We start from the raw sequence: 70,801 nt of genomic DNA, 5'->3' as shown, positions 1-70,801 counted from the left end.
ATCGAAACAAACACGTTTTACTCCCGAAAAGCTGCAGAAGAAGAAGAAGAAGAAGAAGAAGACATTTGAAGAAGCCGCTCTCACCTCTGCAGCAGCTGCTCCTCTAGTCCATCGATGGACCTCTGACTGATCAGGAGGTCTTGATGATGAAGATGATGAAACACTTCGATCCTCAGTTCTTCAGCGCGAGACTCACAACTTCAACAAACTGCTGCTGAGAGAAAAGAAACACGAGGAGTTCCGCCTATGGTGCGTTCACGGACCCGATAAAAGCTCCGAATTCAGAGAGAGAGAGGAAGGAAAAAAATAATCTGTATATTTTTATTGTGGAGCAGAAATAATGTGTTAAATTAATAGAATCTATAACTATCTGATAATAAATACAAACAATGTTTTCTGATTCCAGCTTCTCAGATGTTTCTTTTATTTGTCATAAAGAATAAAAGAAGCAACGAGTTGATCAATGTGACATTTTAAAGACAAAATGATTAATCAATAAAATAATCTGAACATAAGGAATATAATAATTATTAGTTGCAGCTTTATTTGATCTCCTTTACTGACCTTTTTAATTTAATTCTTCCTTTTATTTAAACTGATACACGTTTCTCTAAAGCAGGATATTATGTTAATGAGCACATTATAATAATTAGGATTCTTCTCATTAACTGTCAGTTAAAACAATAAGTATTGATCCCAAAATAAGGGCGGAGAGGTGGAATCATATTATTATATCGTATTCTATAGTGTAACGTGTTGTATCATATCTCATCCTATAGTTTATAATGTATCGTAATATCGTATTGTGTATCATAAAGTGTCGTATGGTGTCTCATGTATCGTAACGTATTGTGTTGTATTATGTACCGTGTATCGGGTCGTATTGTTACTTTGTATCGTATCTAATAACACATCGTGTCGTATAGTTTATCATCTCGTCTCCATGGATGAAGTACTACACAACTAATACACCCAGTAGTACACAAAGTATCTCAAATTGTCTCCACATTGATGAGCTACAACATTAAAATATTATTACATGTATTCATTAGTGATAAATAGTAGAATATTCTATAATAATAAAACGCTGTGAAAACGGGTATAATGAGTAGTTTTACTTTTGATACTTTGAGTAAATTTAGCTGATAATACTTCTGTACTTCTACTTAGGTAATATTTTTTAATTGAGGACTTTTACTTTGAATGTTTTTTAAACCGTGATATTTCTACTTTTACTTCAGTAAAGGATCAGAATACTTCTGTGTACAAACAGTAACGGACCAACACAACCAACGGGTTTCTACTTCTTTACTTTCTATTTTCATATATTTCTTCATTTCACATTTAAAACACCAACTAGACTAAACAAGGTTATGCAACAATAACATAGAAGATAATAAAGTATGCAAATGAGGAATGTTATGTTCTCATACACATCTATCTATCTATCTATCTATCTATCTATCTATCTATATATATATATATATATATATATATATATATATATATATATTTATATCATTCTAGAAAACATTTTACTGTGAAAATTGTCACATAATTCTTTCCAAATTAATGTTAGACAAATAAAAACGTATATAAACAAAAAACAAATCATTATACAAACTTATTTTAAAATGATGAGAGACCTCATACTTTATCACATAAATTAATTACAGAAATAAAGTTGTGCATATATATAAAAACACATTAGTCATGATAAGTTTCAGACTCAGGTCGTCTCTCCTGAATCTCCCATTATCTTTCTTCGATTGTCTATTTTCCGACAGCACTGGAAGGCAGCATACGTGCGTCGCAGCGGTGTGATGGCGCCACCCTGCGGCCAGAGAGAAGAAGTGCAGGTAAAGCTTCAGTTAAGATTCCCTTCAGATGTTTCAGTGAGCGAACATCCTCACAGCTGATCTGAGATCAGAGCTGAGAGTCTGAAGCTGAAGTGATGACGTGATAAACAAAATAAAAACTTTTAAATGACTATAATTAAACAGTGTAAGAGTCTATAAATGGCAGATTTCAGACTCCAAATACTCAAACCTACAAACACAAACTAATGTATGAAGTGACGGTTAACATTTGTTGTTGGAAAGTCAAAAGACTACAAAGGGACACAAAATGACCACAAAGAGAGTCAAAACAAACAGACAGAAGCTCACACCTCAAAGGGACACATAATGACAACAAAGGGACAGAAAACAAGCACAAAGGGACACAAAATGATCGCAAAGGGACAGAAAACAAGCACAAAGGGACACACAACGACCACAAAAGGACACATAACGAGCACAAAGGGACACAAAATGACTACAAAGGGACACAAAATGATCGCAAAGGGACACAAAATGATCGCAAAGGGACACAAAATGATCGCAAAGGGACACATAACAAGCACAAAGGGACACAAAATGACCACAAAGGGACACAAAATGATCGCAAAGGGACACACAACGAGCACAAAGGGACACACAACGAGCACAAAGGGACACAAAATGAGCTCAAAGAAAACATTTTGTCCACTTATTCTCATTCAAAAGTTTCCACTGATTTCACAAAATGTCGCGCTGTTCCTTTAAGAACTTCAAGTTTCTGTCAACAGATCTGTCAATCAATCTGATAATGGGCGGGTCTTCATGTTGACATGCTGATCTCTAATTGGTTCTTTAAATTACAGTAGAAACATGAAACACAAGAATTCTTTTTTAGAGTTTCTCAACTCTGGACTGAACAAACAGAAAAGCCCAGTGTTACTTCCACACACACAAAACACACACAGACACACACTATCACACACACACTCACACACTCACACACTCACAGTCAACTTCCTCAAACTTGCTCCACCACTTCCTCTCTCTCTCCTCTCAGACTTCCTCCTCTTCATTAGCTCCGCCCGCCCGCCTCGCACTGAGATAGAGATCCGCTGTCCCTCTTGCACACACACACACACAAACACACACACACACACACACACACAGACACACACACGCTCACATACAAACAAACACACTGACACACACACACACACACACACACACACAAACACACACACCCTAACGCGGAGCGGGACGGAGCGGAGCTGTGAACCCGGAGAGGAGGACTGATGACCGGTGAGTCTTTTTCATCCGCCCGGTGCTCCGGGATCTACCGACACCGATCAGCTGGGAGTGTGTGTGTGTGTGTGTGTGTGTGTGTCTGTGTGTGTTTCCTCTCTCTGTCCAAACTTCTAGCACGTTATTGATCTCGGCTTTAATTCCCGTAAGCAGATCGATTCCCCAGCGGATCAATAACCTTGTTTGTTTGTTTGATTGTTTGTTGAAGCTGCTGCAGGAAACTAGAGATGAAGTGCGACCACTCCCAGTGTGTGTGTGTGTGTGTGTGTGTGTGTGTGTGTGTGTCACTTCTTCTTTGCACTTTAACATAAATTGAATGTAAAGTATTTCTAACTAATATAACATCACAGAAATACTGTGGAATGTATTAGAAGAGAGTAGTGGACGAAGTCAATAGTATCTGTAATACAACATGAACATTATGAGCATATATATGTACGTATATGTATATATATATATATATATAAATATATAAAACAATACTGTATAGTACTCTAAGAATATCATAGGAGTACTAACATATGAGCTTTTCACTCCAGTTGTATCATAATATAAATATATAAATACTACAGTGGAGAGTATGAGGATAAATATTATCTATAGTCATACCAGAGGAAGTACTAACCTACTAACCTATACTCATAACTATGGAAGTATTATAGTAACATTATGAGCAATGTGTGTGAGTAAATATGAGAATATCACAGAAACAGAAAGTAAGACTGAAGATAGTAATATTATAGTGATTATGTCAAATGAATATTAGAATATCACAGAAATACAGTTTAATAGAAGAGAGAAGAGGATATAAAGTGAAATAGTTTCAACAGTAATACTACATAGATACATCTGAATAACTACCACAATACTGTAGTATTACTACAAGAATATCATAGGATTACTAAACGATACATGAACCTTTAACTCCAGGTATTTCACAGGGAAAATGTTTAATGTCTAAATAACTACAACACAATACGATTACTAAGAATACAACAGGAATACTCACTTATATACACTAGTAATTATGAATCATAAAATATCACAGGCCAAATAAATATTAGAATATCAATAGAATTTAATTAAAGAGAGTTGAAGGCATAACGTGGAAAATATCTGTATTATTAAAGGTACTACATCTGATTATATAACAATACTGTAGTATTACTATACATACTCAGTACTATATAAATATATGAATATCATATAATGTGTTTATTATAGACAAGAAGTTGAGATAATATCTAAAATAGGAATATTATTGGCATCTAAATAACTAAAAAATAACAGTATTTCTTTAACGTATAGAAATACTTTAACAATATTATAGGAAATACTACAGAAATATAACAGCGGACAGTATTTGTATGAAGTGAAATAGTATCTATAGTAGTACTATAATACTATTGTAGCCACAGCATTTAAGTAAATGCAACAATACTGTAGTATTACTGCAAGAATATCATAGTAATACTAACTTCACTCTAGGAATACTACAGCAAACTTACAGGCAAGATGTGTGTACTGGTACTGTCATACCTGCAGTATTTTTGTAAATCGGCAAAGACGGATACAAAATCAATAAAACGATAAAATGAAATAAAATAAATAATTTATTACTAATATTGTATTAATTAATAAGAAGAAACTTTGAAATAAATCCCTAAATGTCATTAAAAAAATCTTTCATTTCTAAATCCTCGTAAAGTCTGAGAAACTACAATAATAATAATAATAAAGAAATATTATAGGAATATATAAATACTATGATAGTACTACAGGTATACTGTATTAAAGGAAAGTATTGAACCTTTCAAATATTTCTCCAGTAAAAATGTTTTTTACTTTTTAGATTCCAGTCTTATTTGCATCAGCTGCCTGATAATGAAACAACAGTAAGGTCCATTTAGTAGCTGCTCTGGAGCTTTCAGTCACGTCACATGATCTTCATGTGCGTTTGCTGCTTCAGTTGTGACTGAAAACGCACATTTTAAGGATTTTCGTTTACATTTTGGCTTAAAAATTGAGATTTAAAATTCATCACTGACGTTGAAAACAGAAGTTGAGAAAATGATCTCAACACGAGGTCCATTTAGTAGCTGTTCTGGAGCTTTCGGTCACGTCACATGATCTCTTGAAGCTCACGAATGCCTTTGTGTTTTTGGACGTTTAGGAGTTTGAATAAATTCAGTGATTCATTTAAAAATGAATGAAATAAAAATGAATAATGAACATTTTGGTGTAACAGATGTGATAATAATCATGAAGCAACAGAGGGTCAAACAATACGTTTGGGATTAAAACTATAATATAATGAGCGCTGAAAGGATCAGAGAGACAAACCAATGAATAACAATCACGGGAATATTATAGGAAAGAACAAAAAATAACCAAGATGGTCTAATCGGCATGACATCACAGCAGTCGCACGCGCTCAGATATGAAACAGGAAGTCAGAGAGTGGGATATGTCAGAGATCAAGTTAGTGCTGATGTGGTGAATCATTCAGCTTTAAATATAAAAGTATGACTCATTATATATCAAGTGTTTTAGTTTTAGTCCTGGTTTGGTCCCATATTCTGGTTTTCTATTCCTATATTACTACACGTGGTGTTTCAGTCCTAGTGGGTCTGATATTGTCTTGTGCTTTAGTCCTGGTTGGGTCCAGTAGTCTTTGGTATGTTAGCCCTAACTTGTCCCAATATTCTGTGGCCTTGTAGACCTGGTTTGGTTTGGTATTCTTTGGTTTGGTGGTTGTTGTCCAGTATTATCTGCTGTTTTCTTCCTGATTTGGTCCACTGTTGTCTGGTACGTTAGTCCAGGCCCAATATTCTGTCGTGTTTAAACCCTGGTTTGGTTTGATATTCCCAGATATTTTAGTCCAGGTTTGGTCCAATATTCTTTGGCGTTTTTGTCTTAGTTTGTTCTGATATTCTCTGGTGATTAAGTCCTAGTTTGGTCCATTATTGGTTGGTGTTTTAGTCCTAGACCTGGTCTAACATTCTTGGTTGTTTTGGCCCTGATTTGATCCAGTTTAAGACCAGAACTATGTTTTTGGTGTCCTCAGTGAATTACATACCAGGATCTCTGTGGCTCTGGTATTAACGTCTTGAGTGTTTCGGTATAAACTAAGCAGTCAGACTGTCTCAGTAAACACATTTCCTTCACACAGGCTTCTGCTGGATGAACACAGCGTCGGACGAACCCTTCCTGTTTCGGTTTCAACACAGACCAGTTCCTCTTTGGCCTGTTAGGGGGGTTAGGAAACGCTGCATGCTTAAGGTAAATGTGGAGGACTTTAACTCTGTCAGACTCAGTCAGCTGACTTTGTAAGTAATAACAAATGTAAATGTAAATTTGGGAACATGGCTCCTTTACTGAAAAGAAGAAACTCAAACAAACATGATCAGTAATATTATAACCGAACTGTCTGCAGACCCACTTCCTGCTTCAACATTGACCCTCTGCTCTTACTGTCATCGAGTAGTTAGTCTTCCTGTGACATGAGGGGGTAGTTGTTACTCTCAGTTTGACTTTCAATCAACGTGGTTTAGATAATCTCAATAAACTGTTGGGTTTGTTTCCAACCTTTGTGATCGTCTGATCAGCTTGTGTGTCTGACCTGTGACCCCTTACAACACTGTAATGTTTGGTATGTAACACTAGCCTTGCTAACATGCTAATGCGCTAACATGAACTGAAGAGTTGAACAACCGTGTGGTGTTAAAGCTCTGGTTTGGTCCAGTATTCTCTGTTGTATATTTCTGGTTGGGTCCAATGTTCTCCACTATTTTATGCCCGGTTTGGTCCAGTAGTCTCTGCCGTCTTTGTCCTGATTTCATCCAATATTCCTTGGTGTTTTAGCAAGTCTTTTTCCATTAATATCCACTGTACTAGCCCCAGATTGATCCAATATATTCCAGTGTGATTAGCCTGTTTGGTCCAATATTCTCTACCTTCTTACTCCTGGTTTGATCCAAAATTCCTCGTTGTTTTATCCTCGGTTTGGTCCAGTAGTCTCTGCTGCCCTAGTCCTGGTTTGACCCCGTATTCTCTGGTCTGTGTAGCACAATATTTCTTGGTGTTTTGGGTAGTTTGATCCAATAATCTCCAATGTTCAAGCCCTAGATGTGTCCAATATTATCCAGTGTATTAGTCCCAGTTTGATCCAGTAGTGTCCAGTGTATTAGTCCTGGTTTGATCCAGTAGTGTCCAGTGTATTAGTCCTGGTTTGATCCAGTAGTGTCCAGTGTATTAGTCCTGGTTTGATCTGATATTTTCTGGTATTTTTCTTGGTTTGGTCCAGTATTCTCTGGCTGTTTTGTCTCTGTTTGTTCCCATATTCTGGTTTTCTATTCCTGGTTTGGGACAATATTGTTTGGTGTATTAGTGCTGGTTTTGGTCCAATACATTTTAGTGTTTTATTCCTGGTCTGGTGCGATATTTTCTAGACATTTTCATTTTTGGTTTCGCCCTGGTTTGGTCTGAAATCCTCCCAGTTTGTACTTCTGTGTTCACATGAACATATGTGTTGTTTATTAAAACGAGGGGAAAGCCAGTAATAAATCCAGTTTATTTCTTCAGATTTCGTCCACCACCTGGTTGAAGTTGTGCAGATGTTGCAGATGTACATGACCTCTTTCTGTCCTTAAAAATACCACAAGCCACCGTCTGCGGTTAGTCATTTAGCAGAGCAGGTGTTTCTTCTCTCAGATGGAGTTTTTCAGATTATTGAAAGATAGAAAAAGTCCACACAGATGTGAAAATATTCTGTAAACCTCAAAACTCCAATTTTAGAGATTTACCCATCAGCACTTCAGCTGCGAGATGACTCGGTTCCTCTGTGGGTCAGGAGACTCTTCCTAAACCAGCATTATAAAATAAAAATACAGAAAAAGAACACAGCTGACCAGACGAAACCAAAGCTGTTGGTTAGTTCCTGAAACACTGAGACAACCGGCTTCAATGGCACTGATTACATTTCAGCCTATCTCCCTGAAGAAGACATCAAACTTAACGTTACTCACCAGAAATCCTCAAATCGTGGCCAAAGCTTTTATTTCCTTCATCTTTAGAGAGAAAATGTTACTTTTAGATGCCGACGTTTACGTTTAGTTTCCCTGTGTTATATGTTTATTTGTCGTCTCTATAAATAAGAACAGAGCCATGTCACACTCACCTCTTTCTCAACAACACAGCTCTTTTTTTTTTAGGTTAATCAACTTCCCAGTATGAACACTGAAATAGCCTTTAAATCATTAGGTCCTAAAAGTTGTAAAGTGCACTATTAGCTGAATACAGAGTTATTTTCTTTACTCCGTTCATGTGAACGAGAACGAGGCCGGACCCACAGTTAGTGTTTGTGGATTTAGCCGTCGCCATCTTGGTTTTTTTGCAACCAGTGAACAGGAAGTGACCATATCTGGACTGAGGAGGAGTGATGTAGAGGCGTATTACACGGACACACTGCACGGCGGCAGCGTCACAGGCATTCACAAGACAATCGTGAGGCAAACAGATGAAATACGGCTTGAACCATAGACTGTATGTAAGAAATGGACGTAGTCGTTGTGAGTTTGAGAACTGCGGTTTTAAAAGCCTAGAGTTCTGCATTTTGACTGTGGCCATCTTGGAATTTCAGCCAGTGAACGTAAGTGAATATATATGGACTGAGGAGGAGTGACGTAGAGACGCTGTATACGTCTCTGGTAGAGACCTGTCAATCACTGTGTAGCCCCGCCCTAAAGCATCCCCTGCTTTATGGTCTGTTTGACTCTAAATGGACCATAATGTACTAAATGAACATCATGCTGTATTGAAGAAGACTTGAAACTAGAGATTGAGACCATAAACTCATGTTTACAATGTTTACTGAGGTAATAAATCAAGAGAGAAGTAGAGTCATTTTCTCATAGACTTCTATACAACCAGAGGAGTCGCCCCCTGGTGGACACTAGAGAGGATGCAGCTTTAACACATGAAGCATTGACTTCACTTTACGTGACGTTAGTGCACGTGAGCACTCATACAGCGGTTTCAATGTCGAGCCCTCAGGTAGACACTGTTAGCTCTGTCAGCACTGTTGCCGTTGTTTGCGCTGTTAGCACCGTTAGCTGCTAGCCGCAGGCACAGCCTTCGCCATGTTGAGAGCCGTGTGGAGGCAATCGATATGTTCTGAACTGTATTGAGAACATTTAACTGTCATCTAACTCTATAAATCTGTCTGTGTGTCCTTCACGTATGTCTAGAAACGCTCATCTGATCTGCTTCACACTTGTTGGGTGTTTTGCTTTGAGTGTTCTCTCGAATTTGGTGCAATTTAGACTAAATATTAACTTTGGATGCTGGATATTCTAAAGTTACAATCAAACTCGGCCGTGAGCCGAACAATAGGGCCGCTATGAACGAGCTGCTAAAATAAAACACGTGTTAGCTTCAGATTCACACTGAAGTTTCTCTCTCTCACACACAGAGAAGGTTTCTTTTACACAATGAACGGTCGTCAGATTACAGGTTACTGATCTCGATCCTTCTTCCTCTTTTGTCTCAACGTGTTTTATTCTTTCTTCCTCTCACAGTTTGACTCTGTCAGCACACTGACCTCAGATCTGTTTTCAGACTGAAAATAACACTTTCAGATGCTGTTTGGTGCAGTTTCTACTTATCTTTTAATGTTAATGTGTTTGTTTGTTTGTAGTTATTGTACATATCTGACATTAAAAAGTAGAATAGAATTATAATTTTGACCACAAAGACACAGAAATGACTTGCTGGGAGCATGAAGTCCTTTATGAAAACGGTTCCGTCTTTGTCTTTGTGGAGAGGAATGGAGGGTTTTCCCATAGACTTCAATGCAGTCACAGTTTGATCACAGCAAACGTTAGAGGAACTGCAGCCAAACAGAGACGCAACTATTTAAAGTGACATCCAAGTTGTCTAGTAAGTTATTGAGTAACATTAAACGTCTTAAACTTTATAGCTTTTGAAGGAATCAGTGAATATAATTAATGAAACTCATCAAGTCTCTACGTTGATGCAGCTTCTTTACTGAAGTTGCTGCATTATTTCAACATGAAACCACAATGAGATTTTTCTACTGAAAGCTTCCCTTTTCCCCAAAACTACATGTGAGTTACAAAAGGACATCGTTACAACACTTGAAACGTTTCTTCCAGGTGAATATTATCTGTTAACAATGTTTTAGAGGCAGTTTCTTGATTTTTCTGTAATTATTTTAAGCCTCATACATCTCTTTCAGTCAGTTTATTCTGACCGTCCTACTCACTCGAGCACCAAATGTGGATTAATCCGCCGCTGAAAATAGTCCCGAACAAATTCACTCCTAAAAACTACAGTGAGCAGCTGTTTTAGGAGATTACTGAAGAAACTATATATTTGTGTTTTTAAAGATGAAAGGAACCAAAGGTGCTGGAGCTGAGAGCCAAAGACAGAGTTGTACTTTAAGTGAAGGATCTGAATATTTCCTCCGAGGTCACAGTCCTCCTCACGCCGTCACGTCTCAACGATATGAAGGAGAGCAGAGTCAGCGGGAGAAAGTGAGATCACAGGTTGAAGCTTCCAGCAGGAGTGAGATCAGCCGACCTCCGCCCAGAGAGAGAGAGGGGAGGGTGGGGTCGGCCTCCCCAGAGTCTGGGTTGAGCCACTTTCTCTATCCAGACATCTGGAGAGAGACGCGACAGAGTCACTATGTTACTGTTCACAACTCAGAGTTATGTTCATCGGATCACTTTCTCACCGTTCTTTGTCCTTTATTATACGTTCCCTCTGTAGCAGCACAAAGACACAGACAACTCAAACTAAGACTGTGAAACAGACTTTTACTGACACAGATCCAACACACTGGCATCAAAACGCTTTTTCTTCTTCTTCGCTGGTTTTCAAAGATGTTGCACTCAGACTGACAGGAACATAACTTCTGGGTCAACATTACTTTGGTTAATCAGATTTTTGAGGCTCAGACGTGACATAATCTGCGGGGCTTGGACATGACATCAGGGAGCAATTTGGGTAATTCGGACACAATCTTGGTGATTCTGGCACGATCTCAAGGACTCAAGCATGACTTGGTGACTCGAACATAGACCGGGTGTCTTGGTCTTGACCTGCATGACTTGGATATGATCTAGTGACTCGTCCGTGATCTTTTTGGCTCAGACAATCTGGAGGACTCAGAAATGACCTTTTCTGACTTGGACACAACTCTCGGTGACTAATTTTGGTGACTCGGACATGACTTGTGTGACTTATACAGGACTTGGACGACTTAGACATAAAATGGATGACTCAGAAATTATGTTGGGGACTTGGACATGGCCCTGGTGATTTGGACATAATCTTAGTGACTTGGACATGGCTCAGGTGACTCGGACAAGGCGTTAGTGACATGAACATGATCTGGATGACTCAGAGATGACCTTGTGTGACTCGGACTTGACCCAAGTGACTCCAGCTCAATGACTGGGACATCACCTCAGAGGTTCGAACATGAGTTGATACCCAGAACACGACCCTGGTTACTCGGACAGGATATGGACGACTTGGACATAATCTGGATGACTCAGAGAGGAACTTGTTAACTTGGACTTGACCCTGATGACTCTAGCTTAATGACTTGGTAACTGGAACATCATCAGAGAGTGGAGCATGAGTTGGTGCCCTGAACGTGACCTCGGTGTTGTGAAGTGGAGCTTCTACTGACGACCAAGACACGTCTGGGTTTGAACGGAACACGTTTACTGTCTGAAACTGCAGTATAACAACTGTTACAGTGAACAGAGCGCGATCTTGCACCCGACATGTAGGTTTTTTCTTATCATCATCATTGTTAGCATCAATAAGACACGTACCATGCTACTTCTCGCTCCTCAAAGTAAAAGCACTTCCTGTTTCATGCTCTTCACAATAAAAGTACACATGCAATCAAACAATTTACACTCGGTGACTTGGACTTGAACGTCCACGACTCTGGACTCGAGGTTCACTGACCCGACAGCTACACCACAAAAGACGTTTTGTCCTCCTGGAGGAGAAACAAATAATAGAAATCTAAACATTCGTCTTTCTGTCACGTCAATGTAAATACAGTTTTGACTGACTGACTGTGTGTGTGTGTGTGTGTGTGTGTGAGCAGATTAACATCTCTGTTTTGTTTGGAGACCGTTTCCTTCTGCAGCGATCATTTCCATAAACACAAATACTGACCTCCCCCCCCCCGCAGTCAGACGATGGGACGTCCCGTGTCTCTGAACAAACTGTGTTGACTGAAGGAAACTGAAGTGTCTCTGACAGCCGGAGCAACGAGTGAACCAATCAGAATCACTGAAGGTAAACTCAGACAGGTAACAATACACATGTACCTCTGAGATGTAGTACAGTATAAAGTACAATGTACCTCTGAGATGTAGTACAGTATAAAGTACAACATGTACCTCTGAGATGTAGTACAGTATAAAGTACATGTACCTCTGAGATGTAGTACAGTAAAAAATACAATATGTACCTCTGAGATGTAGTACAGTATAAAGTACTATATGTGAGATGTAGTACAGTAAAAAATACAATATGTACCTCTGAGATGTAGTACAGTAAAAATACAATATGTACCTCTGAGATGTAGTACTGTAAAAATACAATATGTACCTCTGAGATGTAGTACTGTAAAAATACAATATGTACCTCTGAGATGTAGTACAGTAAAAAATACAATATGTACCTCTGAAGTGTAGTACAGTAAAAATACAATATGTACCTCTGAGGTGTAGTACAGTAAAAATACAATATGTACCTCTGAGGTGTAGTACAGTAAAAATACAATATGTACCTCTGAGATGTAGTACTGTAAAAATACAATATGTACCTCTGAGATGTAGTACAGTAAAAAATACAATATGTACCTCTGAAGTGTAGTACAGTAAAAATACAATATGTACCTCTGAGGTGTAGTACAGTAAAAATACAATATGTACCTCTGAGATGTAGTACTGTAAAAATACAATATGTACCTCTGAGATGTAGTACAGTAAAAAATACAATATGTACCTCTGAGGTGTAGTACAGTAAAAATACAATATGTACCTCTGAGGTGTAGTACAGTAAAATACAATATGTACCTCTGAGATGTAGTACAGTAAAAATACAATATGTACCTCTGAGGTGTAGTACAGTAAAAATACAATATGTACCTCTGAGATGTAGTACTGTAAAAATACAATATGTACCTCTGAGATGTAGTACAGTAAAAAATACAATATGTACCTCTGAGATGTAGTACAGTAAAAATACAATATGTACCTCTGAGATGTAGTACTGTAAAAATACAATATGTACCTCTGAGATGTAGTACTGTAAAAATACAATATGTACCTCTGAGGTGTAGTACTGTAAAAATACTATATGTACCTCTGAGATGTAGTACAGTATAAAGTACTATATGTACCTCTGAGATGTAGTACTGTAAAAATACAATATGTACCTCTGAGATGTAGTACAGTATAAAGTACAACATGTACCTCTGAGATGTAGTACAGTATAAAGTACAACATGTACCTCTGAGATGTAGTACAATATATACTTTCAGTAAAGTAGAAGTATAAATTCACATAAAAACTAGAAGAATGCCAAATAATAAAATGTTGTCTTGTTGTGTTGCAGGTTGCTGAAGGGTCAGAGGTCAGAGGTCGTCATGCAGAGTATAAAGTGTGTGGTCGTGGGTGACGGTGCTGTGGGGAAGACCTGCCTCCTCATCTCATACACAACCGGAGCGTTTCCCAAAGAGTACATCCCCACTGTGTTCGACAACTACAGCAGCCAGGTGTGTGTGTGTGTGAGAGAGTGTGTGTCCGTCTTTAACTAACGATTATCTTCATTATCAAATAATCTAAACTTGATTTTCTTCATTAATCGTTTGGTCTAAAATACCAGAAAATAGGGAAAAATCTTCTAAATGATCCCATATTTTAAAGCCGAAGTTGACGTCTTCAAAAATCTTGTTTTGTCTGAAAAAAAAAAAAGATGTGTGTGTGTACCTGTGTGTATGTGCGGTGCGTTCAGGTGACGGTGGACAACAGGACCATCAGTCTGAACCTGTGGGACACGGCGGGTCAGGAGGAGTACGACCGGCTGAGGACGCTGTCGTACCCGCAGACCAACGTCTTCATCATCTGCTACTCCATCTCAAGCCCCGCCTCCTACGAGAACGTCAAACACAAGTGGCATCCTGAGGTCAGAGGTCACAAGTCTACCCGGCAACAGAGCAGAAATTTATTGGAGTTTTAATGTCTCTTTTACAGCTTGAGAGACATTTTTGTCTTATGTATGAATTGATAAAAACGAGAGCGCTGTAATTTCCTACTTTTAAGTTAATACATTTCAGGGTCTTGAAGGCATCACAAAATGTTATGAGAATTGTGTTCATCAGCACATTTTCTCCTTCATTAGTCTGTTCTTTATATTTATTCAAGTTATAAATGTTATCACATGACACAAGCAATGCAAATAGTTTTTGTATTGAAAAATATATGAAATCTTTAAAAAAAACGATGTAATGTAATTTACTTTGTGGTCTTATAACTATTTATGTCATGTGACGTCACAATGAGTCACCATAACTCTGTAAACATATTCAAAAACATCTACGAACACTGATTAATTAACACCTTGTTAAAAAACTAAATGTAAAAACAATAATTCTCTGCTGGGAGACAGGCTAGCTGTTTCCCCTCGTTTCCAGTCTTTAAGCTAAGCTAAGCTAAGCTAAGCTAACCAGCTGTTATTATAAAGTATCAAATCTAATGTCTTGTGTGTCTCAACAGGTCAGGATTTAGTTTCTTCATTGGCATCAAAAAATAAAACTTACTTCTGTTTTTCTGTGCGTAAGGTGCATAAGGCAGCATGCTGTTCTATTCTAAGTATTAGAGAGCAGCTCCAGTGTTTGTTAACGTCGTATTCGCACTAAACACTTTAGAGAAACTCTGTAGAAAATGAAAATAAAAATATGAGGGTTTTTAATTTAATGATGAAAAAATAAACCGGTTATTTTCCCTTTTTGACACCTGCAGAACCAAAATAAAAAAACTATTTCTGATACATTTTCTTTGTGTTTTCCAGACTGAATGAAATAATTGAACCAGCTCCCCCTTTAAGTTAAGGACGAAGTAGTTTCTAGTTTCCGTAATATTTACTGGACTCCGTTTCGTCTGCAGGTGTCTCACCACTGCCCCAGCGTCCCCATCCTCCTGGTCGGCACAAAGAGCGACCTCCGGAACGACGGCGAGACCCAGAGGAAGCTGAAGGAGCAGAACCAGATGCCCGTCAGCCACCAGCAGGGCGCCGCGCTCGCCCGCCAGATCCACGCCGTGCGCTACCTGGAGTGTTCGGCCCTGAACCAGGACGGCATCAAGGACGTGTTCGCCGAGGCCGTGAGGGCCTTCCTCAACCCGACGCCCGCCGTGCAGAAGAAGCACTGCGTGCTGCTGTAGGGCGGAGCCAACAAAACGACCACGCCCACAAAACGACGGGTTAACGTGGCAACGCCGCCTGAGAGACTGTTGGGATGAATCGATGCTAAAAATGTGTCTTTTTAATGTTTGGTTAGAATTTTATCTTTGGTTGTTTTGGGCTCAGTGTTCGAAGTACGGGGAAATGTACGGGTCTAAGTTTGAGGTTTTGTTTTGGGGGGAGGGGGAGCGGGGGGCATTAATTTAAAGCATTTCTGATGCTGTAATGAACTATAATAATTAAAATCTAAATGAAACTCCAATGTGTCGGTTTAAATGTTGATGACTTCTCATATTATTTGGTGTCTTGTGGTAAAGTTTAAGGTAAATTAAAGTTACTGTGAAGAACTTTAAACTGCTCCTGAACCAGCTCAGTGTAGTCCTGATCCTCTATATGAACCAGTCTCAGTGTAGTCCTGATCCTCTATCAGACCTCCATCAGTACAGAGACCATCAGAGAGAAGATGGTCTGTTTCTATAGAGTTATTCTTGATGCTAGTCATCGGAGCCACTGGGTCGGATTCTGGTGAAACCAGATGAACTCATGCAGGTTCACCAGAACCTCCTTCAGCTCAGCTCAGACTCCAGCAGAGACCGGTCCACCGTGGACAGACCCAGATCCTCCAGCAGAGACCGGCCCACCGTGGACAGACCCAGATCCTCCAGCAGAGACCGGCCCACCGTGGACAGACCCAGAATGACGGTTCATGGTGACATTAAACTTCCTGTTTGAATCCTACAAAGCGTTACAGGGAGCGTAGTTACAAAAATGAATCCCCCAAATATACATGAGAAATAGTCAGCGTGACAAAATAATATATATCATGAACTTTCTGTCTGATTTCTGGGGTGGTGTATTGATTTAACAGCTGAACTATCTGATGACTCGTCATCGCGGTGAGGAGGGCGGGTCAGACAGGAAGCAGCTCAGGTGGCGTCATGAACTGATGTAAATAGAAATGAGGAAGTTAAATAAACGGTTGTTCACTCTGAGACGCTACTGCAGTGTTTACATGCACATTAATGATTTTAATATAATCTTCTTTATTGAAACCTTTTCTGTCTCTTAGTGTGAAAGGTTTCATGTCTTCAGATTGAGAGATTCAAATCCTCATGAAACCTTTTTAAAATGCACCAAAAGTATCAAAATACACTAAAAGTACAAAAAGTACTCCTCATGCAGAAAGATATATTTCATATTATTGTATGATATTTATTGATGCATTAATGTGTTCATCCCTTTAACGGTGGAGCTCATTTTAATTACTTTATATACTGCTGGTTGGTTCAGTCTATAATATAATTCATAATATATATATTTTTGGACCATAGTTTCTAACTGATATTCAGAGTCATGGACAGATTTAAATAAATGTATTACTAGAAATATCTGCAGTAATTTGCTTATTTTCATAAAACAGACGTCTCTCTGTGTTGCTGTTCTGTGAAGAGTTCTGATGTTCAGGAAGAAGCAGTTTGAGGAAGTGAGTTTAATGACCTGCAGGAGAAGAACTTCCCCAAACCATGAAAGGACTCTTGTGGCGTCAGATCAAAGAATCAGACCACAAACACACCTGAGTTTAAATACGCAAAGCACCTCCAGCTCAGCTCAACCAGAACCAGGACTGAGAGGTCAGACTGTCAGACCAGCAGCAGCAGAACGAGAGGTTCTAAAGGGAGTCTGGTGCTCAGAGACACTACCACTGCAGTCCACAGGGGGCGCCAGAAACAACACTAAGGAAAGAACATTTAGCTGATTATATACTTTTACTTCAGTAAGGTTCAGAATGCAGTACTTTTACCTGTACCGGAGTATTTTACAGTGTGGTATTAGTACTTTCACTGGTAACAAAGTATATTTACAGTGTGGTAGTAGTACTTTTACTTGTAGTGGTATTAGTACTTTTACTTGTAGTGGTATTAGTACTTTTACTTTAGTATAAGATCTTCTTCCATCACGGCCTCTAACACACAGATACAAAAAAACTACGAGGCAGAAACAGGAATGTTAAACTTGTTTATTATTATCAAATAAACACGTCAACACTCAGGCAGACAGACAGGCAGACAGACAAACAGACAGCTGTCTTCAGCTCATTACAGCCTTTATATGATAGGATGATGAGATAGGCACAGAGTCTGAATGAGCTTGATTCTGCTGTAGTGAAAACCACATGACTGATGAGTCTGAAATGTCCCAAAAAGGCCACCGTACAAGACAAACTCTTTTGATTTTGGTAGCAAAGGGACATTTCTGTGTATCTGACAAAACTAACAGAAGACTCGTGTTTAGTTTCTACCGGTCTGATTTCTAATTTAACCTTAAAGTGACGAGTCAGCTGATTGTTAAATAACCTCAGTAGCATTTAAAAAATCATTTATTTTGGTTGTTTCACAATAAAAGACCTTCAAGTTCAAATGCACTTATTATGAAACACAAGCAGGAAGTGTTATGTTAGTTATTAACAGGAGCTTTAAAGACATCTTCACTTCAGAGTTCATTTTGGCACCAAATGTTGATTTAGTTTCAGTCCTTTGAGGAAAATGTAGATTCGTTTTAGTTGATTTTTGATATTTTTACGAAAGACTAGCAGTGCCAGGTAGAAGGACAAAAAAATAAAGATATTTTTTACATTTTGAGAATAAATCAAGCTAATGAAGTTAGCGCACATAAGTTGAAATTTCGTCTTTATTTTTGACAAACAAAACAAAAGAAATATCTTCCTCCTTTCGTATTTTTTCCTTGTCTCTGGCGCCGATACTCAAGCTTCTGTCGTCCTCTTTTAATTTTTGTGTTTGCTAACCGTTCTGCTCCTCCTCATTTAGTTTTCGTCGTGAAAAAATGTTGTCAACAGAGCGGAGCTGCTAATGACGCTAACCACGCTAGCGACTGTTAGTGTTGTGAAGCTGAAGGAGAAGCCCAAACAGAGCGGTGAGGAAACAGGCCGTCTCTTTGTTTCGTGTCAGGACGTCAACAGTGAACATGCGAGTCCAGTTTAGTGTTGGTGAGTAAACACGACAGCTGACGGAGTAAATAAACCTCCTGCGTTTATAACAGACAAGCCGTATTTACAGCTGTCAGATATAAAACACGTCCATAAACGTTGTTTAAATGGCAGCTGTGGTTCAGACTGAAGAGAAAAACACGAGGATGGAATGAGAGAGTTCTCTTCCTGGTTTTCATCTGAACACATCAGTTCGTTGACACCATCAAACTAAAATTTATTTAGTTTCTTCAGCATTTGATGAACTTTCCAAACAAACAGTTTTTAAAGGGAATAATATAAATAACGACTAGACCTTTGTTATATTTGTCGTTGAGTTGTGTACTTACATCATCTTAAATGTTTACGCCGAGTGAAGCCGATGCGTCATGTGTTAAAGCTGCATTCTCTCTAGTGTCCAGCAGGGGGCGACTCCTCTGGTTGTATAGAAGTCTATGAGAAAATGACTCTACTTCTCTCTTGATTTATTACCTCAGTAAACATTGTAAACATGAGTTTATGGTCTCAATCTCTAGTTTCAAGTCTTCTTCAATACAGCATGATGTTCATTTAGTACATTATGGTCCATTTAGAGTCAAACAGACCATAAAGCAGGGGATGCTTTAGGGCGGGGCTACACAGTGATTGACAGGTCTCTACCAGAGACATATACAGTGTCTCTACGTCACTCCTCCTCAGTCCAGATATGGTCACTTCCTGTTCACTGGGTGTGAAAACCCCAGTCCACAAACCAACGGGTGACGACTACGTCCACTCCTTCTATAAAGCCGACGTTTTAAACAGCAAGTAGAGGATGAAACATGTTGGTATCGCTGCTGAAGATTATAAAAAACACGACGTTGGTGTCTTTGGAATGATAAAAAAAGTTTAATCTCACCTGCAGCACTGACACAACATCAAAAATGTTCATGACGCTGCTTATGTTAAATAAAGTTTCTAGAGTTCCTGTCACCTGTCCACAGGTGAGGTCGCCGCTCAGTACCGCTTGTCCTCGGGGGGCGTAGCCACCATCACCTCTTTGCTCCCGAAGTCCCAGAAGGCCGTCATGTGGAACGCCATGTTGGAGAAGACCACCAGGTATTCACAGAGGGCGAACAGGGTGTAGACTGGAGAGCACAGAGTGCACCAGAGTCATCACCAGAGAGTCATCATCCCCCCCCCCCCACGTCAACAAACAGCTGATCCTGAACGCTCACCTCCGGTCTCACAGAACTTGTTGTGGCGTGTGAAGAAGTACGCGGCAGCCACACAGCAGCCGACGTTAAACAGGAAGAGACGCAGCTTCCAGCGGAACGACCTCACTTCCTGGAGAGAGAATTTAAAAACGTATTTATAGATTGAGTACAGACGTGTGATGAGAAACGGGTTTCTTGTGATCATTACATCTTTTCATTGTCAATTAATATCACAATTAAATGTCAAAAACAGTGACTACATTTACACGCTCAATCATAGTCCACCATTATTCTGAATAAGACAATATTCTGAATTTAATGTGCTTCATGTAAACATCATATTATGTTTGTATATTATGAATTATTGTGAATGGATGATGTTCATATTAAAACATGTGTGATGTGTTGATATTCTCCAGGTTCTACGATCACTCTCTGGACATGTACACAGCTCATTCACTATATATATATATATTCAGACCCCTTTAAATTTTTCACTCTTTGTTTCATTGCAGCCATTTGCTAAAATCAAAAGTATTCAGACCCTTTGCTCAGTATTGAGTAGAAGCACCCTTTTGAGCTAGTACAGCCATGAGTCTTCTTGGGAATGATGCAACAAGTTTTTCACACCTGGATTTGGGGATCCTCTGCCATTCTTCCTTGCAGATCCTCTCCAGTTCCGTCAGGTTGGATGGTGAACGTTGGTGGACAGTCATTTTCAGGTCTCTCCAGAGATGCTCAATTGGGTTTAGGTCAGGGCTCTGGCTGGGCCAGTCAAGAATGGTCACAGAGTTGTTCCGAAGCCACTCCTTTGTTATTTTAGCTGTGTGCTTAGGGTCATTGTCTTGTTGGAAGGTGAACCTTCGGCCCAGTCTGAGGTCCAGAGCACTCTGGAAGAGGTTTTCTTCCAGGATATCTCTGTACTTGGCCGCATTCATCTTTCCTTCAATTGCAACCAGTCGTCCTGTCCCTGCAGCTGAAACACACCCCCATAGCATGATGCTGCCACCACCATGTTTCACTGTTGGGATTGTATTGGGCAGGTGATGAGCAGTGCCTGGTTTTCCCCACACATACCGCTTAGAATTAACGCCATAAAGTTCAATCTTGGTCTCATCAGACCAGAGAATCTTATTTCTCATAGTCTGGGAGTCCTTCATGTGTTTTTTGGCAAACTCTATGCGGGCTTTCATATGTCTTGCACTGAGGAGAGGCTTCCGTCGGGCCACTCTGCCATAAAGCCCCGACTGGTGGAGGGCTGCAGTGATAGTTGACTTTGTGGAACTTTCTCCCATCTCCCTACTGCATTCTGGAGCTCAGCCACAGTGATCTTTGGGTTCTTCTTTACCTCTCTCACCAAGGCTCTTCTTCCACGATTGCTCAGTTTGGCTGGACGGCCAGGTCTAGGAAGAGTTCTGGTCGTCCCAAACTTCTTCCATTTAAGGATTATGGAGGCCACTGTGCTCTTAGGAACCTTGAGTGCTGCAGAAATTCTTTTGTAACCTTGGCCAGATCTGTGCCTTGCCACAATTCTGTCTCTGAGCTCCTTGGGCAGTTCCTTCGACCTCATGATTCTCATTTGCTCTGACATACACTGTGAGCTGTAAGGTCTTATATAGACAGGTGTGTGCCTTTCCTAATCAAGTCCAATCAGTTTAATTAAACACAGCTGGACTCCAATGAAGGAGTAGAACCATCTCAAGGAGGATCAGAAGAAATGGACAGCATGTGAGTTAAATATGAGTGTCACAGCAAAGGGTCTGAATACTTATGACCATGTGATATTTCAGTTTTTCTTTTTTAATAAATTTACAAAAATTTCTACATTTCTGTTTTTTTCTGTCAAGATGGGGTGCTGAGTGTACATTAATGAGAAATAAAATGAACTTTTTTGATTTTAGCAAATGGCTGCAATGAAACAAAGAGTGAAAAATTTAAAGGGGTCTGAATACTTTCCGTACCCACTGTGTGTGTGTGTGTGTGTGTGTCTATACATATACATACATACATATATATACAGGTGCTGGTCATATAATTAGAATATCATCAAAAAGTTGATTTATTTCACTAATTCCATTCAAAAAGTGAAACAGTCTGTGTGTAACTTTTCATTACACACAGACTGATATATTTCAAATGTTTATTTCTTTTAATTTTGATGATTATAACTGACAACTAATGAAAATCCCAAATTCAGTATCTCAGAAAATTACTTAAGACCAATACAAAGAAAGGATTTTTAGAAATCTTGGCTAACTGAAAAGTATGAGCATGTACAGCACTCAATACTTAGGTGGGGCTCCTTTTGCCTGAATTACTGCAGCAATGCGGCGTGGCATGGAGTCGATCAGTCTGTGGCACTGCTCAGGTGTTATGAGAGCCCAGGTTGCTCTGATAGTGGCCTTCAGCTCTTCTGCATTGTTGGGTCTGGCATTTCGCATCATCCTCTTCACAATACCCCATAGATTTTCTATGGGGTTAAGGTCAGGCGAGTTTGCTGGCCAATTAAGAACAGGGCTACCATGGTCCTTAAACCAGGTACTGGTTGCTTTGGCACTGTGTGCAGGTGCCAAGTCCTGTTGGAAAATGAAATCTGCATCTCCATAAAGTTGGTCAGCAGCAGGAAGCATGAAGTGCTCTAAAACTTCCTGGTATACGGCTGCGTTGACCTTGGACCTCAGAAAACACAGTGGACCAACACCAGCAGATGACATGGCACCCCAAACCATCACTGACTGTGGGAACTTTACACTGGACCTCAAGCAACGTGGATTGTGTGTCTCTCCTCTCTTCCTCCAGACTCTGGGACCCTGATTTCCAAAGGAAATGCAACATTTACTTTCATCAGAGAACATAACTTTGGACCACTCAGCAGCGGTCCAGTCCTTTTTGTCTTTAGCCCAGGCGAGACGCTTCTGACGCTGTCTGTTGTTCAAGAGTGGCTTGACACAAGGACTGCGACAGCTGAAACCCATGTCTTGCATACGTCTGTGCGTAGTGGTTCTTGAAGCACTGACTCCAGCTGCAGTCCACTCTTTCTGAATCTCCCCCACATTTTTGAATGGGTTTTGTTTCACAATCCTCTCCAGGGTGCGGTTATCCCTATTGCTTGTACACTTTTTTCTACCACATCTTTTCCTTCCCTTCGCCTCTCTATTAATGTGCTTGGACACAGAGCTCTGTGAACAGCCAGCCTCTTTTGCAATGACCTTTTGTGTCTTGCCCTCCTTGTGCAAGGTGTCAATGGTCGTCTTTTGGACAACTGTCAAGTCAGCAGTCTTCCCCATGATTGTGTAGCCTACAGAACTAGACTGAGAGACTATTTAAAGGCCTTTGCAGGTGTTTAGAGTTAATTAGCTGATTAGAGTGTGGCACCGGGTCTCTTCAATATTGAACATTTTCACAATATTCAAATTTTCTGAGATACTGAATTTGGGATTTTCCTTAGTTGTCAGTTATAATCATCAAAATTAAAAGAAATAAACATTTGAAATATATCAGTCTGTGTGTAATGAATGAATATAATAGACAAGTTTCACTTTTTGAATGGAATTAGTGAAATAAATCAACTTTTTGATGATATTCTAATTATATGACCAGCACCTGTGTGTATATATATATATATATATATATATATATATATATATATATATATATATATATATATATATATATATATATACATACATACATACATACATACATACATATATATATATACACATATATATGAGGATGCAGCATTTACATTAATCAGAGTATGAACGGCTGCATGTAAACAGGAATATTAGTGAATATTCATTTTCTTTATTCATGTAAACTGAATATTTGGTGCATTTTAACGTATTTAGTGATTTTCACAGAACCTAAATATCTTGTTTTGTCCAATAAACACTTGATTATACTCAACTAAAAATAATAAATATATATAATAAGATATATAAGTAAACAAAGCAGTAAATCATCACATAGAGCTGAAAGTGTTGAATATTTGTCTTTCTTTTCTTTAAAAAGGACAATTAATCGATTATCAGAATCGTTGGAAGGTATCTGACTAAATGTAAATAATGTAAATCTGTTATCTGGTGACGCTTTGGTTCTTTAATAACCAGAAATATCTGAGAGTCAAAACAAAACAATGTTGTCGCCATTTTATTCAATAACTGACTTCTTAAACTGCAGAAGTTTCCTTCAGTGATCCGCTGATCGTTGACTCGACATTTAAGGATAAACTGCAAACAGGAGCTTCTTATAGATGATTCTGCATACTTTTAATTCACTTAGTGGTAATTAGTAAGTCTCAGAATGTCTCATCATCCAATCAAAACATAGATATTTACTGTGATGAAAACCTGAGAACACACGAGCAACTAACTCAATTTAAAGACGCATAAAACATTTTTATCATAAAACAGTTATGACGCAGTGTTCAACGGGTTAAATAATCAAAGGTTCTCCAGGATGTGTGGGAACACTGACGGCATTAAATATTAATATTAATCAGCTGGTGGAGGATTCCTGGAAGCTCAGCGGTCACATGACGCGAGCAAACAGGAAGTACCGGAGCTTAAGTGAAACAGGGAAGCACCGAAATATCCTTGAGACAGAAGTTCCATCTGGAACCTCTTCATGGTTTCTAATGACTGTTGATGTAAAGACCTGATCGTCTTTATCTGAAGCTACAAGACGTCAGTTTGTGGGAAAGACACAAACATTGACCCCAAAACCTCCTGGAGGACCTCGCAGTCTGTGCAGCACTCTTCTTCAAGACCACAACGCCTCGTACAATATTCATTAAACATCCTCAAGAACCTCTTCAAGCACTCTTGAATCCTCTCCTCCTAAATCCTCTTCAAGGACCCCCGAAGCACCTTCTGTACTTCCTAGTATGTCCTCAAGCAATCCTTGAACCTCTTCAATGACCCCAGAAACAAGCTTTGCTCTACAAGCTCCTCAAAAAAACTTCCCAAAACCACCATGAGGAACTCTGCTCAAGGATCCCTAAAAACCTCCACGAGCACTCAAGGACCAACAGAACCTTCCCAACGTTTCCTGACTCATCCTTGATGACCACTACGGGCGATGTGAGGACACTTCAAGCACTCCTTGAACTATTTCAAGCACCACTAACCATGAACACTCTTCTGGGTCCACTAGAACCTTAAAGAGGGCATCAGAACCTACTCAGGAACCACATGGTCCTCCTCAAGAACCCGAGGAACCTCCTCAAGTACCATTGGACCTCTTCGAGGCCCTCTTAAATCCTCTCCTCAACTCCTAAATCCTCTTCAAGGACCACTGAAGCACCCCTGGTACCTCTTAGAATGTCCTCATTTAATCAAGTACCACAGAATCTTTTCAAGGATCCCTAAAAACTACCATGAACACTCTTCTGGGTCCACTAGATCCACCTCATGAACCACATGGTCCTCCTCATGAATCCGAAGAACCTCCTCAAGTACCACTGGGGCCTAAACAAGAACCGGTAGAACCCCTCAAGCACCTTTCAAGTTATTAGGGCGCGTCCTCAAGCACTCTTCACGGATCCCCAGAGTCTAGTAGGTCTGAATGAATGTGGATTCAAAGGACCTGCTCTGTGCTCAGGAGGAGGATCTTTAGCTCGGTGGCACCCTCTGCAGGTGAAGCTCAGCACTGCTGACGGTTTGTACAGAACCTGATCAAATACAAATATAATGTTGTATAAATATTGATATTAAGTGTTTTTAGCAGCTGTTGTTTGGGTTCAATGAATGTCAACACTAGAGATTACTATAACAAAGTATAAAGACATAGTTGATGATGATAAACATGTTAGTTTCTGATCTACAGGCCCGTTGGAGATATTCGGGTAAATAATGGTGAGAAAGGTAAAATAACGGTGACACGGAAGGTTGATGTCGTGCGGTGCGTTCGGCTCAGAGCAGCTTGGTTTCAGGTGGTGAACGTTTGTTTACCTCCGGGTTCACATAGTGTCTCCTGATCACCTGCCACAGTCGGCACGTAATGAGCATGTGCAGCAGCGAGCTCCCGATGAACACGACGAAACCGTTTTTATGAGCACCTGCAGCACACAAACAGGTTATTAGAACACTTTCATCTCTCTCACACACACACACACACACACACACACACACACACACACACACACACACACACACACACACACACACACACACACACACACACACACACACACACACTTATACATGATAATAAGCTATCTAAAGATTTTAGAATTAGTGTATTGTACTCACTGTAGGTTTCGGTGGACGACACGTACGTGAGCAGCAGCAGGCCGGTGTTCTCGGTGAGGCTGCAGAGGAGAGCCAGCCCGCTCAGCAGCAGCTCCGGCAGCCTCTTGGAGAAGCGGCCGCGGTAGAAGCTGAAATAGGCGACGGACACCAGGTAGCGCGGCGCCGAGTGAAGGCCGACGCAGCAACGCCAGATGTAGCGTTCGGGGACGCGGCTGATGGCGGCGCTGATGGACGGGAGGTAGTTTGACACCTGAGGGCCAAAAGGGAAAAACACACACGGACGATTATTTCAGCTTTGATCTGGTCATAATGTAATGGTTTGTATTCTCCCCATTTATATAAACTACGGTTTAAAAGTCAGTAATCTCCAGAGAGAAAGCTTGATTATATGATCTACAAGTCTTTTATTTTGTAGAAAGTTTCTTTATTAATAATAAGATGTTGTTTAGTTTAGTAGACGGAGAATAAAACTCTGTTCAAAGAGACAAAGATCCTCTGAGCAACAGATGAACAAGAAGAGACGAAATCAGCTGGGAGCTTAGATTTAAATAGGAACAGCTTCCTGTTTCAGTGTCAAGAGTTTCACAATAAAAGCATCCTAAAACAAGCTGGAATTAAAACAGTAGCAACAGAAGGTTAGTGTAGAGTCAGCTGAACCCATCAATCATTTAAACCTCTTCAATCAGAGAGACTAACTATATTTAGAGCTCCATTATGATTTCCACATCAGTATATTCTTTTCTTTTATGACACCAGGTGATCACTCACATGACAGTGTGTATACGTGGAGTCCTCAAAGTGGTACACGAGTGAGATGAAGAGGCAGGCGATGAGGCCGGTCAGAGGGAGCAGCACCGTCCCCACAATGAAGCTGGTGAAAGGGAGCCGGACGAGGGGCCGGTCCCGGTCCAGGCTGCCGTACGGCCCCTGGAGCATCCTGGGTAAACACAACACACACGAGTTAGTATTAAACACTAATACCAATAATAGCTGAGATCAGCTGATATCAGATAGTTCTACAGATGTGAATGTTGTTGTTGTTATTGTTGTTGTTGTCGACATACTGTATGAATAAAGTAGAGCTATGTCAGTGGTGGAGGAAGTAAAAGTACACACACCAAACTGTGAAAATACTAAAAAGTACTATATGTACCTCTGAGATGTAGTACAGTATAATGTACAATATAGTTGAGAAGTATTAAGTTGCACAACATGGAAATACTCAATTAATGTACAAGTAACTCATATTTTTACTCTAGTAAATGACGTCACGTACATTCCCCCACTGGTCTACGTCATCAGTTATGTTTACCTGTCCAGGTGATGCAGTGAAGTTAACGTGACGTTATCTTCCACAGGTTATTGTTAGCTAACAGTTAGCTTCAGGTTATCAACATAAAACACTCACCTTTACAGCAACACAGGCTCGTGCGACCACGTGCTCCGCCTCACGCGCATCTATCCACCTTTAGCTCGAGTTAAACCCAAGGAGCTAATAGCTCTGTTAGCTTAGCTTCGGGAGCTAATGGGCTAACATAGATTAGCTAACGTTAGCTACGAACTTCCGTCGGCTTTAAAGTTTCTAAGCCAAATATGTTAGTTCTCCAAAAAAGCTGTGTCCAGTTTAAAGTAGCTGACATACTTGTGTGTTTGGTGTTTGTTCCGTTATTTGTTTTAACGATTCTCTACCGGGACTTTGCTCCAAATCACCGGCATCAGACTAGCTACGATAAGGCGAACAACTACCGGTCACGACAACCTTCAGAATAAAAGTCTCTCTTACGTGTCTTCGGTTATTTGACCGTAGACATTGTTGGAGGAACAAGAACAGCGCATTGTGATTAATAAATAACAATAACACAGAGCATAACAGCAACGCTACAGTAACTATAAACAAAGTGCATAAATATATAAACGGGTGAAATTAAACTAAAGAAGTTTGCATTTTAGGGGTCAATAAATCAAGATTCCAAAAAAGAGAATTTAACTATTTTTCTGACATATATTATAATTTTAATATATATATATACATATGAATAATACATATATATAATAAACATATATATTATATATATACTTAATAATACATAATTCATACACACCTACCTAAATGAATCTACCTTTATGGTGGGTGTAGACACGTCCATCGTCTCCTGGATCACTGACTACCTCACGGGCAGACCACAGTTTGTCCGACTGGGCCGTGTGCTGTCTGATACGGTGGTCAGTGATACTGGAGCCCCACAGGGAATTGTTCTGTCTCCCTTCATGTTCACCTTGTACACCACTGACTTCCAGTACAACTCTGGGTCATGCCATCTGCAGAAGTTCTCTGATGACTCTGCAGTGGTCGGGTGTATAAGGGACGGACGGGAGGAGGAGTACAGGGCAGTAGTGGATGACTTTGTGGAGTGGGCCGGTAGAAATCACCTGAACGTGGCCAAGACCAGAGAGATGGTGGTCGACTTCAGGAGGAAGACGACGGCTCCACAACCGCTGAGAGTTCTGGGAGAGGATGTGGACATGGTGGAGGAGTACAAGTACCTGGGTGTCTCCATCGACAACAGACTGAACTGGCAGACCAACATCAACGCTGTGTACAAGAAGGGGATGAGTCGACTCTTTTTCTTGAGTAAACTTCGATCCTTCAACGTGTGCAGCAAGATGTTGGAGATGTTCTACCAGTCTGTTGTGGCCAGTGCACTGTACTTCTGTAGTCTGCTGGGGGAGCAGCATTGGAGCCGGAGACACCAACAGACTTAATAAACTGATTAAGAAGGCCGGCTCCATCATTGGCTGCAAACAAGACAATCTGGAAGAGGTGGTGGAGAGGAGGACACTGAAGAAACTGTTATCCATATTGGATAACCCGGACCACCCTCTCCACCACCTACTGCAGGGACAGACTGATCCAGCTCCGCTGTCACAAGGACAGATACAGGAGAACATTCCTTCCCCCTGCTATAACACTGTATAATATATCACTTCTGGCTAAATCAATCACAAGACTATAACACTGCTGCACTGTTGTTTGTTTGCTGCTGGCACTACTGTTTAGTTAGTTCATTTAATACCATACTATTTCATTGTATATATTGTGCATTTTTATACTTAATATTTATATATTTTACTCTGTTACTTTAATTGCTTAAGTATATTTTTTGCTGCTGTAAGGAACACATTTCCCCCTGCAGGATGAATAAAGTATATATCTATTTATCTATCTATACACATACGACCCTACTATTGTATCTCAAGCTTATGATTCCTATAAAAAGAACAGCGCTGACTGATTTGAATATATTTCTTTATTCTGTTGTATTTGACAGTTAGTTATTGTGGGTCTTCGTCTTTCTCCAGTGGTGATGGGCTGTCGGGCCACAATCTTTTAACAGCCTCTTCAGCTTCTGAGAAATCTTCAAATTCGACATCACGTATCAGTCCAACCTTTTCTGCTTCGCAGAACTTGAGGTTCTCTCTCAGTCGGCCGGCATCAAAGTTCAGCACCTAATGCAGAAAAAGAACAAAAGAAAATGACTGCAGGCTAATTTACTCATATTCAGTGGCGGCTGGTGGAACATGTTGTAGGTAGGGCCATCCAATCAATTTCAGCAAACATCCCAGTATGTTTTAATGCAAAAAATATTAAAGTATCAAACACGTATTACTACTTTGCAGTTAAATATTTAACCTTTATTCCAACATGAAAAAAGCAGTAAATAACACTTTGATAAACACGTCAGGACATCTTATTTTTGTCACCCTCACAGGCAATTCAGTATAATATAATAATATATATATCGTATAATATTATATATTCAGTATAATATAAAACACACAGAAATATACAGTATATATCTATATATATATAAATATAATAGAACATGTTTATTTATTGAGATGCCCCTATGGACCTTGTTATAGGAGGTAAAGATCAGGAGAAGTAAACATGAAGTGTAATTATGAATACTGATGTTAAATTAAGCTGTGATGAGTTTTCACTGTTAATTTACCATCTCTATTAAATGTTGATGCCTCCATGACCACGTTAAGCAGATGAGACTGAGGACAACTATGTAGAAGAAAAGATGTTCACTTTGCCTAATATGTAGCTTGACAGAGTTCTCCATGTGTGTCCTGGTGTTCTCATGTGTCCTTACCTCCTCATCCCTCACTCCCTAACTGTCCGTGTTGGATCTGTCCCCGTTGTTTTAAAAAGCTAAATAAATTATTAGCATGACGTCATCCAGCTAGCCAAACCTGTCTGGTGTTCAGCTAGTGGAGAAGCTTCATGTACTGCTTCCCTTTCCCGCTAGTCTGCTGTCTGATTGTGAGGTCAGGCTGATCTGGGATCAGCTTTTTGGCCTGAAGTTTCTCCTCAAAGTTCTCCTCTCAAACGAGACTTGGGGGAGAAGTGCTCGCGCTCGCCTGTAGAGACTTCTCCTGACGAGAACGCGCAGCTAGGGGCAATACAGATTTGGCCCCAAGCTGAATCTATTTGAGGACGCTGATTGGCTAAATTGTATGTCAAACATTTATATCTTTAATCAGCAATTGGCTAAACTGCTTCATAGACCCGCCTCCTGTGGGCCATTTCTTAGACATGCAGACAGGCGGAGAGGACATGCAGGGAGCATATAAAGCATATATTTTGCGCAGATATCATATTTTATTCTATACACATACATATACACATATTACTGGGTGCATTCCATATTTCAAAAACACAAATATTGACAATTTGTATAATCTTTTTTTTTTTTTTCGTGGCTCAAGGGGGGGGGGCGCCCTCTATGGGCCAGCCGTCACTGCTCATATTATATATTTACAGTGGAACTCAGAAACATTCAAAGGTCAGTATCTACTGCAGAGACATTAATTTCAGCTCCGATGAAGCTCTGATAACATGCATGCAGATCCACTTGGGACATCCCGACCTAAGTGGATCCGGACAGAAAAGAAGAAACAAAGACTAAAAAGAGGATGGGACTGTCTGTTAAGAGTAGGAAGAAGTGGTGAAAGTACCTGGTCGTCCACATGCAGAGCGACAGCGACATTATCCCACACATAATACTGATAGTTGTACACAGGCTCAGCTGCCATCTGCTTTTCATCACGTCTCAGGACGTAGCTGACAAAAACAAACGGAGACAAAAAACATTTGAACCCTTTTACTAATTGCATCTATAAGCTGAATATTACTGCAGCTCTGGAATCTATAGAGAGACAACTGGAAACCAGAACATCGTTCAGGTGTCAGTAATAACAGTAGGACAGTCTAGTGTCTGTGGTTAGTTCAGGTTCTGTAATAACAGTAGGACAGTCTAGAGTCTGTGGTTAGTTCAGGTGTCTGTAATAACAGTAGGACAGTCTAGTGTCTGTGGTTAGTTCAGGTTCTGTAATAACAGTAGGACAGTCTAGTGTCTGTGGTTAGTTCAGGTGTCTGTAATAACAGTAGGACAGTCTAGTGTCTGTGGTTAGTTCAGGTTCTGTAATAACAGTAGGACAGTTGAGTGTCTGTGGTTAGTTCAGGTGTCTGTAATAACAGTAGGACAGTCTAGAGTCTGTGGTTAGTTCAGGTGTCTGTAATAACAGTAGGACAGTCTAGTGTCTGTGGTTAGTTCAGGTTCTGTAATAACAGTAGGACAGTCTAGTGCCTGTGGTTAGTTCAGGTTCTGTAATAACAGTAGGACAGTCTAGTGTCTGTGGTTAGTTCAGGTTCTGTAATAACAGTAGGACAGTTGAGTGTCTGTGGTTAGTTCAGGTGTCTGTAATAACAGTAGGACAGTCTAGAGTCTGTGGTTAGTTCAGGTTCTGTAATAACAGTAGGACAGTCTAGTGTCTGTGGTTAGTTCAGGTTCTGTAATAACAGTAGGACAGTTGAGTGTCTGTGGTTAGTTCAGGTGTCTGTAATAACAGTAGGACAGTCTAGAGTCTGTGGTTAGTTCAGGTGTCAGTAATTACAGTAGGATAGTTCAGTGTCTGTGGTTAATACTCACGTATGTGTCTCACACATGGCCTCAGACCTCCAGATGAAACAGCCATCTTTAAAAGCACAGACAGCGTTTGGGTCGTCGGGCAGCAAAGGATATTCTGAGAACTCCTCCTGATTGGCCGGACTGTGGACCAGCACGGCGTACATCACTTCCTGTTTGTACAGGTGGGTCGCATACACCCGCATGATGGGCGGCTCGCCGGAGCAAATCTGTCGACAATGAAAAAGGTTTTGATGGACAACCCGTTAAAAAATTCACCCGTAATGAACTGCAGCCATGTCCACATTACTCCGTTTTTGTTTGGAAACACATGTTTTGCTGCGTTTACACTGAGCGGCCACACTACACCGGAGTTTTGGAGCATCCTAAACGAAGGAGTTTGAAAACACCCCCGAGGTTGGAGGAGTTTGAAAACTCCGGGGTTGCATTTGCGTGTGGACGGTCGGAAACGGATGTGTTTAGAAAAAATGACGCCCACACCCGTGTTCGCTACTGGATTGGTTCTTAGCAGCCATGACGTCTCCTTCCCTGATTCGTCACACTCACTATCACGTGACCCGTACCCGGAAGAAAACAAACTGGGCTACCAGTGATTAATTTCAACATGGATAACGAATTTCAAGCGTTGCTTGCTTTGTTGTCTGTACTAGCAGCTGTTGTGCAGTAAAAGTCTGCATTTCTGTGGAGGAAGCAGCTGTTATTGGAGCGATTAGCGAGCGGCGTGACCAGCGGCGTCATCAGCCCTATGGAGCAGCTCGTTGTTTTTAGATTCTAATGAGAAGACACGCTGCACTAACGTTTTACTTCTTCCGTTTGGTAGCCTTGAGAGACCTTAGTCTGTAAGTATGTATTTATGAAGCATGAAAAGATCTATGTATGTAAGAGAAGATATATTCTATTCGCTCTTTTAGTATAGCATTTGTGTTGTATTAAATACTAATCGCGGTTAGCATTTCTCTATTGGCGGTAATGTTAAAATGAGCTTAGAAGCTAGCTAGTCGGACATGATGTTCAGAGCTACGAGTGAGAACAGACATCAACAACACGGAGGAACCGAGTGAGAGACGTGTGTTGACCACATTGATGGACCCATAATCTAGTAAACGTTTACGTGTAAGTGTTGATTTTAAAGTAAAGTTGATGAGAGAGAGAGAGAGAGAGAGAGAGAGAGAGAGAGAGACCCGCAGCGCTGTAACTACGTCTGAAAAATAAAACTTCTAAAACTTTCCACGAACTGTCTGTTTGAGTTTATAGAGGAATATTTTAGAGGAAGATCTTAAATATCAAATACAACCTTTCATTATTAAAGAGTACTTTATTACTCTGTCGTATTTTTTTTAACTAAGCAACCAATCCACTTCCTGTTTACACCGTCACGCGCATGCCCAGTGTACGTTAATGGTCACGTGCTGTCCGCCTTCGAAGGCTGCCGTGTGGACGCAGATCAACTCGAAAATGATGCTGAAACTCCGTGTGGACGGAGATCGTTTCTATTTGAAAAATCTGCTTCCAAATAGAAACGGAGTAGTGTGGATGTAGCATGAGGAAAGAGCCGACGTTGACAGTGTGGTGGAAAAAAACGATTCAATAGTACCGAGTGAGTCCTATAATACTGAATACTGAAACATTGAGGAAAGAAGTTTGTCTTCAAAGCATTTATTCTCTGGCCAGAGAAGGCTTTCATGCAGGAGGAATCAGACAGACAGTGTCTCTCTTGCTTATAAGCATCTCAGCACACAGTGGGGGGGAACATCGGGTATTTACATTATAACAATTGATCAGTTTCAAGCTCCCCATTGACCCCTCCAGTCATCCTTCCTCTTCTGACCCTTCTCACACAAAGACATGTGTCTTTATTACCCTTGCTTACCCCTGGGAATCTTCACACCTCAACATTCTCTGGTTGAGCTGCACCCCCACTCTGTTACTCCCTATCATCAAAGCAAAGACAGAGATAACACATATGGTGCTGTTACCATTCAGCTAGTACACAATCATATGTCACACATATAGTTTTGTTAGTGAGTAAGGCGCATAAACTAAGTCACAGTAGAAATGTACAAGCACAGGGAAAACTCTCCATCACATCAGATAACTGTTCAAAGATAATAATAATGAATTCATATAGAATGTATTGATAGGATGTATTTAGAACTCTTCTGGTTAAGACCTTTTTGATCATGAGATGTTCGAGCAGATGTTTGAGACCCTCGGTACCTGCTCGCTGTAGGCCTTCAGCACCTCCTCCAGGGGAAAGGTGAAGCGGTACGAGCCCAGCCTGGAGGTCCTCTTGAAGGCCGGAGAGGTGGCGAACTTCCCCAGGAAGCTCTCCTGCCTCTGGGCCTTCTCCTCCTCCGTCCGGTCCGGGTAGGTGGTCTCCAGGAGCCTCTTCTCAGCTGAGGTGATCCCTTCGGGTCCCACGTCCAGACTCCACCACAGCAGAGAGTCTTGGTCCGGGTTCTTGAAGCCCTCGTCCCTCCTGATGCCATGTAATCCCTTTTTGTCCGTGTCGTGTTTCAGACAACACACATGGAACTCTGGATGAGGGTACGGCGGGATGTTTTTGAAGAGGTATTGGTTACTCACTTTTGTCTTTTTCAAATCCTCCTTCTTCAAGTGCTGTTTTTCAGCTTCATGGTAGTCGATTCCTCTCTTGTTTTTTTTGCGAATCATGATCAAGTCTTTACTACCGGCTCACTGGCTCTGACTGTTATCAACAACAGAACAGAGTCCAGCTGATAATAAACCACACCCATTTCCTCCTACCTAGAAGCACTCTGTGAGTAAACAAACTGTAATACTCAATACTATTATTTTCTTTCGATTTTCCTCCATAAAAAAAATAAACACAATCTTGTTAAACATTTCTCGATCACCAGGAGTCCCTGTGGCTCCGATGTTGTAAAGTTTTATTCCTCAAATTTACACATCTTATGGTTAAATTACTGTTTTTTCAAAATAAAAGCCTCAGGTTTGACAGTTTGGTGGAGAAACAGACGTTGGAGGGTAAAAAACTGAAATATTTGGTGTGAATAATGAGTCCTCTGTTTCTGCGACGTCTCTACACAATCAGCGTCAGTGTGTTTGTGTGTGTGTGTGTGTGTGTTACAGATACAAAGTCCTTTTGTAGTCCAGTATTTCCCTCCAACAGTCTGTTCATGCTCCTAAATGGTTTTATTTCTGTTTTTCTTTTCTTTCATCAGCAAAAAGACACATTTAATTTAAAACCTTAAAAGTCTAATGGATAAATATAAGGATAAGCTAAGTAGTCAAATGCAAACTAGGAAACATTTCTGTCCAAAAGCCTCTCAAAGTTACGGATGTAGTGCATGTTTTTATTTTCAGAGTAACCAAAACAAAATAGCATTCAAAATGCTTGATGGATTATTTACATTAGTACGTTTAGTTAGCTTACATTTGAAAACAAAACAACAACAGACAAGTTCTGGAAAAGTGTCGAGGCGATTGCGGCTGGACTCACATCCAACCAGCCTCTTAAAGTTATACATCTACTTCCTGTGTAGTTGCACCATGCTTTAATGCTACACTGGTTACAGAAAACGATCCAAACAAAGTTGTCATCTGGCGATAGCAGTGTGCTTTTCTACGCTGTGACAAGAGTGTGTGGAAGCATTAAGTTGTTAAATTGTACTCGTTTAGCAGCCGGCTAGTTAGCTAGCTCCCATGCTAATTCCTCCATGCTTTAATGCTACACTGGTTACAGAAAATCAGCCCAACAGTGGGTGTACGGTCCCTCTGCCTTACGCTAGGAGACCACCTCGCTAAAAAGAGAGCTCCGGAGACTAGCTAGCTAAGTAGCCAGCTCTGGAGATGGTCACGCTAGATGATGGATCTGGAGATGGTTAAGCTAACCAGCTTACTAGCCAGCTCTGGAAATGCTAACTAAGTGGCCAGCTCTGGAGATGGTCAAGCTAGCTAGCTAACTCGGCCCCTATTTGGCCCCTGAGGTTTCTTCAGTGACATTGCCATCCTGGAGAGTGAGTGACTGTAGATAACACGTCATTGTGTTTATGAACAGAAACAGAACTGGACAGATCAAATCTTTTCCAGGCTTCCCCCCCACAAAAAAAGACACATTGAAATGAAACATGAATGACTTATTGAATGAATCAATGAAGACTTCATCATCGAGACGTCACACAAACACACAGTGTGTCTCTGGCCCTTCCCTCAGCTCCGTCACAGAGACGCACTGTGTTGTGCTTTAACTGGACAATGAACACACACACACACACACTCACACACACACACACACACACACACACACACACACACACACACACACACACACACACACACACACACTCACAGGATGGCCGCCGTCTCGACTCGCCGCTGTCGAACGCCTCAGACCTTCATCATCTTCCTCTTCGTCCTGTCAGGTGAGACAAACTGCTGACATCACAACAGTGGTGGAGTGTAACTAAGTATATTTACTCTACTTAAGTACAAATTTGAGGTACTTGTACTTTGCTTGAGTCTTTTCTTTTCATGCTACATCTACTCCACTACATCTCAGAGGGAAATGTTGTACTTTTTACTGCACTGCATTTATCTTTATTATATCGTTGCACAGAAAACAGCTGAAACAATAGAAGTCACGAGAGAGAAACATTAATGTGAAACTGTTTTCATGGTTGAAGTCGTTTTTCCTGCAAAATCATTTAGTGTCACTTTGGGCTCTCTGTCATCATGACGCCATTCCTCAATGTTTACTGTAACGGTGTAACAGAGTATTTTTACTGTACGACATTAGTATTTACTGGAACAGAGTATTCGTAATGTTTAGTGTTAGTACTTTTACTGTAACAAAGTACTTTTACTCTGTGGTAATAGTACTTTTAGAAATGATGTCAGTACTTCTTCCACCACTGCTGTTATAACAAACAAATGGGACGTTTACTGCTTGTATATAAATATAAAGTGAATATAATTACTGCTTGTATATAAATATAAAGTGAATATATTTACTGCTTGTATATAAATATTAAGTGAATATATTTACTGCTTGTATATAAATATAAAGTGAATATATTTACTGCTTGTATTTGAATATATAGTGAATATATTTACTGCTTGTATATAAATATAAAGTGAATATATTTACTGCTTGTATATAAATATATAGTGAATATATTTACTGCTTGTATATAAATATAAAGTGAATATATTTACTGCTTGTATATAAATATATAGTGAATATATTTACTGCTTGTATATAAATATAAAGTGAATATATTTACTGCTTGTATATAAATATATAGTGAATATATTTACTGCTTGTATATAAATATATAGTGAATATATTTACTGCTTGTATATAAATATAAAGTGAATATATTTACTTCTTGTATATAAATATATAGTGAATATATTTACTGCTTGTATATAAATATAAAGTGAATATATTTACTGCTTGTATATAAATATATAGTGAATATATTTACTGCTTGTATATAAATATATAGTGAATATATTTACTGCTTGTATATAAATATAAAGTGAATATATTTACTGCTTGTATATAAATATATAGTGAATATATTTACTGCTTGTATATAAATATAAAGTGAATATATTTACTGCTTGTATATAAATATATAGTGAATATATTTACTGCTTGTATATGAATATATAGTGAATATATTTACTGCTTGTATATAAATATAAAGTGAATATATTTACTGCTTGTATATAAATATAAAGTGAATATATTTACTGCTTGTATATAAATATATAGTGAATATATTTACTGCTTGTATATAAATATATAGTGAATATATTTACTGCTTGTATATAGATATATAGTGAATATATTTACTGCTTGTATATAAATATATAGTGAATATAATTACTGCTTGTATATAAATATATAGTGAATATAATTACTGCTTGTATATAAATATATAGTGAATATATTTACTGCTTGTATATAAATATAAAGTTAATATTTCCATCGTTCCCTCTGTGTGTACGTCTGTGCTGCAGGTGGACATTTTTCGTCCGTTTGCGGCTTTAAAGTGGCGGAAGGGGGCGTGGCCTCTCTGTCCTGTCAGTACTCAGTGAAGCGTTTCGGTCTGAGTCGGGTCTGCTGGGGCCGCGGCTGCGGGACCTTCTGGTGCAACAACATCCTGGTGCAGACGGACGAGCACGGCGTCGTCTCGAAGGTCAGGAGAACCAACAGATCCAGGGGGCGACTCCTCTGGTTGTATAGACGTCTATGAGAAAATGACTCTACTTCTCTCTTGATTTATTACCTCAGTAAACATTGTAAACATGAGTTTATGGTCTCAATCTCTAGTTTCAAGTCTTCTTCAATACAGCATGATGTTCATTTAGTACATTATGGTCCATTTAGAGTCAAACAGACCATAAAGCAGGGGATGCTTTAGGGCGGGGCTACACGGTGATTGACAGGTCTCTACCAGAGATGTATACGGCGTCTCTACGTCACTCCTCCTCAGTCCAGATATGGTCACTTCCTGTTCACTTAAAACAACATGGCGAACTTAAGGCTTCAACACGTCAGTCCACAAACCAATGAGTGACGACTACGTCCACTTCTTATATACGGTCTGTGGTTCACACCCAAGAGTGGACCCAGTTTTAATGATCCTGGATCATCAAAGTGACGATGATCTAACCCTGACCCCCCCGATGCTGCAGGTGGCGGAACGTTACCGGCTGACGGGGGACGTCCTGGACGGACAGATGGACCTGGACATCCTGAACGTGAGGCGGACGGATAGCGGGCCGTACTGCTGCAGGGTGGACGTGGACGGGATCTTCAACGACAAGAAGGTGATCATGAACCTGAGAGTGGTCAAAGGTGAGTTTGTCCTCCATTACTGAACATTGAAAGTGTATTAGGAAGTATTAACCTGTTCTTTTTCCTCATCAGCTCCGGTCACCAGTTCTCCTCCTCCAACGACAACGACATCAGCAACGACCAGTCGAGTCACGGAGCCGTCGGCCTCTACAGGTGAGCCACAGATCTGCCTGCTGGTCCCAGAGACCCCGAACGTTCCACCGTAGAAATATGATCAGAGTAGGACGGACATTTCCCATTCAAATCAATACAGCAAGATGGTCAGAGCGGCGGCCATTTTTGATGTGAATGTTGCAACGGTGACGGTCGTACCGGGCTAACTTTTGTACACATTTTAAACCGACTTACAAGTCTCACTGAGTGTAAATCAAACTTTGATTGTCTGTAGAGCTCTTTAGATAAGTTGCAGATTCACTGAGTTTCCGTCCACTCAGCGGTAATAAAAGCACAAATCGTGAGTTTATCTTGCGTCTATCTCGATGCAGTAAACTGGAAAACGCTGTTGTCGTCTCAGCTGGACCTTCTGAGGAGGAACTCCACCCTGCTGCGCTCCGACACAATCACAGTGAGTAACCACGACCCCCCCCGTGTGTCTCTAGTGTCCACCAGGGGGCGACTCCTCTGGTTGTATAGAAGTCTATGAGAAAATGACTCTACTTCTCTCTTGATTTATTACCTCAGTAAACATTGTAAACATGAGTTTATGGTCTCAATCTCTAGTTTCAAGTCTTCTTCAATACAGCATGATGTTCATTTAGTACATTATGGTCCATTTAGAGTCAAACAGACCATAAAGCAGGGGATGCTTTAGGGCGGGGCTACACGGTGATTGACAGGTCTCTACCAGAGACGTATACGGCGTCTCTACGTCACTCCTTAATTAACCTTCATGTTTTAAAGTTTTCTTCAGTATCAAAGTAATCCGGTGATGGTTGTCTGTACATCAGAGGGTAAACTGCTAAACTGCTAACAGCTGAATCTGAATACTTTTAATGGACACAATTTAAATAAATATAAATAAACACGGGCTACAAAGACAATAGTTTCCTCCCTTTACATTATTGACATTACAACAGAGCTTTTACAGCGTCTTGCTCTCCCGATGGCTTTAAATCTTATTCATCATATTGGACATAAATAGCATCATATTTATAGTTTGATATTTAAGGAACTTTAAACTCTCTCTCTCTCTCTCTTATATCAGGTGGAGGACTCTCTATCGTCTCTCTCTCTCCAGATCAACGTTCCCGTTCTCTCTCTCTCCCTCAGTGTGTTGTTCATCTTGGGGGCGGGTTTCCTCTTCCTGGCCTTCAAACGTACGTTTTCTCTTCCTTCCTTCAGTGGAAGTCTCCACACCACGAGATTTATACAAAATAACAAAGAATATTTGTTATTTATGTGCTTTTGCTTCAAACTAAATATGAAACACACTCGGATCTCGTTTCCTTCTCCAGGTGGAATATACAGACGAGTCTTAAAAACCGGATGGTGAGTTAAACACGGGCTGTTAAATACCGCCATCTTACATGTTGGCGAGGTAATGACAAGCGATGCATTGTGGGAAAGTTTAGGAGCATCGCAGCAAAAAGTCGACCAAGACAGTGAGACTAACGGAAAGGAGACGGTGAAAGATTTAAGAAGTTAAAGAAGCAAAAAGTATTCAGATATTTGACTGAAAAAGGTGCAATGTGTGAGATTTTTGTTTTTAACAAATTAAAAGAATGAACGACCATTATTACCAGAATGTGAAGAGGTGGCCACTCTGCACGTGTGCGGGAAGACCCGACCCTGTACTCTGCCTCTGATTGGCTACAGGCCGCTAACCGCTAACGTTAGTCTAGCTATGATGCTAACCGGCACTTCAGCGTGACTCAACGACGGCAGCTCGAGTTTTTGTTCTCGTAGTCCGAAGGACGGCGTCTCGGTCCGAACAACGGTATTTTTTTTAAATTATATTTTTTATTTATCAATTTCGTATCTTAGCATTTAATTCACTTCTGATCATATTTGAGGCAACAAATCAACCGAGTAGATTTAAAATATTGGCAGTTTTACAAAAAATACATATTTCTGAAATTATAATTATTGTTAAAATGGTGGCCTCTGATGAATCCCAAAATATGGGAATATATATAAAAATAATACTTACAATAGGAATAGGTATAATATTAATAATAATACATATATTAATAATAATACATATAATAATAATAATAATACATATAATAATACATATAATAATAATACATATAATAATAATAATAATACATATAATAATAATACATATAATATTAATAATAATAATACTTATTATTGGAATAGGTATAATAATAATAATACATATAATAATAATAATAATAATAATACATAGAATAATAATAATACATAGAATAATAATAATAATACATATAATAATAATACATATAATAATAATACTAATAATACTTATAATAATAATACATATAATAATAATACATATAATAATAATAATAATACATATAATAATAATAATACATATAATAATAATACATATAATAATAATACATATAATAATAATACATATAATAATAATAATACTTATTATTGGAATAGGTATAATAATAATAATAATATATATAATAATAATACATATAATAATAATAATAATAATAATACTTATTATTGGAATAGGTATAATAATAATAATAATACATATAATAATAATACTTATAATAACAATAATACTTATTCTCGGTCAATGTTTGTTGAAGTGCCACTATGTGACAGAACGTCTGTTTACCTCTGACTCTCTCCTCCAGCTTCTCCTCTGAAGAGCCTCCTCACATCATCTATGAGATCCGGATGAGGAGACCAGTCCAGGAGAACATCTACACTCTGGACTAGAGAGCCTCGGAGACACAAAACACGGGGAGCGCTTCATTTAAATTACGTTCAACAAATCCAACGCTCTCATCCGACCTGTGTTTCATTCAGTGAGTGAAGTCATCACCATCAGCTGCACGTTAACATCTTTATTTCACTCTACGAGCAGCGGGAGAAAAGAAATGTTACAAAAACCTTTCTAACTGATTTGTAAAATGAAACATGAAACAAAAGCTCAGCATCAGAACCGACCTGAAACCATCTCTTAACATGAGAAATCCTTTAACAATAGTAAAACCGCAAAGTCACAATACTCTGTTTCAAGTTAAGTTAAGTGAAAGTAGTATTAGCATCAAAGTACCAAAAGTAAAAGTACTCATATATTTTATCATTGAGAAGAAACATTGTGTACGTTTTAAAGGTGAATGCGTCATTTTTGAGAGCAAAATTAAAAAGAATTTGTCCTCTTTTGTTTTAGAAGTGCTGGAATGTAACTAATGGAAACGGAGGAGTGGCCTAAAGCCACGTCCACACTACTACGTTTCCATTTATAGACGCATATGATTTGCTACGTTCACACTGAGCGTCCACACTACGCCGGCGTTTTCGAGCACCGAAAACGGAGGAGTTTGGAAACGATGACGCCCACACCCGCGTTTGCTACTTGATTGGTTCTAACAGTCACGACGTGTCCTTCCCTGATTCGTCACGCACATATCACGTGACCCTTTCCCGGAGGAAAACAAACAGCCAGTGATTCATTTCAACATGGATAACGAATTTCAAGCGTTACTTGCATACTTGAGTACATTTACTCTAGTATGCAAGTATAATTTTGAAGTACTTGTAGCCTACTTTACGTGAGTATTTCCAGTTTATGTAACTTCTTCAAATCAACGAATAAACTATGATGTATTATTAAGCAGCATACAGCCTAAATATTCTGTATATAAAGTAGTTAAAACTAGTTCCAGCTTTATTAATATCTTCATCACTTTAACGTTGCAGCTGGTGAAGATGGAGATGGTTTTAGTGACTTTATTTATTGCTACATTAATAGATGATAATTTTTACTTTATTTTGTTTTAATATGAAATCTGAAAATGTATTAAAGTTATTCAATAAATACTCAAGTAAAGTGGAAATGTATAGAGCTTGTTTCCATCTATCTGCATATATCTCATATATATTGTGTCCAGATCCTGTTCTGTCTGCAGGAGGAGGAAGTTCAAGCTCCGTGTACTTGGTGGTGCCGGGCGCCCAGATGTGTGTGTGTGTGTGTGTGTGTGTGTGTGTGCGTGAGCTCAGCTTAGTAGCAGTGTAAACTCTTGCACGACCTCCCTCGGGTGTGATTGGCTGTACGCCCAGATGTGGGGGCCTTACAGAGGGTTCTGATAAAGAGGCGCCAGACAAATAGAAATACATCACTCCAACTTGATTCCAAACATTTCCTGTACATGAATCGTGTGTTCTGCCAAAAGGTCATCTTGACCCAGCTGAAGGGATGAGAGCATGACATGACGAGGAGGACCAGATGTGCTTTGTTTGTGGTTCAAGCGACTGGTTTGATTGGTGGAAAGCGACATAAAGGGGGCTGAAGTTAGACTATAAGAATAAGCTGTAAGAACTAATACTTTGGATTTGTTGTATGTTGCCGTGTGCTCATTAAAACACTTCCCGCTGGTTGCTACTCCAAGAAGAAGAGTCTCTTCTCTTCATTTCAGCCACAACAGCTACAGACAAAAAGCTAAACAGATGTTAAAGAATAAATAGATGAATAAATCATTTTTAATAAATAATTGTCCCCTCCAAAGTCTGTGTACTATTACACACCGCTGGATGCCTTCAATAAGTATTCAAATATTTAACATCAGAAGGGTTTGTTGTGTTAGTTTGAGGACGTTTGTTTTATTTCCTCTTTGTTAACTGTACAACATGTAATCTTTATTTTATCTTATTAGATATTTGTGATATTTGTGATAGAACGCACATTGATTCTGTGTGTGTTGCGTGGTCGCAATGACCTCATACTTTAACCAGCCAACTCTAGTCGGTTCATCTTTGAGTCCAGGCGGACGTTCATGTCAAATGTGAAGATGAATGATCTTTGTATTTTATTCTTTTCTGAGTGTTTCTGTGATTATTAACCTCCTGAAAACAAGCTGAATAAACAACAATCACAACTTCTGTGTGTGAGAAGAAAACCTAACGTCACAGTTTACAGTTTTTTTTTAATGATATCCACTCCTGAGATAATAGAAGTAATACTTCTTCAGTATGGTTTCATTAGCTCAGAGCTTCTTTTCTTATTATAAATATTAAAATTATAAATATTTTTTGGAGGAAATACATCCCAAGACTGCAGTATTATGAGTCATATCTAAAGATTGTACTGACTGAGTCGTGCCTGTAGTTTTTGATGTTCAGTATAAACATTGTTTAAAGTTGGTCCTACCATGTGGAGGTCGTAGCGGGTCTTCAGGGTTCTTAATATCCGTAAATATCTCAGTAACCTAAAGAAGAAAACAGAAAAACAATAAATAAATGCAATTTAACTGCAATACACATACAGGAGGCAGTACCGTTGTTAGCCACATCATGGGGGTCAATGGGACAAGAGCGCTGTTTCAATGTTTTGATAAATTACACCCACAACAGACAGAAACACGTTTAAACCATGAGAATGAAAACATGTTATCAAACAGGTGTAAATGACTTAACATAATCACTTCCTGTCAGCTTTTATTTTGTAAGTGCCTTTTTACGTTTCGGGTCCTTTATTTTGAAGTCCTTCTGGCGTAACCGGAAGCAGATACAAACTCGTCAGAGAGCAGAAACTTAACTTCGCATAAAAAAATTAGGATAATTGGCGGTGTAAAGAAAAGGAAAGTGTTCGTAAGATATTCCTCCTTTACGGTTAAGCTCTTAGCTGGAACGGGAACAAGGTATTCTGTGTTTATTGTGCTTTATGACCATGTTTAGTGGCATTTTATCTTAACTAACTTAATGTCCACATGTATATTTGAATGTAATTGAACGAATGTTTATACTCATAAGAGCTCATTCACGTTTTATCTGCTCCGTAGCTCTCACGGTGTTTTCTGGAGATTAAAAAAAAAGCAATATGTGTTTCCGCCCGGTTTCGAACCGGGGACCTTTCGCGTGTGAGGCGAACGTGATAACCACTACACTACGGAAACGCTGTGAGAGTGATGCGTTCAAGAACCGATTATAAAACAGACACACTGTGTATCTATCTAATGTCTGTAGATGTTTATTTAACATTCAGACTATTTAATACGTTTCCCTTGCACATGCCCTCTCTTGTAGACTCCTGTATTGCACTCTTAAATATGTTAAGAATGATAAAAAGCAACAGTTTCTCTTTGCAGGTTTCTGTCTCTGGGGAGCTTCCGGGCTCCGGCTTCGCCCACTTGCGAGGCGTTAAGGGAACATCTATAAATTGGGACTACAGAAAATGATCTTGATTACATGCTGAATGTACTTGATACAGTTAAGAAAATAAATAAAGTCACTGACTACAGCGTGCCAATGTACTCAACGAAGGTAGTGTATCCATACATGCCACTGGAGAACAACCCGATGATTTATTTGAATTTTAGCTCGTTGTTTTTTCTCCATAAATATATCTTGACTTCTTTTGAAAAGCAAAAGCTGTTTCCGCCCGGTCTCGAACCGGGGACCTTTCGCGTGTTAGGCGAACGTGATAACCACTACACTACGGAAACTCGGTGAGATGTTGCGTTCAGGAACACAACAGATATCCTAGTCCTAGCTCTGTTGAGCCGTGTATTCCGAGAGACCTCAGTAGTAATGACTTCATGAACTTCTTCAATGATAAGATTATAACCATGTACGCAGTCCTTCAAAGTAGATGTAATTAATCCTCTTCTTAAGAAACGTCTCACGGTTTCAGCAGCGGAGCTTAACTCTCTTAACGTTCTCCATTCATTCTCTATGGTAGTTCTCAGCACTACGGGTGTAATACATATTGTGGCCACAAACGTGATTTTGGGGGCGCTGTTTCTGACTTAAACGAGACCTCGTTTCAGACAGCAGAATACAAACCAGACCTGAAGTCAACTATATGTCAAACTAGTAAAACATCTCAGAGGTACATATTGTACTTTATACTGTACTACATCTCAGATGTACATATTGTACTTTTTACTATGTACTTATTTTGTTTTCGACCATAGATCTGTGATAATACAACACTTTATTGAGCTGTCACTCAAAGGTGAAAAAACTACAAATACAGTAATACAAAGATAAATAACATTTAGGACGAGGCACAACAACTCACCGGTCTTATTTGAAGCTTCCACTTAAATGATGTTAAAATTTTGCGTTTCTATAAATACATGGTGCGTTCAGGGACCCCGGTGAAAACTCGTCATTCAGCAGTTTAAACAGAAAAGTCCAAAAATGACTCCTAACGTCCTTTCCTAACCACTTGTCCTTGACCTCCATGGTAAACGTCACGGGTTGAAGGACCGGGTCGCTGTCTGTCTGTCACACGGTTCCACAGTCGATGGCGTCTGACTGTGGAGAAGTGGTTTGGAAATACCTGTCTCTGAAGGTTCACTTTTGGAGGACTGTGGTGAACTCAACAAGTTACCACTATAAATCCTCTTTAACACATAACCTGCAGGAAACAATTCTACGAAGAAAAATAAACTTATTTAGATATTACAACGGAGCTCGTTACAGATCAACCTCCCTCGGAGACAAGTCTGCAGGGGCCCAGCAGGGGGCGCTCACATAACACACAACTAGTCTCAGTGGGAAACTAATGATAACACATTGTTAGTGATATTGACAAAAATTTAGGAGAATATAAAATGAAAATGGTATCGATTAGTAATAACTTAAAGTCATAGTAACATTTGCAAATAATGTCCTGGGATGGAATCATTAACTCTGCAGCTCTGATTCTCTCCAGCATGTTGATGTAAACGTCTCATCTGGAAACAGATCCAATGCATCGATCTCCATCCAACTGAACAAAGTTATGAATGTATCACACTTATTGACTCACCAGTTGTCACTCTACTGTTACATTGATGGACCCTTTATCATCTCTGAAGGTAATTATGACTTTATCTGTTGTTGTGGGTCAAACCGAGGTTCTGCAGGAGTCGTTATCGACACAACTGCACGACAAGAAATGAACATATTATATTTAACAACAGACTGTCATCACAGTGACGGCTGACGTCATATTTATTTAAACATTTATGATGAAAAGCAATAACTGTTTCCGCCCGGTCTCGAACCGGGGACCTTTCGCGTGTGAGGCGAACGTGATAACCACTACACTACGGAAACTTGTGGAAGGTGGCGCGTTCAGGGACAGCTGTAATAACCTGTACTGTTACATGTGTTAGCACCCAAACGTTCCACAGAGGAGACCTGAGTTACCTTTAAACTGGAATGATGGTGTTCAGTATCCTAAAGGTAGCTACCACGAAGGTTTAAATGTATATTACCCTAAACACAGACTGTCAAACGTAGCAATCGATCCAATAGATCTACTGGATCTAGTCTCTTAGAACTCTGTTTTAAATAACTGAGCACAGACAACTTGTTGAGATGAAAAGTAAATAAAAGTTTACCGACTGCTTTTTAGAATGTTTGAATAATATTTACAAGAAACAAAACACCAATAACACAAATTAGACCCTTTAACATAAGAAACTGTACTTTAAGAAATAATATGAAACTAAAACTTAAGTAAACAAATTGCTTGAAAAAAAATATACAAACTGAATCAGCTTTTATCAAAACACCACAACTTAAATGTCTTCAGCTTTCTTTTCCAAAAATCTTTTTTTTCACTACATCAGACTCAGATTAATACTTAAATTGACTTTAAGCACAAGTGGGCACGGGCACACACACACACACACACACACACACACACACGTTGTGCTGTTTATTTCACCTACTCACTCACCTATTTACATTCTACTTTATTTAGGACTAAACGATCTTAATCTCTCAGTAAAACACTTTTTCTTTATTAAACTAAATTACTTTCAGTTTAATGACCTCACTGAGTTATTTCGTCTGACTTCATTATGAATAACTTGTTTTAATATAACTTTTACACCAGAGCTACACATGTGTAACAGTTGAAAAGGATCATCTGATAAATGGGGAAACTATGCCACCAGCTGTTGTAAATGTGTACCTGCACCTAGTAGTAGAAGCGAAGGATTATGGGTAATCCTCACAGCCACGGAGGATTCTCAAGTAGGTAACGTGTCTGTTGACAAAATAATGTGAACTTGAAAAGTACATAAAGGTTGAGCTGGCTTTATCTGTTTGGATGTTATTTGTCTTAGATTATATTCGTCATGTTTTCATTCACTTAAACATTCGTTTTTTTTATGTGTTTTATTGAAGTAAAAATGTCTCCAGTACAGCTAACATACACATGATGCCATCGTTAAAGAAATTTTTTACTGGCGCAGCTTTTCTAGTCTTTACGGTACTCGTTCAGAAGGTCCAGGAAGCACACCGACCAATCACAAGCGTTGTAAATCATATCACGCGATGCTACTCGGCCAATCAAATGCGTGTTCTGATAAAAAAAAAGCTGTCGGAGGAAAGCTAACGTCAGCTAGCCTCCCGTCGGAGCAAAGCTAACGTTAGCTAGCCTCCCGTCGGAGGAAAGCTAACGTCAGCTAGCCTCCCGTCAGACGACAGCTAACGTTAAGTTTTAGGCGGTCAGAGAGTCTAAATATGAACACTGGAGCACAAACCGGTCGGTTGGTAGTTTGCAGTCATCAAGTTATTTCCGGTCCACAACTTCTCACGAGCTGAGGTGCCAAACAGTAAACACACGTCACGTGTTAAAGGTTAACAACCCCTAAAGGATGCGTTCAGGGACCTATCGGTAATTTAGCTACAGTCGTATTTCGGCCATTTTTACTTTGATAAAAACACTATTTCTATTTTACAGCCAACATGTTTAATTTGTGTTATTATAAAAGGTGCAATACGGAGACATTTTGATCTATTTATGTAATAGTTATTGACTTAAATGTTTATGTATTTTTGTTAGTCCAAATAAATAATACATACAAAAACACAGTAAATAACTTGTAAATGTAAATTAAAGTACACAGAGTCACAATAATGCATCAGGATGTGTTTCTTTCATTTATTTTTAACAATCATCTGGTCTCTGAACTATTAATACGATAAACATAAATAGTTTCAACATAGACACACTGAACACGTTCATTAAAGGCAAAAATAAATATATAGAAATAAATACAAAATATATAAAATTAAAATAAATAAATTAATATAGAAATATACATACATACAGCAGGTAAAATAAGTATTGAACGCGTCACCATTTTTCTCAGTAAATATATTTCTAAAGGTGCTAATGACGTGACACTTTCACCAGACGTCGGTAACAAGCCAAGTAATCCATACACACAAAGAAAACCAAACTAATACGTTCAGAAATGAAGTTGTGTAATAAAATGGGAACAAGTATTGAACGCATGAAGAAAGGGAGGAGCAAAAAGGCATGGACACCAAGACACCAGCTGACATCTATCAGTCATTAGAAAGCAATCCTTCCCCTCGTCAGTGCAAATTAATATCAGCTGGTTCAGTCCCAACTGATGGCCAATAAGAAGGTGTCCCATTACCGAGGTTTCACACAAGAAACATCTCATGATGGGTAGAAGCAAAGAGCTCGCTCAAGACCTTCACAAAACATACTGATGGCATTGATTACAGAAGGATTTCTAAACCTCTGAATGTTCCAGTGAGCACTGTATATCATCTGTATATGAATAAATCTATTCATAAATAATAAATATATATATATAGAGACACTGTCCAGTCTTCCTTCGTATGTTTTAGGGACTGCTGTGCTGCCTTCAGGGTCCTGCACCCTGGAGCTCAGGAGCAGCTTTAGTGGGACTGCTGGAGGGCCTCAGAGGACCTCTGGAGACCTGGATAACCTGAGCACACTCATGAGAGGGTGAGGAACAACTACACCCTGCCCCGTCTTCACGGTTGTCCCAACCCTCAGGTAGCTTCGTCCGGCGTTGGAAGGCCGAGAGTAATCATTGGTACCGGCGGTCAGTACTATATTTTATCCTCACGACTCTCCTGCAAGAGTTGTAGGAAGTACTGGCATGCTGACAAGCCCCAGTGGCTGGAGAAGCTACCGCAGCATTGTGCCGGCTTTCTTGACACACAAGAAGGCAGTGTGCAGATCTGTGATGGACGAGATGAGGCGCAACGGCAGATCACCAGAGGACACGTCCGAGCAGCTGACGGAGGCGCTCCATCTTAAATATGAGAGAGCTCACCTCGCCTACTGCCGAGTGTGCAGAACGTCAGGAGTCTACAGCCAGAGAACCATCACTGGGCTCCTCAGACAGGCAGGTACTCCTGCTCCATTGTGTGGATACTCTGCTGCTGACGGCTGGTGTGGAGCGTCCATGTCCTCACACTACCTGGTGGATTGTCTGGTCCAGCAGCACCTCACTCTGCTGCTACAGGAGACCTTTGGACCGGCACCACGTCTTCCTTCACCATTATGAACGAGAACTGGATGACCCTGATCCGGTGATGCTGCAGTCAGAGTGATAGGTATGGTGGAACCTTGCAGCTCAACTACAACAAGGGGGTTATATTAGGAGCTGCTGGTCCAGTTTGGATCCCTGCGAGAGGCTCCTCTTCAGCAGGAGGGCTTCCACTTTCATCAAGCCCAGTGGGGGGGACGGGGAACCAGGAGTCTCCGGTGAACGTCTCCAGGTCCCGGACCAGGGGTGGAGGCTCGTGGACCTGAAGCTGTGTTGGACCCTCCTGTTGGAAGCAGAGCTGAACATGTTGTCTGTAAAAGGTGACATCAAGACAGGAGGAATAGTCCAAGTCCTGGACCAGGACCGGTGGACTGAAGCCATGAGAGCTGCTGATGAAGCACCACGGAGCTCCAGCATGATGAAGACTACGCTGCCATGGTCCAGAGGACGGGCACTGACCCCAACAGTCTATTTCACCCGACCACATGCCAACACATCTCTAGATATGTTAAACATCTGGCCAAATGAAGAAACACCAGCTCCTCCCTCAACACCAGCCCAGAGAAGGTCCTCCTGTAACCCTCAACCCTCCTCATGTGGCTCCTCTGAGCCGGGTTACAGGGGAGAAGATTGTGGCAGAGATCCTGGAGAAGCAGCAGTAACATCGGAGGAGTTCAGCCTGCGGTCATTCTCGGTTCACTTCTCCTGTGAAGGACTTCTGCTGCTCCACAAAGGTCTATAAGACGTACGCAGCTGAAGGCCTCAAAGAGCTGCCAACAGGTGGCCTCTGAAGGAGAAGACCTGGACCTGGAGGGACTTCTTAAACTCTGTGTGGCCTCCTGCTGTGATTCACTGCGTTTATAATTAAAGTCCGTTCTTTATGCGTTATTGTTTCTATCGTCTTAATATTTATATTCTTGTGAAGAACTTTGATCTTGTTCTATGAAATATGATTCATTAAATTAACTATTTAATAGTACCAGAGTATTTTCAAATAATATGCTATATTAAATTAATTATACTTTAGTAAAAGTACTAATACTACAAAGTAAAAATACTCTGTCACAGTAAAAGTACATCAGTATAATCAGTCAAATATAGTTAAAGTATTCAAACTGTGACTGCTGTACTCTGATATATATTCCATCATTAGATTATTATTATTAATGCATTAATGTAAAAACAGGATTTTATTGATCTGAGTTATTTTGTTATTAAAACTGTAATTAATCACTTCTTCAAAATGTACTTTTGATATTTTGTCTCCATATTCTCGTATATTTTTGATTATATTCTATTTTTTGTTTCACGTAACTATTATTTATTATATTTAATTATTTAAAGATGATTATTTAACATTTATTGATTGGTTTTAAAAATAGTAAAAATAAAGAGAAATGTTGTCACAATGTTTGTCTACAAAACCTAAAAATATTACTAATAATTATTATTACTAATACATTAATACATTAATATTATTAAAACATGTTTTGTAGGGAAATCGACTTAAAGCATCAAAATAGTTTCAGATATTAGTTTCTGTAAATGGATAAATTGAGTAATATTTTCAGCTGTACTTGTATTGTATTAACTGTCAGAGAGATTAATTCATGAGATAGATAGATAGCTTTAGTTACTATATATATATATATATATATATATATATCTGTCAGATAAATGGAGTGGAAGTAGAAAGCAGCATGAAGTAAAGTACAAGTGCCTCAGATTTGTCCAGTACTAGTAAAAGTACTGCGTTACATGCCGACATGTCTCCAGATGTGTAAAGTTAAATAAGACTCAGCAGCTGTTTGTCCTCAAGACGTTTAGTCTCTGATCAACAGATCAACTCTTCTTCTCTTTCTCGTCGACCCCAAACAGACTCTCTGAAATCCAGACCGTCTCTTTCTGACCTCTGACCTCACGGTGGAAGCCGTTCCTGTCTCTGTTTCCTGAAGGACGTCTCAGGAACCAGGATCCACGGAGAGAAACACAGAACCTTCTTTAGTCTCTCAGAGCAGCTGTAGACGTCATCACTTCCTCTCCGTCTGTCAGTGAACACACAACATGTTCCAGTTTAGAACCCAGGAGCTCCTGATGCTTCATTCTAGAGCTCACAACTGCTCATCTCACTAAACGAGACCTCGTTTTTACCTCAGAGTGTCAGACAGCAGCTCACAGAATACAAACCAGACCTGAAGTCAACTATATGTCAAACTTGTGCTATAATAATGGCTCCCTGTTGGTGAATCAACCCTCTATTGAGGTCGATGCTCTGTGAGCGTACAGGTCTGTAGCTCCAGCTTTAATCTCTTGTCAGTCTTCACCACGGGCTTACAGACTTATGATTATTTCCTTTACTCTCTTCAAAAACATGAAAATACATTAAGGAAAATTGTAAAAATACAAAAAAGAAAATAAAAGTACTCCCCGTCGGGGAATCGAACCCCGGTCTTCCGCGTGACAGGCGGAGATACTGTCCACTATACTAACGAGGAAGGGCCTGACGCTGCACGTGACCCGGAAGTAAATGTATTTGACTAAATCGGTGACTGCCAGACAGAGTTAACTGGAAATGGCGCGAGTGCTGCAGGGCACTGTTGCGATTTCTTAAAGAAACGGGATTAGAGTGGTGGTGTTATAGTCAAAGATGTTAAAGGTGTTAAAGATTATGACTCTCTTATGTATCTACATTGTATCCATCCATATCTATTTTTAAGACTTTTAACTTGGTTTTATAAAACTATTTACATCCTGATGTCTAAATGAGTTTTTACTCAGAGCTCCACACACATGAAAGCTCAACATGTTCACTGTGATGAAACGCGCCACTCAAGAAACACACCAAACGTTAAAAACCTCACGATCACATTCTTCATCAACTTCTTCGATCACCGGGAAGAGTTTGTGCTCCGGTGTAGTACAGTAAAAAGTACAATATGTACCTTTGAGATGTAGTACAGTAAAAAGTACAATATGTACCTCTGAGATGTAGTACAATAAAAAGTACAACATGTACCTCTGAGATGTAGTACAGTATAAAGTACAATATGTACCTCTGAGATGTAGTACAGTATAAAGTACAATATGTACCACTGAGATGTAGTACAGTATAAAGTACTATATGTACCTCTGAGATGTAGTACAGTATAAAGTACAATGTGTACCTCTGAGGTGTAGTACAGTATAAAGTACTATATGTACCACTGAGATGTAGTACAGTATAAAGTACAACATGTACCTCTGAGCTGTAGTACAGCTCTGCGTTTTACTAACTATACTTTCTTTATTCAAAACACACTTAATAACTTATAGTTTCCTCATTTCACAGATTTAATTTGAATCTTTTCAACTACGTTACACATGTATGACGAGTTTCCCCAGGGTCCCTGAACGCACCACGTCTTTCCATAAAGTAGTGAACATGTTTAGCTTTAATGTTCACATAAAGTAACGCTGGACTTTAAATCCACCATTAAAGAAACACACGGAGCGGTACATGTTATCCCCTGTGTCCTTGAACGCATCTCCTTCACCAAGTTTCCGTAGTTTAGTGGTTATCACGTTCACCTAAAGAAAAAGGTGGCCAGTCGGTGTATAGGTGGCATACGCTGACAGCCAATGAAATTGCAGCATCATTAACGCTGTCCAAGGTGCTCAAAATCCACTTTCATATCGCTGGTTTCAGCTCCTGGACGCAGGTTCGAGTCTCACTTGGGGCTACGCCACACATCAATGATAAAGAGCTATTTATAAATCAAGAAATGTTTATCCAACTTTACCTTTTACTGATTATCACTAGATTGTAGTGGCAGATAGATTATCAAGTACTTGACTTATTTATGGCTATTAACCTATTATATTGCAGTTTTCCTAATTATGAACATTTAAATTACAATCACTTAATTACTTCAATTAAATATGAATTTACTGTTCACTATAATGATTCACTCATTAATGAGACATGTAGACATTAATGAGCAGAACATAATTTATTAAACACAACAGGGACAGTGACTGTTGAACACAGAGCCCATAGTGCAAATACACAACACAAATATGTACAACAAATGAATAATGAATCCAGTAAAAAATAATCTAATCATTAAAATGAGCAAAGATATACAGTATATACACGACAACACACTCCCCCTTTCTCTTACTTTCCCTTGTCAACCTCCCATCTCTTTTTTTCTGTCTCTTAAACAGCAGACCCCTGGAACTCATTCCAGGTCGTCTCCTTCTCCATGCCCTGGTCTTTGTAAAGGAAAAGACTTTACCAGGGCAGTAGATGTACTTCCCTGTTAGTCCAGGGAACCCCGTGTGAATATGAGACCTGTTTGGATCCTGCTTCAGATCCATCTGACAGAATCCGCACTTGCGACCTGTGTGCTGGGATTCAGTCCTCTTCCTCTTCTGCTGTCCTCTCTCCTCCACCCTTTTCTTTGTGGCAGCCAGTTCCAGCTGAAAGAACTTTGTCTCTGCAAAGTCTACAAAGGGCATTCTTGGGTTTGTCAGACCTTCTGCACCGTAAGCTTTAAAAACTCTAGTGGAGCAATAGAAGTATCTGACAGGGCCCTGCTGGAAGAAGAAGTGGATAGAAGAACCATCGTTCTCATACCTGGACTCTGGCTGTGATGACAGTCTGTTGTTAAATATAATATGTTCATTTCTTGCCGTGCAGTTGTGTCGATAATGACTCCTGCAGAACCTCGGGTTGACCCACAACAACAGATAAAGTCATAATTACCTTCAGAGATGATAAAGGGTCCATCAATTTAACAGTAGAGTGACAACTGGTGAGTCACTAAGTGTGATACATTCATAACTTTGTTCAGTTGGATGGAGATCGATGCATTGGATCTGTTTCCAGATGAGACGTTTACATCAACATGCTGGAGAGAATCAGAGCTTTAGGACACGATCAAGGTAATTTATGTTATTATGACAAACGTGAATAATTAAATGTTTAGACTCTTTCTCTGCAGTAAACTCACAAATGCAGCAGATTAGATTTATTAGAATAAAATAATACAGAACAACATTATTAATACTGGAGGTGACCGTGACATACAAACACGTCAACAAAACATCATTCTACAAAATATCCGAACAAGCCTTTAGATGCAAAAGATACAAATTCACAAAAGAATAAATAACTGCTACTTGGTGAGTGTTTGTACACATCTTCCATGTTAGTGAGACTCTCTGAGTATCAATCCTCCATTTTCACTGTTCAGTGTTGAGCTGATTCATCATCAGTGCCTCGTTGTGAACTAATAATCTCTTTGTTCGTCTGATTTTGTCTCTTTTACAGCAGATGGATGAAATATTTGGTGGAGGCTGAAGCTCCAGAGACAGCGACCCGCAACCCGTGACGTTTACCATGGAGCTCAAGGACAAGTGGTTAGGAAAGGACGTTAGGAGTCATTTTTGGACTTTCCCCCATGTCTCTCTGTAGTGTGATGCATCTTGGTTGTTGGACTGTGGTGGATGTGGATCATCAACGTCCTCTCTGAGTTCATGATGTTCACATTTAAACCCTTGTTTTTATTCTTTCATCAGTTATTTGCTGCATTAAATCCTCATTGTTTCAATGAGGATGTAGTGCGGCCCATGTTGATACAAGAAGAGTTTACTGTGTGATCCTGAAGAGGACTCTTGCAGGTTTTGCTCTGTTTAAACGGCTGGATGACGAGTTTTCCCCGGGGTCCCTGAACGCACCATGTGTTTCCATGATGTGAGAGACAGTGAGTGTGATTACTGATCCACCCGTTCTCTGTACATCCTAAGAAGAGTAACCACGCTGTACTTTATGATTCTCATTCATTTTATTGAAGTATAATAAAGTTTTTTCTCCAGTTAATCAGAATCTAGATAGTTGAGCGGTTATAATCGCTGCTACACTCGAGAGAGGAGTGTTCCGCTTTACCTGGTGGTGCTTAGACTAACAGAGCAGTCTCATGCAAGTAAAGTAACACAGTGGTGGTGTAACAGTATAAGATTATATGGTAAACATTGTAAAAAAATATATAAGAATGAATAAAAATATTATAGTATATAAGTGTAATATATTGTGAGTAGTAGCAAAACAATGTTCAGTATAGTAGAGCAGTATTGCATATTGTAATTATTAAGTCTGTAAATAGGCCTACTCACTGTCTGTCTGTCTGTAATGTGCTGGTTATCACGTTTTAACTTCATTTAAGTGGAGGATTCAAATAAGACCAGTGAGTTTGTGCCTCTTCCTGCATATTATTTATCTTTATATTCATGTATTTGTATTTTTTTTAATTGTGCAAATAAAACTAAAATTCTTTATATACTCAATATATCTCAACATGCAGATTTGTAAAACCGCTCCCTGTTTTTCTTTTAAAGGTAAACACGATTTATTTATTTCACAACTGGACCTTTATTTTTTTCATCACCATCGAGCGTTTACAAACATTTTACTTTTTTAACTCAAAACACATTTCACACCTTAATATTCATCAACTACTCTGTATCTGCCCATTGATTCAACGGGGAGTAATATGTATTTCATTTTTGTTGTAGTTTTCACTATTTTTTGTGTAATTTCCTGTTTTTGAAGAGAGTAAAACAAAGAGGTGAAAACGAGGTCTCTTTTAGTGAGTAACAGCGCCGCCAAAATCCTGTTTGTGGCCACAATATGTATTACACCCGTAGTGCTGAGAACTACCATAGAGAATGAATGGAGAACGTTTAGAGAGTTAAGCTCTGCTGCTGAAACCGTGAGACGTTCATGACCGCATACTTCACCAACTGGTTCATTCTATTACATTTTTAATTACATTTATTTTATATAGACCAAAATCACAAATTTGAGGTTTAATTACAGCTACTTTGTCATATTGAGACATGATATTGAATTAAATACAGATGGAATTGCTTCTTTAAATTTAGCTACAGCACCATCAGATAGACATCTAGTGTAGAAACTGTTGCCTAATGTTGTACACTCCGGTAGTAGAAATGTAAAAGTTATTAGATAATGGTCCGATTAAAGAGGGTTCTGTGGAAGGACTATTAAATGTTCTATTTTAATTCATGTACACTCTGACAGAAGCCAATCTACTAATGAGATAAACGCAGCACTAAGGCATCAGTATCAACATCCACATGAATATTAAAGTCCCCTACAATCATGACTTCATCTGTTTAAGGACCAGACTTGATAAGAACTCTGACCTGGGGCCCAGTACACTGTAACTAATAGAACTGGCTTTAAGAGTCCACATTTAATCCTCCTGTTTTGTTGGTGGTGTTAACTTGTATGAGGTTATGTTGTTGAACTCCTCTTCTGTCTACTTCTCATTTCATTCACTTACAGACATTGTTTAACGACAGTAGCTGAAGTAAAACACATCTATCAGAAATAAGAAGACGACACTGACAGCATTCATCTGACAGGAACAGCTCAGCCTGTCATGGAAACAGTATAATCTGCAATCAGTCAGCAGCTTCTTGTGAAATCAGATAGAATCAGTTTCACACAACCGCAGTTCAGAAGCTGTGGTGAAGAACACGAGTCCTCCTCTTCATCTGAGTAACAGCAGCTCAGAGTTACACTCACGCTGCCTCAGCAGAGAAATACTACCAAAGTGATGTACGAACACATGTTCCCTGTTCAACCTAAAGACTGTTGTTAGTGACTTTGGTCATGTTATGTACAGTACACAGATTTAGAGAGTACAGCTTTGTGTTGTAAACAGTAACAACACTAGTACATCAAATGTCTTCCTAACTGTGACCTTTCTGCTAAAATGGAGCTGCATTTTACCATTATTATGTTTATCATCAACAACACGATCTCATCATCTTATTTGAAGTAGAATTGTTGCTTCCTGGATTCATATTTGTCCTCTGCAGTGATGTTGCCTCCTGACTCATTATTTACTTTATTAACAAACAATATTTCATGTGAATCAGAGTCTTGTGTTCCTCATTAGGTTGAGAGATGAATGAACCAGGTTCCAGTTCCTCCTACATGTTCACATCCTCGAGTCCATAAACCCTGCAGAGCATCACAACATGTACGCATGTGACTGTAGAGCAGAAGAAGAGGAAGTTGTTATTACATATAATGAAATCTGTGTAAACTACATCTGAACACTGATGTTTCTTTACAACTCAAGATCATAAGAACCAATGAAGAAATGACAATGATTGATTTTTTCAAATGACTTCATCTCCAATAATAAATAATAATATCATAAAACATAAACATGAGTAAGTGCTGTCACACTGTACATAGAACATATTTGGTCTGCGATGGTAATGGTGTGAGCTCCTCTCCATGCAGGAGATCCTTCCTCAGCTGCTTCTCTTGAGGACATGAGGGTCGTCATCCCGTCCTGTTGTGGTCTTCAGGCTGCTCCTGGACTGAAGCGGGACACGTGGCGCCAACACTTCCTCCTCTGAGGGTCTCTCACTGGGACCACAGGTCCTCGTCTTCAACTCCTCAACAGATGGAGTCGGGTCCTCAATGCTCGACTGTAAGGCTCAGCCTACATTAACAGAATCATGGTAACACTTCTCTAATTCAGTCACTTTGTTATAAGAGGTTACAGAATCTATTATAAAGTATTTATTACCTGATCAACGTTCCATGAAGGTGAAAACCACGTTCCTGTGTTCAGAGCACAGGATGAAGATGTGGAAGTCCTCCAGAGATGATGTCTGGTGGAGGTGACTCAGCTTCTCCACGTCTTTCACTCATCTCTTGTTCACCACCATTTTCTCCTCTTTTTGGGGTGAAACTGACCTTTGAGCAACATCACAAAGAACTGTGTAAAGTAGCAGCTGTGACATCATACATCAGCTTCTGTGAAGACAGCAGTGTCCCATCATGCACCAGGGTGAGTAACATCAACAACAAACTGGTTCACAGCTAAACTCAGACAGCTCAGGTTTCTAAAGGAAGAGACATTGAGGAGTGGAGACCAGGACCGGTTCAAAGACTGAGAATACAGCAGGAGGTGAGAGATGCTGAACCATGATATCCTGAGAAATCCTCTGCAAACACTGCTGGTAGTACTCACAGTATTAGTACTTTAACTGTAACAGAGTACTTCTACACTGTGGTATTAGTACTTTTACTGCAGTAAAAGATGTGAGTACTTCTTCCATCTCTCTCAGGAGAAACTTGATAAAGAGCAACAACAGAGTCGGTTTGAATCAGGAGTTCACTAAATCACCAGAAGTAATAAATCACCAGAAACTATTCAGTGAAGGAGAAACAAACTGACGACACATGATGTAAGATCACCAGAGCAACACACAGGAAGGTGCTGGATGTGCTCACAGAGATATTGATCTGTTGATTGACAGTCAGACGGACCAATGGGTTCAGAGCTGAACACATCCTGCAGCTTCATGAAGGACTCATTATAACAAAATGACTACAAAGAGACATAATGCAACTACAGAGAGACTCAAACAACCATGAAAGTTAAAGAAAACCACAAACATGTGAAACGACTACAAGAAAATAAGAAACTACTATAATAAGACTCAAACAAACAGAAGATTTAAAACTATAAAGAGAATGTAACTCTTTCCTATATCTCTATTTGTCTAGCTCTATAGATCTATAGTTCTATGGGCCCACATGCTGTACAGGACAATAACTCAACAGGTTGGTGTCAGACCAAAGTGAGAACAAGACACCAGAGTGAAGAAGTGTCTGATCCACTGGTCACACTGGAAACATGGTGGACAGAAGAAGCTGATCATGTGACAGAGACTCTTCTCTGTAAAACTAAAGACAGATAAACCATCAGTAAAGCTCCACCTCTTCCTGTACGCAGATATACACAGAGGACAGCACACAGACACTCAGACGGGCTGAGAGACGTCAGAGAGACGGACAGAGAGACGGACAGAGAGACGGGCAGAGAGACGGTCTACCTGGACGTCATGGATCACCTGTTGATGCTGCTGATGTTGCTGTGGAGCTCAGGTAGGACTCTGATTTAGAGAAGATGTGTTTTATTACAATATTACTGTTGTATCTTTAAATCAGAGAACACACACATACACACACACACATACACACACACACACACTCACACATGCTTCACATTAAAACACCTCAACAAGACAATCACTATGGGGCTTTTATTGTGAAGCACTCACAGGAAACACAATGTATTCATCACTGAGTACTGAGAGACCGTCATGACTCGCTGCCTCTGATTGGCTGAACCATTTAAACCCTTTTTGCTGCCTGATAATAATCAATATAACATGTTGTTATTATGTCTTCTTAACTTTGGACTTTTCTCTGTTTTTAGCCCCTCCCCTCAGGATGCTCTGCCTTCTGAGGGAAGCTCTTGTTAATAAGCATTTACATTTAAGAAATAATAAATGTCTTGTTTGTCGTACTGTCACAAAGAAATATGACCCTTTAATCTCCTCTTCTGTGATTGGCTGAAACAGATGGAGACGTCTAAACACAGTCTTGTTTTTTAATGCAGGTTCAACTGTCTGAATGTAAATGTAACAACATCACAATAAGGTTTTGGTGAAAACTGCAAATACATTTCTATTATATTCACTTAAAACAACAAATATGTGTCTATTTCTCCAGGACTCCAGGCTGAAGGGAATCACACATCAACAGGTGAATAGAGAAAGAAAAGAGAAACAAAGAACCAGTGAAGCAGAACCAGCAGTCAAGTGTTAGTTTATATTTATTAATTAAATGAATGTCTTTACTGACGACTCTCTTGTTTCTGTTCAGAAGCTGTCAGGTTGGTGGGAGGAGCCAGTCGCTGTGCAGGAACACTGGAGGTGAAACATGAAGCAGACTGGAGACCAGTAGTTTACTATGAATGGACCCTGAAGACAGCAGCTGTTGTCTGTAGAGATCTGGACTGTGGCTCTGCTGTTTCTATCAGACGGAGAGAGGAGTCCTCAATGAGATCTATGTGGATGATCGAACCTCACTGTGTTCACTCTGGATCTGCTCTGAAGGATTGTGTATCATCAGTTTCTTCCTCCATCGTGGATCTCACCTGCTCAGGTAAGCCCATCAGTGACATCATCAGTGACATCATCTCTGACAGTAGTGTATCAGGTGGACACACACACACACATGCAGCAGCTAGAATGGCAGCAGACTTGTCTGATGAGCTGCTGCCTCAGTAAACCAGGTGCTGAATGCACCAAGATATCTTTATATATGGAACCTCCATGTCTGCTGCTCCAGGAGTCCTCTGGGCCGACCACCAACCAGCCTGAAAGGACTCCTCCTTCAGCTCCACAGCTTTCTTATTCACTGGTTTCCACCTGCAGCTTCTTTGGTTTCCACCATAACAGGCACCAATGACCTACTGGACACAACTTAGAGCAGCTCAGCTCAGCCGGGGGCTCGTCAGTACCTCCACACCGTCCTTCAGCCTGGACCCTCCTGAAGGAGAGAGTCCAGCCCCATCTCTTTGAGATGTTAGGGATCATTTTATCAACACATTTATATTCTGGGTCACAGATCTTAAAAGAATGTTATTTAGTGTCTGATGTGTTTTCTCTCTCTCTCTCTCTCTCTCTCTCTCTCTCTCTCTCTCTCTCTCTTCTATCATCTCTCCAGACTCTGTCAGGCTGGTGGATGGGACGAGTCTGTGCTCAGGCAGACTGGAGGTGAAGTCTGACCAGTCTAACCAGTGGTGGTCCTCAGTGTGTGAAGATGACTTTGACCAGCAGGATGCAGAGGTGGTCTGTAGGGAGCTTGGCTGTGGGGCTCCTTCAGTCCTCCAGGGGGCGCTCTATGGAGAAGTGGAGGCTCCAATGTGGACCAAAGAGTTCCAGTGTGGAGGCCGTGAGTCTGCTCTCCTGGACTGTAGAAGCTCAGGCTCAGATAGAAACACCTGCTCACCTGGCAAAGCTGTTGGACTCACCTGCTCAGGTAGAAGAGGAGCTGCAGCTTTGATCTGGTTCATCTCTGTTCTACTGAAACTCACTTTGTTCTTTACTGACGACTCTCTTGTTTCTGTTCAGAACCTGTCAGGTTGGTGGGAGGAGCCAGTCGCTGTGCAGGAACACTGGAGGTGAAACATGAAGCAGACTGGAGACCAGTAGATTACTATGACTGGACCCTGAAGACAGCAGCTGTTGTCTGTAGAGATCTGGACTGTGGCTCTGCTGTTTCTAACAGACAGAGAGAGGATTCCTCAGGGAGATCTATGTGGATGATCGACTCTGACTGTGTTCACTCTGGATCTGCTCTGAGAGAGTGTTTAACATCAGGTTACTCTTCCTCCATCGTGGATCTCACCTGCTCAGGTAAGCCCATCAGTGACATCATCTATGACATCATCTCTGACAGTAGTGTTTCCAGCATGTTCCTTCCTCTGTCACAGTGACAGTCAGTGGGTTTCTATTGGACTGAACTGTGAAGTTATCCAGGACAACGACATCCTGAAGTGTAGAGAGGTGGGCTGGTTTCTGGAAGCTTCAAACCTCCAGAGACTGCTGAGCTCCACCTGGAGGACACACCTGTCTGTCTGTCTGACCTGTGACATCACGTCCATATTCAGGGTCCATCTTGTTCAATGGAGGGTAAACATGAACTTTCATCATCTCTCTGTGTTTACAGACCTGCTGCTTCAGCCAATCATCACCGTGTCCTCCTCAATGTACGGGGTCTCCGAGGCCCAGCAGCAGGGGGCTCCGGTGCTCAGGCGCTCCACCTTCACCATCAGCTGCTCCATCCAGCCACAGTACCCAGGAGGCTCCTTCCAGCTCACCTTCACCTCCTCCAACTCAGCACACAACTACACCCAGCCGGCTGTCAATCACTCTGCCCACTTCCTGTTTCCTGCTGCAGAGCCCGCCCACCAAGGAAGCTACAGCTGTGTTTATCACCTCCATGTTTTTAATCATAACTTCTCCTCTGAGAGCCGTCTGCTCTCCATCACTGTCTTAGGTAAGCTGACTGTTCACATGCAGGTTTGAAGATGATTGGTCCAAAGTGACTGAAGATGATCAGCTGACCACAGAGTCCATGTTGTTGTTTCTGGAATGACTCTGACTCCTGTCATTGTGTGACACATGTCATATAGCAACCAAACCTCAACACAGTCTATAAACAGCTAACAACCTACTGGAGGACAGAGCAGGTTTGGGTACCAGGATAACTCTGGTTCTCTGAGAACTGAAGCAGCTTCTGACGTGACCAATCACAAAGCTCCACTGTCACCACATCAGTCATAACACCTCTTAGCCCCCAACTCTCCATTTTCAAGTGTAGTTCCTCCACCAATCAGAAGCAAGAAGGGCGGTGTGCTCCGATACCTCACTCAGAGAACCAGGGTCATCCTGGACACCAAACACTGAGACAGTCGTTAACGTGTTGATGTGTGTCAGTGATTGTAGATTTCAGGGTCAGTGGGAGCTGTTGGACTCATGATGTCGTGTGATGTGATGACTGTCCATGTGTTTGTTCAGATCCAACTCCTCTGATCATCAAAGCCATCGTCCTGCCGCTGGCTCTGCTGTTGCTGAACGTTGCCCTTTACTTCTACTGTAAGGTACGGACACACGTCTGCTGTTTAGACCAGCCATGAGATGAAGCTCTCGCTCTGTGTTTAGTGAACTGAAGACAGGACTGTGCTGTCATGTCTCTGCAGGCCAACAGGGGGCAGATGCCGTGGAGACAGAAGAACACTGAGCTGGATCAGTATAAGCTGGGTGTTCCTGCAGCTGAAGAAGAAGAAGAAGAAGAAGAAGGAGCTCAGGGAGCAGAGTAGCTCCTCCAAGCAGCTCATCTCACATCCAGATGGTTTCTACCACACAACCACCACCAGCTCCCTTTGAGACGCATGTTCCCTTAAACCAGAAGGCTGAATATGATCTCACATTATTGTAGCCTGTCTGTCTTACTCTCAACAATGTGTTGGTCTCTCCACACCTTCTGACTTCCTGTCTGTGGCTCTCAGCTCCAAGCCCATTGGTTCCTGCTGAAGACGTGAATCTTTAAAAGCACCTCACAGATATAACGTTTCATTTAAAGTAGACTTGAGAGCAGGTTTACCAGAGTCCAAGCAGACACCAGACTATGAGGAACAATGTTAGTGTGAGATATTAGAATAAACATGAACCATTGACTTCTATCTTCTACATTCTGCACAACGATACTCAATGTTCACAATCTGTTGCTGTTTGTCCTTTAAAACATAGAATGAGCTTCATGACTTCACTTTAGCCTCCTTGTGGTTCACGTGACTCTTTATTGTCGTGAGCAACATTTATCTAAAAGATAATCAGAACAATACAAATATGAACAACGTCCCGCTGGGATCAGCCCCTAAAAACTCATTTATTTCAGATTCAGAAGTTTTTCCTATTTTGCTCATTGTTGTTCTTAATCATTGTAGTTCATTGTGTAATGAAGGATTTTTGATATTTCATAAGAATGCTATAATTATAGATTCAGCTTGTTTTTCATAATTAGAGGGTTTTGCTTAGTTTTGTAATTATAGATTCAGCTTGTTAGATGGGTTGGAGTGTTTGGGAAATTGTGGATTCCTTCTAGACGGCCTGGCTGGTTATTAGGTGCTGGAGGCACCGTATTGCTGCTCAGCAGAACAATGAATCAAAAATACAGAAACACAAAAATGTAACTTAGAGAGGCATAGGGCTCTGTACCTCTCGTAAGATGGAGCGGCTGCACGGACGTGCGGTTACGACACACACACACACACACACACACACACACACTTGTAGGGCTTTCCAGGTTATCAAGTGGTTCGGTACGTAGGTACTTTCCGAGTGACTGATCAGGATGGTGTGCTTCATGGATTATGTTTGACTTTCTCATAGGCGCCGGCTGACGTCTGCAGTAACCCTGGCCGAGCGCGGTGGCGCATTCATACACACACACGTTTCATTTTGAACTTTTTATTTTCTACCTTTTAGGCTTCTGTTAAGGTCACCTTTGGCCTTTTGACGTTCACCTCGTAAAAGGTAGTGGACCGCGTCCGCATTCCTTGCCCCTTACGGACAAGGGTTCCTTAAGGACCTGGGCGCAAGTTATGCAAAAGAGTACGTATATATGAGAATACTCTGTTATTAGTCTTATGCTGGGCCAAAACGCTGTATTATGTTGTGTATCTTTCGTTGTTGATGTATTATCATGTATCCCTGTAACCTGTTGAACCCATGCGATGAGGAACACATGTCTGAGTATTCTTAAACCAGTGAGCACGGTGTGACCTACGTCCTGAGGACCAGTAGAGGTCGTTGTGTTAGATAACGATCCATCAATGAATGTCTACATTTAAGGGGGGTTACCATGCGCATGTCATGCCTCAGGAGGAAGGCACCAGGGGGGTTGAAACCTTCCCCCGGTGTTTCTAGAGTATAAATACTCCCGGTTTTAGACAATCGGGGTAGAAGTAGAGGTAGCAGTAGTTGGGGCAGTAAGTCCACCAGGACATAACACAAATATGAACAACGTCCCGCTGGGATCAGCCCCTAAAAACTCATTTATTTCAGATTCAGAAGTTTTTACTATTTTGCTCATTGTTGTTCTTAATCATTGTAGTTCATTGTGAAATGAAGGATTTTTGATATTTCATAAGAATGCTATAATTAAGGATTTAGCTTGTTTTTCATAATTAAGGATTTTATTATTATTGTTGTTGTACTTCATTAATGTTGCAATCAAGGTATTTACATGTTTTCATAGTTCAGGATTTTGCTCATTTCATAAGAATTTAACAATTTTTTGTTCGTAAATTTACTTAATTTTAAGGAATTAAAAAAAGAAATGTAATAAAGTATTTTGCTTAAATCATGAGCCTTTCACTTGATTTTGTAATTAACGAAATTTCCTTTTTCATTCAGATTTTACTTATTTTGTACTTCATGAATTTACAATATTATGTAATTAAAGATTTTGCTTATTTTTACAACTAAAGATTATTCTTATTAATAATTGTGTTTTGCTTATTTCATAAGAACTTTGCTTATTCCTGTTTTTAAGTATTTTGACTTTTGTGCTAAATATCCGAACTAATCAAACAATGTGAATAAAATAAGAATACACACGTAGAACTAAACACACATACTTGTACTGCACTAGTACATGTAGTACTAGTACTACTTTAACAAAGTACTTGAAGGGTTGTTGAACTCGGGTCCAGTTGGATCATTTCTGGACGTGGAACAGACGACATGTGATCCTCAAACAACCAAAACCAAACCTGAGCGTCTTTAGAAGCACTTTAAACTCACATCAGCACATCTGTGCAAATGATCAGTTTCCATGTGTCCACACAGAGAGATGAAGTGATGAAGATGACTGAGATAAATGTATCTCTATCATCTCTGTTCAAAGAAAACTGAACATTTAATAAACTCTGAAACTCTGAATGAGCTGAATCTAACAGACACGTTTCTGCTAATAATCAGTGAGTCATAACGCCTTCACGTCTTCTTCTCTGGTAAATGTAAAGAGATGTTACTTCCTGTTTAGTGTGAGACACTGAGATATGAATGTGACTTTTCTTCTGAAGGATTTTTATGTCTTCCACAAAACAATCTCAACTCAAGGTCCCAGCTTGTTCTGGAGCTTTCAACAGCACCTCGCCGTCTTCATCAGCACCTCGCCGTCTTCAGGAATTTTCTTAGCTGATCAAACTTGGTTTCAAACCACGTTTAAAAATTGGAAAAATTGGAATTGGATCTTCGTTCTTGACCTCATAATCAGCAAAAGGATTATCTTATCTCATTACAGAGAATAATGTAATTTAGTGTCGCTGTGTTCCTCGCTGCTGGTGGATGCCAATGCTAATAGGCCAAACTTTAAACCTTAATATATTTTGAAAGGGCTGAGTTAGGGAACTGAAATCTGCGATGTCATCATTTCTCAACAGGAGAGATTAGAGTTCAACATGAAGTTCAGTTTGTTGACTTCATTCAAATATTAACAGGATTTGTGGTGAAAAGCAAACTATGTTTCCGCCCGGTCTCGAACCGGGGACCTTTCGCGTGTTAGGCGAACGTGATGACCACTACACTACGGAAACCACATAGATGGTGCATTCAGGGACATAAAAAAAAAAGTGTTTTCAACATATTGAAGCGCCCAAAATGATCTGTGTCACTGAGATCGGTCGCGTCAGTGATTCCAGTTTTACAGAGTTCTTTTTTATTCCTTTAGTTATTTATTTATTCCTGTTTGTATTTTTGTACTTTTTTATATGCATTTATTTCAATAAAGCGCATTAAAACCGATACGTTCAACACGGAAGCTAGTAATGAAAAGCAATATGTGTTTCCGCCCGGTCTCGAACCGGGGACCTTTCGCGTGTGAGGCGAACGTGATAACCACTACACTACGGAAACTCGGTTAAATGATGCGTTCAGGTACCACTAGAAAACTTTGTCCCGTTCCCTATCTTTCCCATCTAGATCCTGGAGGAAGAGGTTGTTTCAGAAATCACAACCCGTTGTGATGAACCACCAGAAGACTTATCTGAAGAGGACAGATTAAAATGAACTGAATGAATAATTTAGACGACGTATAAAATAAAAGCAGAAATGTTTAGAACAAGGAGCAGATATCTGATATTTCTTTAAACTAGAAACATTGAAGGGACTGTTACCTTGTCAGCTTTTTCTAAATATTTAAACAAATCATGAAGGAAGAGATAATGTGTGATTCAACAATCACACATTATCATTACTCAACTTGGTCATTTAAAAATGAATAAGTCACCAGTAACAATGAAATGACACAGTTATAATCTGTGGAAATATAAGTCTTAACTCTCTTAACTCTCTCCATTCATTCTCGATGGTACTGATCACTACGGCTGTCAGATGTCTGTGATGTCGGGGCGCTGTTTGTCCCCTTTGAGTGGCAGACGTCCCAGCGTCATATAAATATAAGTTATTGCATTAAAATAAATACAGTTATTGCACTAGAATAAATACAATATGTTCAGGATATAACATCTGTGTTTATAGTTAATATCTAGATTGTATTAATAAAAATCACCTGGACTGACTGACTTACTTATACTTTTACTTCAGCGCATCAAACAACAATCCTTTTCATTCATTGATTTAATCGTTTTTTCCAAATCCAACAGATATTCAGAGAAGCAGCAATCCTGACATAATGATGATTATTGTTTCAGCACTTATATCGTAAATATGTTTATGGATACACCATCTACTGTATGTATATATGTATACTGTATATTTAATGTACAGGTCATTTGTTTTATATATGATGTTTTAGGGGCATTGTGTTTTTCTACATTCTAGAATCAGCTCGATACAGAAACTCTGAGAGTGCTGCGTTCAGGTACCAAACCAAAAGCTCGTCCCGTTCCCTGTCTTTCTTCATCCTAGATCCCGGATCAGGAGGTTGAATGAATAAATCGCCAGTAATGATGAAATTACACCATCAGAATTTGTGCCACAGATAAAAAAGGTTCAAAGATGATCCCGAAGTGGAAATAAAATGTGTTTCGAACCGGGGACGTTTCGCGTGTGAGGCGAACGTGATAACCACTACACTACAGAAACTGATGTGCAGTAGGTGATGACGTAATACACTAAATACAGTAACTGGTTCTGTACTTCGATGTGTGTAACGTAGAAGAACGAGCAGCAGATGTCTCCATCTCCCCACCAGAGGGGGTTCGTTGGTCTCTTCCTCAGAAGAAGACCAGCAAGAGAAGAGTGTAAACACTGAAAGAACGCAAAGAAGGGATGAATGTACATGAAACCATATTGATATGTGACTTAGAGTTCTTACAGTTCAGTAGTTTTATGAATGTCGTATTAATAATAAAATATCTGAATACTTCCTCTTAACGCTGAATAACGTTAAGAGTCTGCAAAACATCTGAAAGCAGCGCAGGAACATATTTAAATAACTTTACTGAAGCAGCAACTTCCTGTTTTTCGGTTTGTCTGATTTTAAAGACACAGAATCACAGAGAAATACTAAACATTATAATCTGAACGTGCGTCTGGTTGTGGTTTGTTATTGAATGTATCATCTTTATTATTACTGATGTTGTGGTTGTAATACTTGTGTATTCTACTTGTTCTCTGCTACACTATATACACACCGTACTCACTTTAACGGTAAAACAAAGTTTCCTGGAAGTTGAGAACTCTTTCTGTTGATCCACAGCTCGTCTGTTGTCTCTGCTCTTCGTGTCTTTCAGCTCAACTTGTTCAGCAAACAGACGAAGAGGAACACGAGCAGAAAAGAAACGCAAACAATCCCACATGAATCAACTTCCTCCTTTAGCAGCAGAGGAACAGATATTTGGTTTATTTATATTTCAGACGGTCACTGAAGCAGAAAAACAAAAATGACTGAATGTGAAGAAATCAACTTTTACCAACAAAACAAACCCAATAAGCAACTACTTTGATTGTTTTTGAGTCATTTTTTAGGCAAAAATACCAAAACATTCCTTGTTGCTGCTTCTCAATCATGAATATTTATCGTCTTTTCTCTGTTTTACATCATTATAAAGTAAAGGTCTTTGGGTTTTGGGCTGTTTTGTCGGATGAAACATGAACCGGGAATCAATATTTTCCATGTTGTGACATTTTAAAGAACAAATTATTTAACAGACCTGTAGAACTTATTAAATAATCTTATATTTTTTCCATCAAGAGATCCAGTAGTGAAATCTGTTGCTATTATCTAAAGATGAGGAGTGAAGTCTAATGACTGTGTGCTGTTGTCACAGCTTCTCCTGGCTTTGTTGACGCTGTTGTTTTGTGCTGTTCATCGGCATTTTTCAACAGATGTTGAGTAAAAAGAAAAAGTAGTTCCTCGTTTCTCTTTTTTCTGCGATAAAGTTAAATGACTTTCGTCGCCGTGTAAAGAGGAAGTGACTCTTTTGGTGCGTTGATACACACACACGCACACGCACACACACACACACACACAGTATATAAGCCCTGTACTCCTCTGTGTGTCCTGTCAGTTGTCGGTTGTATCTCAGCATGGAGGAGACCTACGTCAGACACGTGGAGCTGTTGGGCTTCGAGAAACGTTCGTACCCGAGTCAGCACTACGTAAGCTTCAAAAACGTCCACTCAGCTGATTCTGAACATAGAGACGTTGTGTTTAAGTGTGACGTGATGTGTGAATAATGTGTGTGTGTGTGTGTGATATGTGTGTGTGATATGTGTGTGTAATGTGTGATATGTGTGTGATGTGTGTGTGATGTGTGTGTGATATGTGTGTGTGTGTGATGTGTGTGTAATGTGTGATATGTGTGTGATGTGTGTGTGATGTGTGTGTGATATGTGTGTGATGTGTGTGTGATGTGTGTGTGATGTGTGTGTGAGATGTGTGTGAGATGTGTGTGAGATGTGTGTGTGTGTGTGTAATGTGTGTGATATGTGTGTGTGTGTGTAATGTGTGATATGT

The 70,801-nt window shown here is 39.9% G+C and overlaps 6 protein-coding genes and 6 non-coding genes across 19 annotated transcripts in view; 3 read left to right on the top strand and 9 right to left on the bottom strand.

Annotated features, from left to right (window-relative positions):
• Positions 1-243, bottom strand: part of stim1b (stromal interaction molecule 1b) — a 21,744-nt gene extending 21,501 nt beyond the window's left edge. For all 4 annotated transcript variants that reach the window (XR_012956307.1, XM_076102092.1, XM_076102094.1 and 1 more), the window contains exon 1: positions 85-243. The gene's annotated coding sequence lies outside the window, so the exon portion shown is untranslated. The remainder of the gene's footprint in view (positions 1-84) is intronic.
• A 2,673-nt stretch (positions 244-2,916) lies between these two features.
• rhogb (ras homolog family member Gb) lies at positions 2,917-15,918 on the top strand. 2 transcript variants are annotated; one of them, XM_076101233.1, is made up of 6 exons: positions 2,917-3,119; positions 6,295-6,404; positions 12,361-12,467; positions 13,794-13,953; positions 14,154-14,363; positions 15,344-15,918. In XM_076101233.1, the coding sequence occupies exons 4-6, from the start codon at positions 13,825-13,827 to the stop codon at positions 15,617-15,619; spliced, it is 615 nt and encodes a 204-aa protein (XP_075957348.1). In that variant the 5' UTR covers positions 2,917-3,119; positions 6,295-6,404; positions 12,361-12,467; positions 13,794-13,824; the 3' UTR covers positions 15,620-15,918. The 2 variants fall into 2 exon arrangements, with proteins under 2 accessions (XP_075957348.1, XP_075957349.1); XM_076101234.1 differs by having other exon boundaries at positions 2,923-3,119; positions 14,193-14,363.
• Positions 15,919-17,637: 1,719 nt separating this feature from the next.
• pgap2 (post-GPI attachment to proteins 2) lies at positions 17,638-27,799 on the bottom strand. Of its 2 annotated transcripts, XR_012956310.1 has the most exons (7): positions 27,480-27,799; positions 26,840-27,008; positions 26,072-26,321; positions 25,772-25,878; positions 25,321-25,491; positions 19,839-19,947; positions 19,720-19,748 (listed from the first exon to the last, which is right to left on the bottom strand). XR_012956310.1 is itself a non-coding variant. In XM_076102107.1 (6 exons), exons 2-6 carry the CDS (start codon positions 27,005-27,007, stop codon positions 19,618-19,620), a joined length of 765 nt encoding a protein of 254 aa, XP_075958222.1. In that variant the 5' UTR covers position 27,008; positions 27,480-27,799; the 3' UTR covers positions 17,638-19,617. The 2 variants fall into 2 exon arrangements, 1 of the variants encoding a protein (XP_075958222.1); XM_076102107.1 differs by lacking the exon at positions 25,321-25,491 and having other exon boundaries at positions 17,638-19,748.
• A 1,562-nt stretch (positions 27,800-29,361) lies between these two features.
• On the bottom strand, positions 29,362-34,800 carry LOC142960105 (uncharacterized). Its single transcript, XM_076101723.1, has 4 exons — positions 34,285-34,800; positions 32,071-32,276; positions 31,097-31,202; positions 29,362-29,578 (listed from the first exon to the last, which is right to left on the bottom strand). Exons 1-4 carry the CDS (start codon positions 34,738-34,740, stop codon positions 29,405-29,407), a joined length of 942 nt encoding a protein of 313 aa, XP_075957838.1. The 5' UTR covers positions 34,741-34,800; the 3' UTR covers positions 29,362-29,404.
• A 65-nt stretch (positions 34,801-34,865) lies between these two features.
• timd4 (T cell immunoglobulin and mucin domain containing 4) lies at positions 34,866-43,983 on the top strand. 3 transcript variants are annotated; one of them, XR_012956282.1, is made up of 9 exons: positions 34,866-36,470; positions 38,077-38,255; positions 38,755-38,917; positions 38,990-39,070; positions 39,403-39,482; positions 40,122-40,233; positions 40,372-40,405; positions 41,716-41,889; positions 42,258-43,983. XR_012956282.1 is itself a non-coding variant. In XM_076101724.1 (8 exons), exons 1-8 carry the CDS (start codon positions 36,401-36,403, stop codon positions 41,798-41,800), a joined length of 804 nt encoding a protein of 267 aa, XP_075957839.1. In that variant the 5' UTR covers positions 34,866-36,400; the 3' UTR covers positions 41,801-43,983. The 3 variants fall into 3 exon arrangements, 2 of the variants coding, with proteins under 2 accessions (XP_075957839.1, XP_075957841.1); XM_076101724.1 differs by having other exon boundaries at positions 41,716-43,983; XM_076101726.1 differs by lacking the exon at positions 40,372-40,405 and having other exon boundaries at positions 41,716-43,983.
• Positions 43,984-44,906: 923 nt separating this feature from the next.
• trnav-cac (transfer RNA valine (anticodon CAC)) lies at positions 44,907-44,979 on the bottom strand. Its single transcript has one exon. It is a non-coding gene; the product is annotated as a tRNA-Val (tRNA).
• A 476-nt stretch (positions 44,980-45,455) lies between these two features.
• Positions 45,456-45,528, bottom strand: trnav-aac (transfer RNA valine (anticodon AAC)). Its single transcript has one exon. It is a non-coding gene; the product is annotated as a tRNA-Val (tRNA).
• A 1,530-nt stretch (positions 45,529-47,058) lies between these two features.
• trnav-cac (transfer RNA valine (anticodon CAC)) lies at positions 47,059-47,131 on the bottom strand. Its single transcript has one exon. It is a non-coding gene; the product is annotated as a tRNA-Val (tRNA).
• Positions 47,132-52,787: 5,656 nt separating this feature from the next.
• Positions 52,788-52,859, bottom strand: trnad-guc (transfer RNA aspartic acid (anticodon GUC)). Its single transcript has one exon. It is a non-coding gene; the product is annotated as a tRNA-Asp (tRNA).
• Positions 52,860-67,342: 14,483 nt separating this feature from the next.
• trnav-aac (transfer RNA valine (anticodon AAC)) lies at positions 67,343-67,415 on the bottom strand. Its single transcript has one exon. It is a non-coding gene; the product is annotated as a tRNA-Val (tRNA).
• A 246-nt stretch (positions 67,416-67,661) lies between these two features.
• On the bottom strand, positions 67,662-67,734 carry trnav-cac (transfer RNA valine (anticodon CAC)). Its single transcript has one exon. It is a non-coding gene; the product is annotated as a tRNA-Val (tRNA).
• A 2,561-nt stretch (positions 67,735-70,295) lies between these two features.
• ncf1 (neutrophil cytosolic factor 1) overlaps positions 70,296-70,801 on the top strand; it is a 7,046-nt gene continuing 6,540 nt past the window's right edge. The window contains exon 1 of the mRNA XM_076101432.1: positions 70,296-70,443. Within this exon, the coding sequence (XP_075957547.1) occupies positions 70,372-70,443 (72 nt within the window). The 5' untranslated portion in view covers positions 70,296-70,371. The remainder of the gene's footprint in view (positions 70,444-70,801) is intronic.

The sequence above is a fragment of the Anarhichas minor genome, unplaced genomic scaffold, assembly GCF_050575085.1.
Source record: "Anarhichas minor isolate MPS153535 unplaced genomic scaffold, ASM5057508v1 ptg000027l, whole genome shotgun sequence".
Lineage (NCBI taxonomy): Eukaryota > Metazoa > Chordata > Actinopteri > Perciformes > Anarhichadidae > Anarhichas > Anarhichas minor.
The sequence above is the reverse complement of the archived record's forward strand: the minus strand, read 5'-3'. Positions and strand labels throughout refer to the sequence as shown.

Coding starts and splice junctions, on each gene's coding strand:
- rhogb (XM_076101233.1), top strand. CDS start 13,825: ATGCAGAGTATAAAGTGTGTGGTCGTGGGTGACGGTGCTGTGGGGAAG. Junction 13,954..14,153: donor TCGACAACTACAGCAGCCAG/GTGTGTGTGTGT, acceptor AAAAAAAAAAAG/ATGTGTGTGTGTACCTGTGT. Junction 14,364..15,343: donor AACACAAGTGGCATCCTGAG/GTCAGAGGTCAC, acceptor TTTCGTCTGCAG/GTGTCTCACCACTGCCCCAG.
- pgap2 (XM_076102107.1), bottom strand. CDS start 27,007: ATGCTCCAGGGGCCGTACGGCAGCCTGGACCGGGACCGGCCCCTCGTC. Junction 19,948..25,771: donor GACACTATGTGAACCCGGAG/GTAAACAAACGT, acceptor TTCTCTCTCCAG/GAAGTGAGGTCGTTCCGCTG. Junction 19,749..19,838: donor CAAGTTCTGTGAGACCGGAG/GTGAGCGTTCAG, acceptor TGTGCTCTCCAG/TCTACACCCTGTTCGCCCTC.
- LOC142960105 (XM_076101723.1), bottom strand. CDS start 34,740: ATGATTCGCAAAAAAAACAAGAGAGGAATCGACTACCATGAAGCTGAA. Junction 32,277..34,284: donor TGAAGGCCTACAGCGAGCAG/GTACCGAGGGTC, acceptor CATTGTCGACAG/ATTTGCTCCGGCGAGCCGCC. Junction 29,579..31,096: donor CTCTGCATGTGGACGACCAG/GTACTTTCACCA, acceptor TTTCTGCATTAG/GTGCTGAACTTTGATGCCGG.
- timd4 (XM_076101724.1), top strand. CDS start 36,401: ATGGCCGCCGTCTCGACTCGCCGCTGTCGAACGCCTCAGACCTTCATC. Junction 36,471..38,076: donor CTTCCTCTTCGTCCTGTCAG/GTGAGACAAACT, acceptor TCTGTGCTGCAG/GTGGACATTTTTCGTCCGTT. Junction 40,406..41,715: donor CGAGTCTTAAAAACCGGATG/GTGAGTTAAACA, acceptor TCTCTCCTCCAG/CTTCTCCTCTGAAGAGCCTC.